The sequence below is a fragment of the Echiichthys vipera genome (genome assembly GCF_963691815.1).
Source record: "Echiichthys vipera genome assembly, chromosome: 9".
Classification (NCBI taxonomy): Eukaryota; Metazoa; Chordata; class Actinopteri; order Perciformes; family Trachinidae; genus Echiichthys; species Echiichthys vipera.
Genome location: NC_139834.1, coordinates 11,535,146 through 11,607,234, shown reverse-complemented (window position 1 = coordinate 11,607,234; position 72,089 = coordinate 11,535,146). Strand labels below are relative to the sequence as shown.

The 72,089-nt window shown below is 40.1% G+C and overlaps 4 protein-coding genes across 4 annotated transcripts; 2 read left to right on the top strand and 2 right to left on the bottom strand.

The window, feature by feature from the left end:
* Positions 1-21,798: 21,798 nt before the first annotated feature.
* Positions 21,799-23,281, bottom strand: kcnk15 (potassium channel, subfamily K, member 15; the record flags this gene model as incomplete). Its single annotated transcript, XM_083920241.1, has 2 exons — positions 21,799-22,805; positions 22,999-23,281. 2 exons carry the CDS (start codon positions 23,279-23,281, stop codon positions 21,799-21,801), a joined length of 1,290 nt encoding a protein of 429 aa, XP_083776367.1.
* Positions 23,282-30,376: 7,095 nt separating this feature from the next.
* On the top strand, positions 30,377-36,444 carry ogfr (opioid growth factor receptor). Its single transcript, XM_083920240.1, has 7 exons — positions 30,377-30,640; positions 31,193-31,258; positions 31,910-31,991; positions 32,088-32,166; positions 32,924-32,990; positions 33,821-33,969; positions 34,041-36,444. The coding sequence occupies exons 1-7, from the start codon at positions 30,509-30,511 to the stop codon at positions 35,140-35,142; spliced, it is 1,677 nt and encodes a 558-aa protein (XP_083776366.1). The 5' UTR covers positions 30,377-30,508; the 3' UTR covers positions 35,143-36,444.
* A 1,169-nt stretch (positions 36,445-37,613) lies between these two features.
* Positions 37,614-54,681, top strand: col9a3 (collagen, type IX, alpha 3). Its single transcript, XM_083920239.1, has 32 exons — positions 37,614-37,905; positions 38,831-38,899; positions 40,310-40,345; positions 41,509-41,580; positions 41,789-41,842; positions 44,230-44,265; positions 44,636-44,659; positions 44,856-44,909; positions 46,513-46,566; positions 46,702-46,743; positions 46,855-46,911; positions 47,021-47,074; positions 47,220-47,273; positions 47,438-47,491; positions 47,724-47,777; positions 47,908-47,961; positions 48,047-48,100; positions 48,188-48,241; positions 48,352-48,405; positions 48,491-48,535; positions 48,638-48,691; positions 48,815-48,868; positions 49,549-49,602; positions 49,781-49,852; positions 50,514-50,549; positions 50,799-50,843; positions 51,392-51,424; positions 52,083-52,229; positions 52,352-52,406; positions 52,507-52,689; positions 52,859-52,936; positions 53,331-54,681. Exons 1-32 carry the CDS (start codon positions 37,840-37,842, stop codon positions 53,513-53,515), a joined length of 2,037 nt encoding a protein of 678 aa, XP_083776365.1. The 5' UTR covers positions 37,614-37,839; the 3' UTR covers positions 53,516-54,681.
* A 524-nt stretch (positions 54,682-55,205) lies between these two features.
* Positions 55,206-57,742, bottom strand: LOC310952015 (uncharacterized protein; the record flags this gene model as incomplete). Its single annotated transcript, XM_083920502.1, is given in 6 exon segments — positions 55,206-55,331; positions 55,724-55,865; positions 56,441-56,627; positions 56,741-56,903; positions 56,905-57,070; positions 57,165-57,742. Coding segments are annotated over 6 exon segments (1,362 nt in total).
* Between the last annotated feature and the right edge of the window lie 14,347 nt (positions 57,743-72,089).

The window sequence follows — 72,089 nt, the reverse complement described above, 5'->3', positions numbered from 1 at the left end:
TCTATTCTTTTAATGTTCTGAAAGCTGGCACAATAATTGTGCTTTCATTTTTTGGTAGAACACTGAATGCGTGTATCGCACCTTCAGTGTAGAGCCGGTGTTTTAATGAGTTTTATCTCTCCATGCAACAGCAACTGCACTTCTAAAATGGCATCCATTAATATGTGATATTTCAAAGCCAAATCCAACAAAGGCTGCTATTATGCAGTATTCTTCTGTCTCTTTCTTTCTTTCTTTCTTTTTATTCATAGATGGGAAAACTTTGTGGGATTCACAACAGAAAACAATGCGACAATCGACTGAAAGGTCTGCACATCTGCAGACACACAGAGCAGAAAGACTGGAAAAAGTCGCCATTGTCACCTCTGTACCTGAGCCCACTACTCCACTATTCAGTTTCATTGAAGCTAGGAAGTGCGATCCTTCTCTGTTTCCTAAAAGAAACATGGTGAGGATCAGAGAGTGTTTATTAAAATGAACAATCAGCCACACGACAAGCCACATCAGCTTCAACATTAAATGCTGCTATTTCTTTATTATTTCAGGCTAAATTCAAATTGACCACAATTTTTTGGGGGTGTGAAAATATGTGCTTTAAAGAGATTTTTGAAATTTGGGTTGTATCAGATACCCCACCTCAATCAAAATAATCCCTACAACCTATCACAATATCAATCACTAAAATCAATATAAGAGTACATTATATTTAAAATATTTTTACTGCTCTACCTTGCAATTAGACAACCCTGTTTAAGTTTACACAGGAGGAACTGAAGCTATGCTCTCATCAACTGTGATTTTCCCTCACAGAACACAGGAGTTGCTGGACTACCACTGCATTGATCAGTTTTTCGTTTAGTTAAAACATCAATGTCACACAATAACTCGAACTAGCCTGCTGAACTGCGTTACGTTAATATTTACAGCATCTGGCTTTACGTTCGGATCCTTGCAAGTTTTGTTAATTTTGCACTACACACAAAAAGTTCCTAATAAAATGAGAAAATACTCAGTACTTTTCATTTGTCAAATATTTAATTGACGCAGGAGTAAATACGAAAGGTTTTTCCTGTGTGGTTATTTCATTAAGACTCTTTATTTAATGGATTACCAGAAAACGTGCTATATTGTGATATATGTATCATATGAAACTACCAACATCGGAATAGAACATACTTATCAATATCCATGGTACTGTAGGTATATTATATCATAATAAATCTGTAATTGTGTTGTTGCAGGAATGCAGAGTCCAATTATAAACAAATATTTCACCTGACTTGAAGCACCAGAACATGTTCTTAGTTTTTTGCACAATTAAAACATTGTGTTAAAAGATGTAAAGCAGTCAAACTAAATGGATAGATGCAGTAGAGGAAAGAAGCCAAAAGGTACTTACACAAGCTTAAAAATCTCAAATTCTATCAACCGTAATCATAAACGAAAAGATTAAAAGGTTTTCCCTATATTTGTTCCTGTTCTTTTCTACTTTTGAGAGGTAGCGTCAAGACCACAGACCACAAACATACAAAGTTTTTCCCCCACTTTAGAGGAATTGATCTAAAAGATCTAAACTGAAACATTTTGCAAAGACATTCACCTTTCATTCCCTTCAGTTTGGGGTTGATCTATTCTATGGTAAACTGAGCTTTATTTAGTATTTATGAGTATTTTGTGTGACTCGTGTTGAGTGTGACTCGTGAGAAAGTCATTGACATTGTGTTGTTCCTTCCATGTCATTTAGTTTTGCCATGCATATTCATATTTGGGAAGCTGGTGAGAATTGTTGCTTAATGAATACATGAGAGAAACAGAGGGGTCTTATACATTGTCAAAATGTGTGCTACAGCAAGTTACAGTGATGTTTAAAGTTTCATGAGAAGGGCTAGGGTCTAGATCATATTGCTTGAATATTGGATCAGACAAGCAAAAGAAACAACCACTACTGGAAAAGCTGAATAATCGTAATGTGTCAGAATCAACAAGCTCATCCTACAAACGTAATCGCTTGGTTAGAGTTCTTACGGGGAGCTGGTAAACACAGCATACAACTTAAAGACTGTTTCAGAAGGCTAAGTGCGTCAGACTAAAGAATAAGCCATTCGAACTTGATGTCTATCCACAGCTCTCTGCTGCCAGCATTGCTCTGTCATGCAAAGTGGTGCCAACTTACATGAAGTATTAAAATCTGTTTGTGTACTGTCAGATTCAGGAGCCTCAACCTGAGGTTCATTCGTGTAAACACTTTTTAAAAATTGAAATAAACAGAGAGCTTAAAAAAAAGTGTGCTAAATAATAGAAACTACAATAAAACAAGCATAAAATCACCTGTGCCCTTTAGCTTTTAAAATCTAATTTGTGAAAATGCATTTGCATGTTTTTTGGTGGCAATACTGCGGTAAGAGGAGCAATCCAATCTTCTTTTGTTAATAAACAAAAAAGGTCCATAATTGGTTTGAGCTGAGTGGGCAGATTTAAAGTGTTGCAGGTTATGTATATAGCAAAAAATATAGCAGTCCTATTATGTACCTACAGTATATGCCACCAGCTCCACCTCCTCTTTGCTCGTCTCCTTGTCTCCTGTGCACATACTCGTATATGAACAGAGCACTGAAGGTTCAGTGAAGATCACATCTCAAAAAGAAGCCACTGGAGTGTACGTTATTAGGCTGCTCCATGTGTGTTGAGATGTGGCATTTGAAAAAAGACGAGCTTGCGTGGTAAAAAAAAAGACGAGTTGGGGGGGTTTGGCAGTCGAGCGACTAAAGTACGCCAGCGTACCGTGCGCCAACAAAGTGCCTTGCGCCTGCCTACTGCCTGGTGTGGGGAAGGAGATGCGACCTGTCAGAGAGTGAGGGGGCTGGCTGAATGACTTCACATCACCCTTTCAGCTCCAGCAACTTCCCATTTATATTGTAATGCAAATCCATGGCCTGTCCCAGATGGTGCTTTTCCAGCACCGTGGGTGCATAGAAATATGATTATTTATCCCAAGCACTTCTAAAGTCTTTAATGCACCCTCCTCCGTCTGCTTCTATCCCTTCCTTCCACTGGCAACAGTTTAAAGTCTGTGCAGTCTGATGTGTCTATCCCCAATGGTACAGGAAAAGATGAGATGATACATTTGGGGAGAATTTAACAAGGGAGTACCTAAGAGATTAAAGAAAAGTAGGAGAGAAACAAACCTAAGTGCATAAGTCAAGGAAAGTGGGATAGAAAAAATCTCAGGTAGATCATTTTCTTGGCTGAGCATTAGGGCTAAGAGGCATAAGCAGTAATTCTCATGACTCAAAAGTGCTTTTAATCACCTCTGCTGAACAAAATATAGTCCACAAGCTCATATCAGTGCTGAACATCATGTTCCTAAAAGCACTGAATAAATTTGCCCATCTCTGCCTGTGTGGGACATGGACACAGACTTTTTGTTTGCTGCATACAGTACATCAAACAGCTTGGAACATGTTTAAAGGTTTTATAAAATTGGATCGTATTTGCAGCCATTTTAAAGATATGACTCAAGTATAACAATAGATAATGGAACTTCAAGAAAAAAATGATATTACACCTAGCTCAGAGTTGTGAATATGCTGCCTTAGCATGTCGTCTTTATCCCCCATTTTCCGACTTTTTAATGTGACAGCACTTTGTAGTCACTCTTGATGGGATCATCCAAGCAAGGTTATGCACAATAGCATAAACAGCCTAGTTGGAGGCTTCTGTGTGTGAAACAGGCACATCCTGAGGGACTGAGTGTGCTGTAGCCAGCTGTGTGTACTATAAGTTGCTCCTACATATTGTCAGCATTTATACACATTTATCATAATACCTTCACAGATCTGCTGCCTGCCTCAGAAGCATTTTGGTGACACTTGACACATCCTACACAGAGTAATTACATCAGATCAACTCCTCCAACCCCTGTCGCCTCATTATATTACATATTGTGACTATTTGTGAGTGCTTGTACATCATCTCTAACTTCAGGTGCTTTGAGACAAAGTTTGAGTGAGGCAGAGAAAAGAGAATTACTGAATTATGAGAATTACTAGATTATACTATGTAAAAAGTCTGCAGGTGATGCCGGCCTTGTGAATGTGATATCCCAAGAACCCCGGGGGGGAAATTTTTTTTTTTCAAATGTGGCACAAACGGGCAACTTGGACTCAAAGATGAACTGATTAGATTTTGGAGGTCAAAGGCCGTTATTCAGAATTCCTATACACTTCCCACTAAACATCTGATAGACGTGCAGATCATGTCTATATTGGGTCCGTCAGTCCATGATCAATTCGGGACATCTATTTGTCATACAAACTAGGTTCAGTCTTTGGACGTCCATCCATGACCCAACTTTGACGTCATATTGACATTCATCATTTGACCTTTGAACTTGGTACATTTTTGACAGGTGTAGGATATGTACATGATGGTTGTTTTTTTTTTGTCATTTTACATTTTCCTGTTTTTATTTAACTGGTTTATTTTGAATAATCAAGTTATTTATTCATACATATATGTATTTTTGCATTTGTTTGTTTGTTTTTTTTAATTTGGAAATGCAAATTGTGGAAAATAATTTCATGGTAACCTATCCACCTTATTATGCCACAACATAATAGCCAAATACAGTCAAATACTACCGAGCCAGAAAATGCAGGTCAGGAGCAACAAGTTCTCTGTTAGCAGCTAACAACCTGTTGTTATAGCTGCTGTGGCTCAGGTAGTAGAGCGGGTTGACCAATGTTTGGAGGGTCAGCGGTTTGATCCCTGCCCTTCCTTTTGTCATGATCGTTGTGTCCTCGGGCAAGACATTTCACCCACCTTGCCTTGTCTTAATGCTATATGTTTCAGGAGGAGGTCGGAGGGCCGTATAATTAAGTAGTCTAAAATGAGTCTAAATTTGATGTTGAAAAATGTCCACAAACGACCACATTTGGACTATAAATAGCCCGCACACAGAGGTCCCACAGACGTCAACATTGGACATTTGGTAAACGTCAGAAAAAGATGTCGCCTGGCGTTACAAAACTACCCCTTCAGTTGACCGAAATTGGACGTCCAAAAGTGACATAGAAAATAAGTCACTCTGACGTAACATTACGCAGTGGGTTATGACTGATATAGTCTGATAATGAATTGGTGACGCTCTTCTTCAGAGTGTGGTGACTGTATAGATTTTCTGTGCCTTCGGGGTGGAAAAATGTGTGTGTAGCATCCAAGTTTTGCCAAAAAAATAGACTTAATACCTTTATTAGATTCCCTCAAAGTCTACATAGAATACATATATTATGTAAGTCTGGACAGTCTGGATGTAAACTGCAACAAATAATAAACAAGAATATAAAATGAACAGTGTTTCCTGTGTCAAACTGGCTGAACATAAGAGAGACTTGCAACTTAGCTTGTCCCCAACACAGTGATGGATGGGGGTTGGTTTGCACCCAGAAGCATGTGTCTTACTTGGTTCCACCTGAACATAAATGGTGAATTTCAATCCGACTGACTCTTTTTGTATCTGTTCAGGATGTGGTATCTGTGCATATGTATATAATGTAGGTCTATGCATATTTGTTTCAATCTCTAGTTCACTCATATCACAAAAAAACATTTTCTCACTCTTAGTAGTGTCTAACTATTTTGATGTTTGCTGCTAAAACGTCTGCTTTGACCTCAACATGTATTTGCTGCTCAAAGCGTTATAAAAAAATATATAATTCATTTGAAAAACGTAACAATTTTTTAAAAATCAACATCCTGATCACTGAGGATCATTCTAAAACCTCCCCATCAATTATTTTCCTTGCAGGTATTTCTGGAGTAAGATCCCCAATGAAAACTGATGACAGCTAGATCTATAAGTATGCTTCATTGGTTCCTAACATTATGAATAAAGCATTATGTGTAGATGGTTAAAGCTTATTCATGGGGTTCAACAGTTACCATGTGAACTAAAGTATATGAGTCAGTCAATGAGTGACGCAGAGTAAAGTACAGCCAACATGTTCACACCACAACAGTTTCTGTACGTCTGCATGCAGCTGGCTTGTTTCAAAAATAAACATGCCAAGGCAATTTAACTTTGAGCAAATGTAAATGGCTTAATGGAGCTATCCTCTGTAATTGCTCCACTCAAGCATTCATTAAGTATTGGGGAGGTTGGCTAATCTGTACAGTTTATACATGAAGCTCATAAGATTTTCTCCTCAAACAAGTTTCACTTCACTTCAGATTCTCTCTATGTTATTTAATCTTTGAAGGGCACCTGGCATTCATGGTGGCAGAACCGGTCTCAGATACTATTCACAATTTAAATATAACAAACTGCCAGAGAATTACATTTCCCTCAGGGATTAAAATGTTTTATTACCTGATGTTTTTTCAGGTCCATTTCAGTCCCTTTTTACATACCTGACAACAATACAAATGCAGAATAAAACAATGCAAACTGCTTCATCTGAAATCACAAGCTCTCTTGCTGATTAGGCCTTTCTTTCTTTTTTTACTTTCTTAAACAATTGCTTGATTTTTGCAAGAGGAAAGACAAAACCAAACGTCTTTATTCAATGATCCAGCCATCAAGAGATTATTGTATTTGTCACGTCTGGCCTGCTGTCATTCCACATCACTCTCCCAACAGTTTACCTGCCCACACAAAGAGCAGTAGTTGGCCATAAGCCTGGATGGTCCCCATAGTTTCATGTTGTTCACCATCTGTGCTCAAGGCAAAACCTCACTGCGGCTATTACAGTGAAGGGCCAATGAAAGAGATGAGCCTGGGAGGTGACTGGGAGGTTAATGCAGCAGCTACTTTGCACTGCACATTTGGAGAGGAAGGCAGACAGGAATTAAGTTTGTAAAAAAGGACAAGGGCAAAGAAGTGTTTGGAGGAAGCAACTGCCCATTCGCTAAGCCCCACCCCCCTTAGTTACTGTTGCTATGCCCATCAAGCTTTCTGTTATAGCCCGGCGCATATGCAGTTTACAATGATATCGATGGCAGATTTACAACTTGAAATATTCGTAAGACAGCTGCGTCCTCACCAATGTAGAGAAAGGCAGTTCTACTGTGAACAGAAAGTTAGAAGAAGAAAAGAAATATGGAGCAACAGATGTCTGGGAGATGCAGACTGCAGAATCCTCACCAGTTGATGACCCATAGAAGACATGGAAATAAAGGAGCATTGGGGTTGAGCCCTTGTTTTATAGTACAATATTATAAATAAAAATGTAATTGAAATGTCATTCGTCCGAATATAAGCCTTGGGAGGTTTGAAAGCTTAATGTAGAACATCAGTCTTGGACAAGCAACATAGTCGTAAGATTTAAACAGAGTAAGTGTTACTCTTACTGACATAGTAGCAGCTGGGTTCCCACACAGTGGATGTTTTTTTACATAACGTGTGATTCCAAAGTGCTGCATTCACACCAAATTAGGTGTTGAAGCAATTAGCGCAGGGTTGTGTGGCGGTATGGGGGTGTCGCTTAGATGACTCATTTTGTCTCCATTGTGTTCCCCACTCTATTTTGTTTGTGTCTTTGATCGTCAGTCTTGATTTGGTGTGAATGTAGTCCAATGTAGTTAGCTACTGCCATGCACATTAGAGCAAAGAGACATACTGTTTAATCCAACCTTTACACTTTTGCTGTTGTGTACTCTTTTAAATGCACCCCACTTAGAGTACATACACACACTGTCACCAGTCCACATACAAGGTAGGTTACCTATGGTGCATGCACAGACTGTCACCAATCAACAAATTGCACACTTCGTACGAACACATGCAGTCATAAAGATAATGTACATGACATGTGCAGTAAGAGTAAAGCAGCCTCATCAACATAGAATGTGCATGTGTACATGTTAAATAGTCAAAAGCCAGAAAGGCCATGTCTTATAAGGTCTTATTTTTTAATTTCTAAGATGATACGACTATAGGTGTTCAGGGTGGCCAATCAATCGGTCAAAATATTAGAAAGAAATGAATTGCCATTACAAAACAAAACAGCTAGAAATACTATTTGAGATAAATGAGCTGAAGAATAAAAACTACAGTACATAAAGATACCAAGGTAACAACAATCCCCAAACAAACCTTAATCCACAGGAGGACGCCTGCAGCTTCTTTTTTTTTTGGTGGGGGGGGGGGGGGGGGGATGAGCCCCCAAAGCCCAAGCAAAGGGAGATCATGGTGTCTCTGCTCAATTGCAGGAAGTGCAGCATCACCATCTTTAGGCCAGAGCTGCAACGACACTCTCCAGAGCCGTAACAACAGCTGCCTTTAACACACGGGCCTGCTCACCCTGTAGACACACACTGTGCCTACAAACAACGCTTTCAGAATCAATTACTCACACACCACAGGTCATAGAACAGTTCATTACTGTTCAATTACCAGTGAATGTTCAATAGCAAACCCATTACAGGGGAAAAGTTTCAGCCACAGAGCCAAGACAACAGGAGAATGAGTATGACACATTAATGATACGATTAAAGCAAAAGAAAAACAAGAGATGAGTACACACAAATAAATTAAAGCAGATTATGATGAGCTGCATGAAATAAAAAAGTTTTGTTGTAATTATGAAGCTGGCATCTAATTGTATTGATCAACTGTATCCCATCACCCTACCATTTATCTCACTGAGATCCAATAACATTATGATCTCTGTTAATGCCATTTTACCAGCACAGTATTTGAAAATGAAAGAATAAATGACGAAGCTGCATGTTTTCCTCCAATGATTCATACAGGTAGTTCAGTTGTGCATTCCCGTTGATTGTGCTTCACTAGTTTAGAGACAGTCTGCAGTGGTTAAAGTCTCTGCTGTAGATAATTAGGTCACACTTTTCACGTCTTTCTCCCTGGCAATTATTCAAGCAGAACACACTTCTGGTAAATAGAAAGTTTACTCCTACACTTCTTCCAGATTTGGTTACAAATGTCTCTTTTCTCCACCTTCAGTGGATTTATTTTCTCATTCCCATTTGACTAGGTAGCAAGAACATGAAAGAAAAGACAAATGACAAAAACACATCCAAGCTGAACAATCATCACACCCTCATTGATTAGGTGACATCCATGAAAATGTGGAGCAGTCGATCGCAAAATTATTTTTCATTCAGCCTCAACAAAGAATTCAAACAAAAACATTCGTATTTGATGTTTTAAATGAAATATTGTATTTTGTGTGTTTTCAACACATCTCACAGACACCTACACACTCAATCTATCTCTGGCTGGCAGGGTTTGTTTTTTGGGGGGGTTTTGGAAGGAAATTAAAAATGTTCTCCAAAAGGCTTATTTGTTTAATAGAAAAAACATACTGTAGATTCTGGCTTTGGAAGTAACGTCGTAAAAAATCAGTCACAAATAAAAGTGTTCCGCAAAAAGTGCAAAAGTATTAACAACAAAATATTCAGTATCAAAAATCAGTTTTATCTGCAACAATGCACTTTATTTTATAACTGTTGCCAATATTTAGTATGTTGCTATCTTAGACTTTTACTTGCACTCGTTCTACTTTGTACTGCAACTGATGTACAACAATTTCCCTCAAAATGAAAATAAATTAAGTTTATCTAATCTTAAAATCCTAATCTGAAAAGTAACAACAAAGTGCACCTATCGGATAAATGTAGTGGAGTAAAAGGTATAGTATTTTTTTCTAAAATGTAGTGGAATAGAAGTAGAAAGTGTACTCAGTACTGGAGTTAGACCCTATCTGGCAGTAACATGTGGTCTGAGTGATCCGAACACAAGTGGACAGCTCTAACTACAGGTGAAAACACCTCATGTGTCTACATTCAGATAGTAGTGAGAACGGGTATGTGACACTTGTCCACATTAGGGGCCGCCTACTAAACTGTCGCCTTCTACCTGAGAGAAACATGTCCTCATTCACAGGCTGTGTCAACAACATCTGAGCCTGTAGCTCTAAGTATTTTGGCTGTTTTTGTATTTTTAAATATTATTATTTTTAAAGTATTTCTCATGTCAAAGAAACCACTGAGTGACTTGTGTGTTCTGGATGTTATTACCAGACTGTTGATGATGTGTCCCTTTGTTCCTTATTCAGCAGCTGTAAAATGGATAAACACGTTTATTTCCAATAAAAGATCCCCGCTGTTTTATAACTCAAACGCTTTCATTGTGAAGCACCAAAATCAGGAAATGGGCTTCATCTGGTGTAACTATGGATGTAACTTAACATGACGGTGAACTACAGCAGCCAGTGAGCTGAACGCAAAGACTTTTAAAAATGGATTTCTTTCTGCTCTCTTGCCCAAACAACGTGTTCTCATGGAAACGTTCATTGCAAATCCTACGTTAAGTTATGCACAGAAATTCGTAGAAATTCCTATGAAGAAAACAAGCTGACAGACTGGAAGTCAAAATATGCTCAACCGGAAGTGTAACAACGGACAAAAAAAAATGGACAAAAAACAGCGTTACATGACTGGTTTTGGCAAATAACGATGACGGTTAGGGTTAAGCATAAAATCACTTGGTTGGGATTAGAAAAAAAAACTGTAATGGACCGAGAGTCCACCGCAGCAAATCGCCGATCTGGAAGTGTAACAATTGTTATGGTTAGGCTTGAAAAAACTTGGTTAGGATCGTAAGAGAGGCAGATCGGTTTAATATGGACGGGAATTGAACCAAGCTCGCCTGGCCTGTGTTTTACATGCCAGCCATCCTCTCCAACCTGCCTCACCATCTTATACTACGTCACATGCTTTCACAGTGGGGAATACACACAATAAAAACGTGGAAATCGCTAACTATCTGCGCATTACTTTTTGTTGTTATATTGTGAAAAATGCATGAAACCACCCTGGCACAAATCAAGGCAGGTAAACATTGTCATTTATATGTTCATAAAATATTTGAAATTTCAGCATATTACACTCAAACACTGCCGTTTTTTAGAGTGAAAAGCTGGAAGTAGGAAATTGCCCTTTCATGAGTCATCTCACATTTCTATTATAATGATTTATGTGAGATAAGAGTGACAACTGAAATTCTCACACACGCGCACAGACACACACACACACACACACTTTTTCATATCAAACGGAAATGATGTACGTGTTGATTTTCATAAAGAGCGGGGAAGTGGAAGCTACTGCCAGGTGTGAACACACAGACTGAGAGCTGTCAACGTGATCGAATCACCCAGATCGGATGTCCCTACCAAATGGAAACTGGGCCTGAATCTACTTAGTTTTCCGGAACTGGTTATGTGCTTGTAATAGTTTAAGGAAAAGGAAAGGATGCATTGTTTCACTTTGGCATTGTGATGAATACACAGATGGATCATATACATCACATTTCCCAGTTTTGCACTGAACTGGTGACTGAAATGATATATAGTCTATCTGGTGTTGGAATTGTACTTTTCCATAATATGGATCGACACAAAGGTGCCACTTCCATTAAGAATGGACCCATTCAATCTTATGAAGAATGAGCTCTCAAAATAAAGCAAACGTTGAGCTGCACTTAGTATCAGTTCTCATTATGATTGATCCGCAGGTATTCACATGAACATACAAAGTACTCAATTCATTCTGATGGTCCTTTTTTTATCCAGCCATTATAGGGAAACTATTATATGGAGCGAAAAATACTTACCCCTATGTATACAGTATATATACATATACATACACATATACATATATATATATACACATATATATACACACATATATATACTGTATATACATATAATGATGATGAAGAATAGGGATGGGAATAGAGGACCCGTTCCAGTTGAGAACCAGTAACAAATTCGAATCAGAACCAGAATCATATGCCTCCTAACTTATCAATTCCTGCTATCAATGCCGACAGTTGTGTTTTCTATAATAATTACGTCAAACTGGTGCTGCTGGAAGCATCAAAAAGAAAATCATCAGAAGTAGAAACAGTCCAAAGCATGGCGTTATAATAACATTAGTGCCTGAAAACCACCAAAAAAAAAAGAATCCTGTACAAATATTCTTTCATTTCATCTGCACTGTGTTCAGACTCTATAATACTAAATAATAAAACAGTTGTGGAGCCACTGGACTTTGACAGCTTTCAGGGAGCCCAGGGTTGCCAGGTTGGTGAGTTTCACGCTTGTGGTGGGACACGATTAAAAAGATGAATCTAATTAAATAGAGGCTTTGTAATTAGTTAATCCTGATTAATCACATCTCAATATTCTACACAAGTAGCAACATTTTGCAATTTAAATGGATTTTAGATATTCTTTAAAAACCCCGGGCTCCCTGGGAGCTGCCAATGAAAGTCCATTCTGTAGGAAAAACACCAGACAAACAGATCTTTCAAGTCAGAAAGCAACATCATGAGTGGCTCAATGTTTTTTCTGGGATTTTTGTATGTTTCTCTGTTGCTGTGTAGCGTAGAGCTCTCAAAAAGGTGGAAGTTTTGATGGAGCTAGATTATTACTTCTGCATTGATATGAGTGTTATATCCTTCTGACAGTTGCTATTAGCTGCTTTTGTTGCGGTGTAGAGAAGGATGACAGATGAAGCATGTGGAACCCTGTTATCAGAGCGATTAATTCAGTCATTATGTAAAAATGATAATGGCTTTTATTTGTCATAGCAGAAATAACTCAAAAGAGGTTTATTTGTTAGAAGATATTGTGCATCAAAAAGGAAAATAATGTGCATTAAAAGCAATCATATTTTAGAGAACTGTGGGGAAAAAACACAGCAATATGAATATATTGTGAGGCTGAAAGCCATAAATCAAGCAGGACACAATGAAAGTGTCAAAATGTTGAATTATTTCAGAGAACATTGCATGTTTGATCACGGCTTTGAATCTTCCATCAAAGCCCATTTCCTTCTTCAAACGCTCCCTGCCGAGTGTGGCCTCAGTGAAATATAAGAGAGAAAGAGCGACAAGAGAAACTTGGCTGGCAAGTACCAACTCCCCTGGCGTCTTTTCCAGCACACAGCCAAGACGGCCATATTGTGTCTCTAAACAAATCGAATAGTTGGCACTGTGACAAGTCCGCCTCTGTGGTGTTCAGATTCACCGAGTCAGCACGACTGAGCTCCTTCATTCCCAGGTCACCACATGCAGCAGCCAGCAGGGAGCCTCAATCGTGTTTACTCAACTGCTGGATGGCGACTTTGTCATTAGTCTTTTGGTTGCGAGCTGAAAAAATAAAACAAGAAGAACTGATTACTTGCAGTAAATCTCCAGTTCTTTCCAATTCATTGAGTCATTAGTTATATTGTGACTAAGAGTGCTGCTGGGTTGAGTCTGAGCCTTGTTTCTATAATGCAAAGAATTGGCTGTTTATCCACAGACTCAAGGGTTTCACTAAAGAGTTATCTCTGTAGTTTCACAGCACACAAACACACACAGTGTGTTTATATGAACAGCAGTAACTGGGTTATGGTCTTAACCATAACCATTAATGGTGAATAACAAGGTTATACCAGTTCTTCCCATATACATAAGCAGGGAAGAATGGCAGGAGTAACCTCGGTACAGTGGGTGGCACTCTGCCAATGTATTATTGGTCGGAATAAGGCTTTTTCTTCCGGTTGAGCTTCGTCAAAATCACAACAACTTGGAAAGGGGAGAACATTGTCGACTTTTCAACAGAAATGGATCTTCTTGGTAGTAACATTACTTGCTATAGCAAAGTCCTCAGTCGGTTTAAAGATGAAGTTTGGGTTGTTGCTGTTTCCCTGGCTTCCTGATCAATTCTATTTCCAGGTCAAAAACCGCTGCCACATAGTGGGAGGCCCATCTGCAGGCAGCCTTCTCAGTGAGGCTGCCATAGAACAAAGTTAGTCCTTTCCCTTGTGTCAATTTGTCCATACAGGCTGAAGTCAGTTTCACAGTATTAAGCCTACAACCAGCTAAACTAGCTTAAGGGGCTCAAAAAAACTATTGTATGGGCGTCCCCAGCCCCCACTCCTACTGAGGGACTGTAATCTCTGAAGTCTCTAGAAACCTTTTTGCCTGTGAAACAGAAATGGCTCCTCTCTCTGGGGGCGATGAATGTCTATTTTTTTACGACTGTGCTGTGCAAGAAACATCTTTGTGACCCACCGACACAAACACGCACTACGCACACACCACATATATACAAACACACTTGCACACACTCAAATACTTGACAGCCTCAGTCGCACACATCCATTACCGACTTCCCAACAATAGCCCTTTACAGGCAAATAAAGGGTATTAGTGTAAGTGCTGTGAAACCTGTCACACCTCCAGTTATATGTCAGACAGTCAAACTCTGAGGAAAAAGAAAAAGAAACATGTCCACTGGAAGATAAAAGAATCAATAGAGGAAAGAGAGAAAGTAAAAAGGGAGGGAGATTAGCCACAAACTGCTGTGTACTCACTGGGATGAAAGCAGGCTAATTGCTCAGAGACCAACATGAGGCACTGAAATGGGGAACGTCAGCAGCTCTGATCGATTGTTAGAAGTTCAGTTGATGGTGTGTGTGTGTGTGTGTGTGTGTGTGTGTGTGTGTGTGTGTGTGTGTGTGTGTGTGTGTGTGTGTGTGTGTGTGTGTGTGTGTGTGTGTGTGTGTGTGTGTGTGTGTGTGTGTGTGTGAGTCCTACAGGAATAACTCAACTGATCTGATGACCAGCAGATATTTACAGTGGAAGCAGTAGTATAACCCCTTACATAAGTAAAAGTAATGACCAGTGATTGAAAGAGTAAAACATTATATATTATACTGAAGTATAAGTAGGGATGGGCAATAATTCAATATGATTGAATATGTATGTTAACTAATTTGAGAATCATGTCATAATAGATGATAATTTTAAATTACCAACTGTGTTTTCCCTTAAAAAATTTAAAAAAAAACATTTCCACCATGTATTGGTGCATTAAATCCAGGAAATTAAGTATTTGACTCTCAAAGCTTTCTGTTTTTGAACATTCCCCAATGTTGAAAGAAAATATGAGCCCTTGCTTACAAATACATGCACATGATGTCAGTGGTGTAACATTTACTCAAGTACTGCACTTAAGTATTCAAAGTGCTTGTACGTTACTTCTGTATTTCCATTTTCTGCTTCTTCTGCTCCACTGAATATCAGGCACACATATTTAACGTTTTACTCCACTACATAGCCTATCAGATTTAATTTAGTCAATTTTTCATACCCCTCCTGTCCTGTGAAAAAAATGTATTTCCAAATTCGGTGATTTTGATTTTGTTCTGATAAACTGAAAAATTAAATGTTCCTTTTTTGGCTGAGAAATAATCCTACTTCTTAAGCTAAGTAAATAAACAGTTATATTGGATCAGAAGAAACAGCATCATCACAAAGCTGAAAACAGGGCTGTTTTTCAGGCACAATGAAGAGTTGGCTTTGTAGAGATATGTGGTTCTCACAGGACAGCAACGGCATGAACATGATGAACTTAAAGCTTGTGATGCAACAGTATAATAAGGAGTTAAAATGAGCACAAACGTAAACATCTACAGCAGTAAAATGCAACATACACATTAATTCAGCAGTAATATTATTCCAAAATCATCATATTTACTACGAAAACACTGGCAGGAACTCTTTTACTGCATAATGAGTAGGCTACTTTTATACTTTAAGTGCATTTTCCTGATCATACTTACATACTTTTACTTAAGTAAGGTTTGTTACGTTACTTTTACTCGTAGTGGAGTATTTTGACTTCAATAAATTATTCGAATATTTCCTCCAACACTGCATGTTGTTGAGTTAAAAACTACACCATTTCTACTCTGAAATGCATTGGAGTTGTTATTTATTTATTTATTTATTTTGGGCATGTCAGAGCAATCATCATCACACATGATAGTTGTAGTATAAAGTTTGTATTAAATAGAAACAATTGAAGTATTGCATTGCTTAAGTTTCTGTACTTTGTTACGTTCTAGATACTAGTTCGTAATGAGAAGATTTACCAGTGATTATATAGATGATTATATCAGTGAAATTGATTATATGTCAATGGAAAGCAGAAAATGTGAGCTGTCAGTGTCATTTGTTAACCACAGTGCAGTAGACAAAAAAGCATCATTTACACTGCCACAATGAGCAATGAGTATTGGCTATGAAAGATCCCACTTGTCATCCTCAGCCACCTAATTCCATTTCACACACAGATCAGTTGTATCAGTGGCAGCTCGTCCTCATTTAAAACCATTAATGACTTTCCTGCAGAGAATTCAGCAAAATGGATGTGACTATTTTGTCCTCTTTGTGTGTGTGTGTGTGTGTGTGTGTGTATGTGTGTGTGTGTGTGTGTGTGTGTGTGTGTGTGTGTGTGTGTGTGTGTGTGTGTGTGTGTGTGTGTGTGTGTGTGTGTGTGTGTGTGTGTCGATGTCGATGTCGGTGTCCAATTTATTTGCTCACATCAGTTTGAAGTAAGTGTTTAATTATTGTGCTGTTTGAGCCGCGCCACAGCATGCTCTGTCAACATTTGTACTGAAATGAACAATGAAAGATTTTGAATATAAAGATCTCATATTGATATTGGCCTCTTCTTTGATATCTGTTCAGAGGGATCCTAATTGTTATTCATCATCATTTACCTCCATCTCATACTCAGATCAGTGGAGGCAGTAGTAAAGAGGATAGGGAGGTGGGGAGTTGGGGGTTTATGATGGCAAACAAGCTACAGCTGGGCAAACAAAGGAGGCGCATTGTGCAGCCATCATAGTGTCACTGCCTCCCAGTGGCGACTATGAATGCTGCATGACTTGTTCATCTTCCTTCAACCCTCAACTCCATTATTGTTACTCTGACTCATGTGTACTTCTGTGACTTATACGATGATTCGAGAGTAGGAGTGGTTTTCATTGCCAGCGGAAAAATGAAAAATTAAAAATGATTTGTCTGAGGTAATGGCTCCTTTCCTACTTCCAGTGTCCTTGCTCAGTACACAACACCCATTTTTGAACTCGATGTTCAGTCTAATCTCAACTGCACAGCTGTACAGTTTCATGACTCTATCTTGCAGGGTTCGGATGCTATCATGGTGACAAATTCTGTCCACAGACAGACATATAAACACGTGGCAAAATACTCAAAAAACTGTGGTAGTTCCCAGTAGGTGTCTCCAGGACTACATTGGGTTATGATGACACACACAGAGAATCACAAGGTGACAACAGTACCAGCGTTGCTGTTGTTGCTGGTAAATCCGCCCCTTATTTGGAAAAAAAAACAAAAAACTCTGCAAAGAGCCTTGGGTGTCCGCATAGATAAAATATAGTAAAGTGGTCTCTACGATGCCCTTCCAGTGGGGAAAATGGGATGAAGTGCCAATCCTGCCTTTCCTATTACAGTAAGGGTATTTTAATGGATTATCCGTATGGTTTAATGTTTTTTAAAGGGTCTTCAATTTTTCAGTTCAGGGCTTCAGTCCAAAGCTGTGTTTCTGAATAAATAAATAAAAATGTTCTGCCTTTTGTCCAACAGATCTTTGAAAAAGTTTAATGTTTTGCATCAGCTTAGGAATTGATCCAGTTTTAAGAGGAAAAAGCTTCTTAAAATGTACAACATAACAATACAGGTCAGATTTTATTTTTATCTTTCACTTAACTGTTTGCAGTGTGATAAATAAATAAAGACCCAATGACGTTTACAGTGTCAGATCTTACAATAAAGACATCAGACAGGAGCTTGTTGACTGACGGCAACAAAGATTTGGAAGCTTTTGATGTTTTGTTTTGTTTTTTGCAGCTATCAGTTGCTAAATGGAAACAAACGGTTCAAAATTGACCCATTATCTGTATCACATGAGATGTCTTTTGTCATCTTGAGACATACAGTATGCTATAGCCGAGACGTGGTAGAAAAATAAACAAACCACACAGAAAAGTGACTGATGCATCCACTGAATGTGAATTACTTTTTTTATTCACTTTTACAGGAAAAAAGTAATAACAAGGGACGTAAGACGAATAACAGGAGGCTTAATGGTAGTTTCCAGCAGACTACATTTTTATATTTCACATTAATCTGCAGAAGTCCTCAGGAGTAGAATTATCCCTCCACAGACTACTCGCACCAGCTCTCGCTTTGACTAGTTTTATTTGGTTATCCCTTTCAAGATCATTCATTTTAACAGGAGATGTAGCACTTTACTTTGATCTATGTCCTTGGGCACAAAAAACCTCTCTGACAAAACCTAAAATTGTTTGGGCGGATAATAAAATAGCTTTATAAGATGAAGGGATTCTTTTGTCACCTGCGGGGATTTTCATGGGTCTATGTTATGATGTATCAAAGAAAGAACCCCTCTCTCTGTTTCAGTCCACTTCAACCACCATGAATTCTACCTTGTTGGATTCAATGGTAAATGCTGCATTGTTAATAAACAGTGCAAATATTTTTTTTTTATTAACCACAGGATTATACAGTACGCTGATTTCATTGACACTCATCCTTTTTAACTGAAACCTCCACAAGGATATCCAAATGAGACAAACATGGAGTGGCTATCCATTTTGTAGCTATTTAAGCCTCTGTGTTACAAAAGTTTGGGCATGTCTGCTGTAATCAATCAGCTAATTGTGTCCTGGTTTTGTGCCAGTACTTTCTTTGTACCACTCAGGCAGTTCATTTGATAACCAGTTCCCGGAAAATGTATATTTGAATCAATTAATTTGATGTATTTGAAACAATATAGCATCATTTGTATTAGAAATGATAGATACAAATGTTGATTTGACAGACATTGATTATTTAATTAAATTATGGAAACAAGGCCAGTCAATAAGTATGTAAGCACAGTTCAGCAGTGCAATCAGAGGAATCATCCAAAACCTGAGTTGTGGCTGTATTTTCCTTTAACTCTTTCTTTGACACTTGACAGTTAGGAGGATGTAAGACAGCAGCCAATAAGGGGCCGATAACATGACATTTCAGACTTGATTACTGTATCTCTAAGACAAGGGGTTAAATCAATCATTTCTTTCTGCTACGGCTGTTCGGAATAATACCTAAAGTATCGATACTAAGCCTTGTTTCGAGTATTGATCGGAGTGTCCTAGTGTCACTAGGATCAATACCAAAGAAGTTGATCAGACTCATGTTATATAGTTTTCTGGGGACACAGGCATGCACAGAGCCATCGCCTCCTTAGTTCTGAGCGCTCACACAGTACACATTTGTTAATTGCCATTAAAGGTGTTAAATATTTTAACATGTTCAGTATATGTGCACAATGAAGTAGGCTTCCCAGCAGACAATAGTAGAATGAATTGTTGAATTAAATCTTTGGGAAATCACTCAGTGATAATGGAAACATGTTCAGAAGTAGACATATGCTACAAGCAGTATGATATGATAATACTTTAGTCTCTTTTAATAATAAAACTCATCAGAATCAGTATTGATATGGGTGACTCTGGCCCTGTCCCAGTGTAATTGAGTTTTTAGAAAGGCGTTCTAGTGGTCTAGTGATAGAGAATGCCCTATGCTAAAGATTGTAAAGCCACTTGAGGCAAAAAAAATTGTGGTTTGCGGACTATTAAAATAGGGCATGCTTACTCAGCATGTGTGAACTAGTTTGTTAATGACCTGGAATAGAAAGCAACAGGCCCCTGACACCATGAGATCGCAGGTTTAGACTTTCATTAACCCTTAGTTATAGATCTATGTGCCACACAGGGTTGCAGGCAAAATCATAATTTCCATAAAAGTAATAAAACAACTATTCCTATCCATGCTGTTATAATACTGCTCACTGTCACCAAATTAAATAAAATCACACTTTTAAAGATGACCACAGAGATGAACATCAGCCAGCTCACTGCTGCTACATAGATACATACTGCCCTCTAGTGGCTAAATGCTTTACATTAGTCTGAGACTTTCGTGTCTCCATATTACCACATATTTTTGTTATCACCTGTAGAGGGCCCCCTTGTCAAAGTTATTGTATCTTAATTCTCTTCCTTAATCTATGTCATGTGATCATACGGAATGATGGAAATCCTGTATATTTGAAACACCTAGTATAACCTAAGTTGTTGTACACAGTGAAGAATGGCTCTGAATTAGAGCATGTGGCGTGCCAATGTAAGGAAGAGAGGAATACATTGATATCCCCAAGCAGCCAGAGCAGATGGCATTTCATAACCAATCACCATTTCAAATTCTATTATCCAATCAGTTTTGCATTTATATGTAAAGTAGCTTACTATTCCAGCAGATCAACAGATGGCTTTAAAATGTATGCTTGGGGACACTTATGTAAAGATTTTGTGGTTTCTGTTCCTCATTTCAAACCAAAAATGTAGTATTTTCTCCTTTTTGTTGTGCATTTACTTCATAAAGCTCAAACAGGCACTTAGAAAGCATTAGAATGAGTTAAGTTGCAGGATATATTCAGGTCATATATACTTAAGCTGAAATACTGCAATAAGTAGTTGCAATGCTACAGCATAAAAATACTCCCTTATGAGTCACTTAAGGAAAAGTATGTAACTATAAGCAAAATGCACTCAAAGTACGATAGTACTCACATTTCAGTGTGTGTTGTACTATTATTTAATATAACTGATGCATTTATGTAAGAAGCATTTTACTGTTGTATTAGTTTGCAAAGATGGAGAGAACTACTTAAATACTGTTTGGTAATTTAATCTGTAACAACCAACATACTTTATATTAAACTCTGAATTGTAGTGAAATAGAAAACATTGACTCTTTAACCAGATTTTTTTAACCAAGTATTTTGACGTGCAAACCCCCGAATCAATGCTTACTGGGTTTTTTTATCCAATTTAAATCAGTTAGTCAATATCATTCACTCCATAATATCACCAAAAGCAGTACGGCTCTCTGCCTCACTGTAGCAGGAGTTCTGGTTTTGACAGGACAAAGGAAGACAAATGAATCCAAAGATTTAATAACCTAATATCAGAGAGTTGCTCAGCCATTTAGCAAACTTTGATTAAAATAAAAAACCCTCACACGTTTAATGTTCCTTTCCTTTGGTTTAATAAAACAATACTGTAAGAGACTCACATCGAATCTGACTACGAACCAAGTCTATGTGTAAAAAAAGAATTTCCAGGATTTTTCGGAAGCCTTTTAGTAACCTGCTACATATCTGTTGTTTGCTACATCCATTTCATTATAATCATTAACGTAACAATCATAAACTCTTTATATTAGAGTGCATTAATGCTGAACAATGCACCGAAAAAAGTTAATCTGACCCCCTCCGTGGTAAGTAATAAAAGGATTTATTAAATTCACTGAGCTAAGAAGCCACATATCTCATGTGCTTGGTTAAAGTTATTTAAGGCTTTTTTGATATAAAAGTAAAATGACATCTTCTAGCTATGGCATGAAAAGGGTTGGATATTGTCTGTAGCAGGAGCAGGGTCCACTGAGAATCATTAACATACCTTCACTGAACAGTTAAACAGTCAAGAATAAGCACTATCCAAAATACTTTTGTTAAAGTGTAGATTAAAAGCTCAACTGTTTACATCTGTACATAGCACTCATGCAGTCACCTTGTGTGCTATACATTCTCTTTAGCATGCACTGCGCTTTTGCCTACATGCGAGGAACATAGCTGAATCACTGACATAAATAACGTCATAGTAAAAGAGGATACGAAAAACTTATCCTCTGTTAACAAATAATCTTCAATAGCCACAACAGACACCTTCTTCATTGAACAGAATCAGTGTCTCCTGACATGCACATGGTATAACACAAAATACAGTGGCATCGAAAACACTGTCTGCAGTCTGTGCAAACACTCTCCCTCACCATAGTGCTCTTTACACTGACTTTCTCCTTGAACGAGGGAACTCACGGAAGCTATACCCAGGTGAGAGCGTGCTTCCTGGGGAAGAGAGTCCAGTATTGTCCCTGGATCCCGGCGAGCAGCCCTGGATCCTGTAGGAGACTGAGTTGTAGTAAACGGAATTGATATGACAGCCGTGGTGTTCACTGTGGGACATAAGAGGACTATCACAAATCCCCAAACGGTAGCACACACAGGAGCAGAGGGAGCTGAGGCTCGACTCCGGCCTGCGTCTGCCTGCCTTGACCTGGAAATGCAGTCTGTGTCTGCAGGGGCTTCTTTGTCTCTGATCCTCCGCTGGGGAAGCAATGAGATTGATACGGCTGGTTCCTTCCTCCATCGGGAGGAAAAGTGTACTGTGACTACGACTGTGCACCACATTGCTCCTGTTCCTGTCTCTGTGGCTGCCTCTGCTCTGTTCTTCTACAACATGAGGACCCAGAGCCCCATCCAACAGGCCTCTGTCCCTCTTCACTGACGCCCTCTCTTGAGCATCCCTCCGTTCGTCCTCAGTGTTCATGGTGAGGAACCGAAGCACCACCAAGTTCAGGAAGGCCCCGATAACAGTTAGCCCCACCAGGATATACATGAAGCTGAATGCCACGTAGGGCGTTTTCTCCTGGAGGTCCTCCTGTTTCTGAAGGGCCACAAAGTCTCCAAAGCCAATAGTAGTGAGTGTGATGAAGCAGTAGTAGTATGCGTGAAAGAAGCTCCATCCCTCAAAGTGGGAGAAGGCTGCAGCCCCAACACACAGTGTTCCAATGCAGGACAGGAAGCCCACCAGGACCATGTTCTCCATGGACACCTCAGTGCGACGGCAGCCAAGGCACTGCTTCACCTTATGTAGGAGATAGCGGACAAATGTGTTCATCCTTTCTCCCAGGCTTTGGAACATGACCAAAGTAAGAGGAATTCCCAGTACAGCGTAGAACATGCAGAAGACCTTTCCTGCATCTGTGCCTGGTGCTGCATGCCCATAACCTTAATGAAGAGAGATGGAAATGAGAGGTTGTAGCAAGCTTGCATGGATCAACTATCTTTTTTAAAATTAGACTGCAATCAATAAAGCCTTAAATGTGGATTGATGAAGAAGATATAAAATACTCCATTGTAAATACAAGAGCAACATAATGAAACGTCATCCATCATCTATAGAAGCATTACATAGACTTACCGATGGTGGTGATGACTGTTATAGCAAAGTAAAAAGAGCCAGCAAATTTCCACTGTCTCCCCGCGCGATGGGGCTCAGCTTGCAGCACCACTCGCTCGATTTCGTGGTAATCGTCCTCGGAGAAGCGGTACTTCTTCTTCATCTCGTTGCGCTTCTGCTCTAAGATGCGTCTGCGGGAGCTCTCCGACTCGGACTCCAGCGCGTCAAACACCGCGGCGCCGACCAGCAAGTAGGAGAACATGCAGAGGATGAGCGACAGGGTCCGGACGTTTTGCTTCTTCATCCTCGGTGCTGGCGTGAAAGTCGGGAGCAAGAAAGGCACAGTTACAGGTGGTAGCCTACTGTTCCTCAGCGTACAGACTTCACATTGGCGTTGCCAACAGTTGCGTGAGACGTAGCCCAGGACATCGGGAGATGCGTGTAGGAAAGTAAAACCAAGAAAGCTGTGTTACCAGGTTCAGAGGTCTTGTTTATGTAAAAACGCGCATATCATGCTGTGCGCATTGAGAGCGAGCGATGTTCTCAACGCGGTCATCTGTTTAAGCAAGTGGCCTCAGTTTGTTTTCTTCGCATGCGCAAAACCAGTCCCAAATAAAAAGCCGCGTGTAATGTAATGCAAGAATAAGACACGTCGTAATCTTTCTACAGCAGTGTTCAGTCTTATCATAGCTGCGTGCAACAAGTGGAGTGCCGACTCGACCCGGCAGATACCAACCTAACGTAAAGAGGGGGGTTCAGCACCATGGACAGCAACCAGCGGGGTTTCACATTTGAACTGGAGATATCCAGAGGCTGAGAAACACGGACAGCCAGGGTTTATGCAGCAACACACATTACAAAGCCATACTAAAATAATAAAATAAAATATGTAAGTTCTCAGGTCTGAAGCTCAAGGAATTAATGCCCAGGTAAAATGTTGAAAACTGAACAAAATGGCTTTGTTAGTTATTAAATAATAACAAAAAAAACACAAACATCAATGGATAAAATTGATTGCCTTTACTCTGTGAAGACATAAAAAAAAACAATATAACAATGAAATCTATAACTAGTTTGACCAATTGTCAAATACATCAATTCAAAAAGGGATAATTAGAAGGTAATAGGAAAGAAAAGTCAAGTAAATAGTGAAGATTTTATTAGAATAAAAGAATAAAGAAAAATAAAGAGAAATAACTGATGAAAGGGGATTGCCAATATTCTACAATCAATTTGATTAGAAGTGCAGAATCTCCATGCAGCATGGTCCAAATTTACTTTATAATTAAAATCAATAGATAGGACGAAGCATACAGCAAGCAAATAAAATAACAAGACAACCACATTAAAAACATCAGTGTTAAAGGGATGGTTAAAATGGGATGGATCCGACTAAGTAGGTGTTAATGAGTGGGTTACATAGTGGTATGTTCCCATTATAACACAGCCAATTGATAAAAATGGGTTTCCAGAGGCATTTAAAAAAAAACAAGGTGCTAATTTTGTTCCTTTGGCAACAAGTCTGGTGCCTCAACTGCCGCATAGATACACATACTGTTTTGTTTCCTTGAATCATGACTTCAGTGAAAATGTGTGTGTGTGTGTGTGTGTGTGTGTGTGTGTGTGTGTGTGTGTGTGTGTGTGTGTGTGTGTGTGTGTGTGTGTGTGTGTGTGTGTGTGTGTGTGTGTGTGTGTGTGTGTGTGTGTGTGTGTGTGTGTGTGTGTGTGTGTGTGTGTGTGGTTAAATAAACGGCATTGCTACACTAGATGCTTCTGGAGACCTACCGGTTGCCATGGTTACTTATACCCGAAGCACAGACTTGAACTGCTAGTGAGGTTGAAGCTAATATGTTAAGCGTAATGATCCGGGCCCTTGTTCAGTAAATGATGTTGTCACTGCATCACAACATCATTTGTCATTATTCAGCCTGGATTTTTCTTAGTCAAACATGGAAAGTAAGATTTAAAAAAAAAAACCATCACAAGGTTGTATCAGATAAAAACTGAATGACAGTATCACCATGTCCCAGTGGCCTATAGCACCAGCTGGATATACTGCTGGTGGCTTGCTTTGTGTTCTTTTGTTCCTCTAAAAACAGAGCATCCTGCTCTCGGCGACCCTGTTTTTGTGTTAAGGGGCTAAATCAGCACACTTGTAACCCTGTTGTGATTTAAACCAGCTCTTAATAAATCAATTACATCTCAGCTGATAAGAGATGAACCTGAAGCCCTAACAGCCACTCATCAATCCACACAGCTTGTATTCACATCCTTTTCAAAGCCCAAGGAGCTGGAACAAAGTGAGGAGGCCCATCAATCCCCATCAGGCCTGGGCTTAAGGAAACGTATTTAGACTCAGAGAGATACTTGATTGATTTTGTTTTAGCTCTCTCTCAGTTCCATTTCATTATAACACACAAATAATGACGTGTCATTTGCTGTTCAAGGAACACTGAAGTGGTAGGACAAATGGTAAAGTTGTTTTGTTTGTTTTTTCAAATCAAATGACAGTTTCTAAAGTAATATCTCAAATCTACAGTCACAATAATCATTTGGTGTGCAGTGTGGAGCAATGCCACTCAGAGAGATATGAGAAGACTGCAGATCTCACTAAACAAGGCAGCAAGGATGGTCTTAGGTTTGAAAAAGACCTCCTGACTATGACCGAATCACTGCCATGATGATATTCAGTACAAATCCCATGTGATAGCAGTATCACATGGGATTTGTAAAGTTACATTACCATAAAAAATTGTATCTAGTAAATTGTCTTTTAAGTTACTATCTATCAAAGAGTGAGTTCAAACAATGCTGACTGATCATATGACCCACTAATGAAAGCTCTTCTACTTGCCTCTTTGCCAAGTATTCCAATATCCGCGTCTGTGGCTACACTCCCTCTCTTAATGCAAATAGGCAGACATGTTAGTGACGCTGCTGACAGTGGTTGGTCTGCTGGTGAAGCTTGTTTTCCAGGCTAATTAAATTATGAAATTCATTACATGAAGATTATTATTGCTTATCCTCTCTTACTGTCTAAGCTTGTAATTATTAATACAGCCATTTTCTTAGTCAGTCGCGTTCTTGTCTGTAGTTGTGTTCTCATGGACTAGTGAAACGTCATCAGTCGTAGCCCAAGTACTGGTCAAATACAATAGTCCCTATCTTAGGCAAGTATAGTCCAAATGCCCGGATGTTACTTGCTCCTCCCATTTTGTCGAGGATGCATCGGATGTGACTTGTGTGGACTTCAGACAGGTATCCCAGAATGCATTTCACATTAACCGCTGTACTGCGTCCTCCCGTCCTCCTGAGTGAGGAGTGTGGACGAGTCAAACTTAACAAGTCTGAATTACTAAAGTCTGAACTGGGAAAACTTGGTATTGAGAAACCTTTGGGAGGGATTCGTGAAGCTCCACTAATATAGAGACATATATCAAAAATTTATGCTTTTTCATTCCTTAGTGCCCATTACATCTCATCTGAAAAACGATCCTATAAGCCACATTTCATTTTTTTATTCTCATTTTGTCATATTAAAGGCTGTCCACAAAAAGCCTTTTCATTTCATTCTAATTTTTTTATATCATCAAAAATACCTCCTCATTGGGGATAATCAAAATATGCAGACGGTACAAAAATGTTTAAAGATGCACATGACATCATGAGGAGAAAGGGGACTTTGTGCCTGAAGGTGCATTTCTCTAAATAAAACCCATCTGCCAATTCTGCAGGGGGGGAAAATGCAAATCTGACAAAAACCTGAAGGAAGGCTTTTAGAAATTAAGCTTCTCTGTTGAAGCCATTTTTTAAATTGAAAGGTGGTCTTTAGCAGGGAACAGCAGCTGTGCTTTGACAAGGATAGGGGGAATTTACAGGGACAATACATGAGTGCAAGATGAGGAAGCAACTCAATACAGAGAGGATTTGTGCGCAGACAAACCAGTTGTCAGAGCAGAGAGTGAAAAGACCGCAAGCACCTTAAGACAGAGATATGGGCAGTTGTGAATTCAGTGGCAATGGCTTTAATAGAAATAATGATCTGCTGGCTTCATTTGAGTCAAGGATTTGATGATATACAAGAAATAGAAAGGAAGCAGAGAATCACAGTTACTGGTGTCTTTACACGTATTGAAGAGTAAATTCTAATACAGAATAGAATATGGTAATTCATTTGCACACATGCCCAAATTTAAACAATAGTGTAGCTTGCAAAAGAAGTAACAAGATGGGCATATATATGGATGGATTAAGCCTAATTAACACTACCGGGCACAGGCCCAAGGGCCCAAACTGTCAGGGGTGCCCCTGGCCTTAAGTTAGGCAACAGAACTGCAAAGAGACACAAAAAACTACAAAAATGGGCAAAACAACCACAAAGAGACACAACTAAGAGATGCAAAACAACCACGACAAAGGAGGCAAAACCACAACATAGTCTGTTTATCTTGCTGTAGAAGGAGTGGTGAGGCCTTTCGCATATCTGTGCCCGGAGGCACATTGCCTCATAATCCACCCATGCATACACTGCATGTTTTCTGGATGTAAACTGACTCTCTTCAGAAACACATGCACTAAAGTAAGCATGACAAAATACTATTGCTAAAGATGTTTCAACTGTCAGGGAGGAAAAGTAGTTGCCTTTATTTGTACCAGGTAAAACGGCTCAAAAATAGACAAGCAAGAATGAGGATAATCCGCTCTGATCTGAGTTATGTTTGATGCTGTGGTGCAACACCCAGAGGCCTGTCTACTTTATTTCATATACAGGGGAGAGGTAGATATTTTTGTAACATGTGGTGACTGGAAATATCCGAGTCTGTAAGAGACCACATATGTTTTCTTCTACCTTTACGTTGACTACTCAGTAACTCTGTGAATAGCTTTGAGGAAAAACATTGAGTGTTCCCCTTCATTTTTCTATCCATCCCTGACAGGGTCGCGAGGGGCTGGAGCCAATCCCAGCTGACATTGGGTGTGAGGCGGGGTACACCCTGGACAGGACGCAAGTCTATCACAGGGCACATAGAGACAGACAACCACTTATGCTCACATTCACACCTACGGGCAATTTTGAGTCATCAATCAACCCACGATTTGGGCTGTGGAAGGAAGCCGGAAAACCAGGAGAGAAACCACGCAGAACACAGGGAGAACATGAAAACTCCACACAGAAGGATGAGCCCAGATTCAGACCATGGCCCTCTTGCTGTGAGGCGACAGTGCTAACCACCACACCTCCGTGCTATCCCCCTTCATATTCATATTTTTTAATTCTTCTCTAAAATAAGGTTGGCTCTTATTCTTTTTCATACTTTCTGTTGCAGTTATACAGGAAAGACCATTGTTTATTCATGCTTCTTAGCCATTCAACAATATATGTGATTGCAGTAGCCTATGTTAGAGCTTGTGATGATACACGGACTCTCTGTTTACACAGCTGGTTGCTTTAGATTTGACAGCAACCGATTTACACACAAACTAAACTAACTTAGGTTTAGTAAATAGGTTTGAGAAGTTACTCAGAACCAGTAAAGGACGTTACACACAAATATAGCCATGAATAAGCCATACAATTATCTGGTGCAACCCCCAGAAGACCCTGAACTCCACCTACCGGGATCATGTAGGGATAAAGAGGAGGTAAATTAGTCAGGGTCTAAAGTCACATTTAATTCCTGTCAAAGCTCCTACAAACGCTACCAGACTGCGTTTACATAATTCTTATAATCATTGTGTATATTAACAAATCTTTCCATCTGTATTGAACTCATGAGAACAAGGCTATAGGGGATCCATTTTATAAAGCAGAGGCACTAAATAGCATCACCAAATGCTGGATGCCTGCAGAGAACACTGGTTTCCACAGTAACTAAGACCAAAAATAGAAACCTACACCAGTGGCCATTCAACATTGAATCCCCCTGTGATAATACGATAATACAGGAGTCTATTTATATCTTCTAATGGTGAAATTCTGCCTGGTATAAAAGCATCTGTCCAATTAGGCTGTCACAGGACAACGTGGTCAAATTATTTTTTCACACTTCTGAATGCTGATATTTGGATAGATAGATAGATAGATGGATAGATAGATAGATAGATAGATAGATAGATAGATAGATAGATAGATAGATAGATAGATAGATAGATAGATAGATAGATAGATAGATAGATAGATAGATAGATAGATAGATGATAGATAGATAGATAGATAGATGGATGGATGGATGGATGGATGGATGGATGGATGGATGGATGGATGGATGGATGGATGGATGGATGGATGGATGGATGGATGGATGGATGGATGGATGGATGGATGGATGGATGGATGGATGGATGGATGGATGGATAGATAGATAGATAGATAGATAGATAGATAGATAGATAGATAGATAGATAGATAGATAGATAGATAGATAGATAGATAGATAGATAGATAGATGGATGGATGGATGGATGGATGGATGGATGGATGGATGGATGGATGGATGGATGGATGGATGGATGGATATATAGATAGATGATAGATAGATAGATAGATAGACAGATAGATAGATAGGTTTTAGTGTATTAGTTATTAACACATCTATCACAGCATTACTTGTTTTCGTTATATAACGGTCAACTGAGAGTTTTTCTGAATCCAAGATTGACGACCTGACTCACATCAGGTTTTTTTGTATCACAATCAATCATTAACCAACACAGCAAGTGTGCTGCCTTCCCGTTGTGTCGGAAAATCAAACTGTTTATTAGAAAGCGCATTAATACCCCATTAATTGTTAAATAACACCGCAATCGAGGGATACTTTTATAATAATAGTTGCCAGGAGATGGCGTTTAAGCAAAAATAAACAATACAAAGCTTCCTGAGATCAACCTTCCTTATGATGAACTCAATCAGCATTAATAACCCGTGTGAATTATTTGCTTAATTTAACTGTAGATACACGCTGATCCCGTGAGGCAGCAACTCGAGTGATTTTTTAATTTATCTCAAACACTCAAAAAAATCAGATAAAACAGATTAATCAATTCTGATTGATCAAACAAAAAATAAAAAAGAAAGAGAGGAAAGCAGAAACATAGTGCTTGTATAGGCGTATCCTGCCCCCACTTAACAATATCATATAATTACAGAATTAAATATGTATATGCAGTATGTTAGCATACTACATAAGACAATGCAGGTCATATATCAACATATGATGATGATTTTGTCTTTGATTTTTTACTCTTAAAACACACAAAGTTTTAAACGCTACCTTCGTTTCCGACTATTAAGGTAATCGCAAACGCAAAATGTGTCCAAGTTGTGTGAAGTGCCATAATTGCTACTTGCAGGGGGGAGCACTTGAATGCATCATCAGGACTGCAGCCGCCGACGGTGAAAAAGACGGATGGTCACAGGGCCGTCCTTGGCTAACCTGAACATGCCAGTGTGACTCGACTCATGCATTAGTGCTACATCAGGTTACACGTTTTATTTAACCCTTAGCTTAGTCATATAAAACATTTTTAAATCATGGAGGACGACTGTGTGTGTGAGTACGACTCGACCTGGGACACGGAGAGTGATGGAGACGACCCGGCCGGAGAGAGCCAAACCCGTCGGTCATGTCAAGACAAAAACAAATCTGGCTGGACTCTAGTAACTGTACGCGTTTTTAATTATTACTCCACTAAACCATAACGTGCTTTAAAGCATGTCATTGCGTGGAATATGTTGATTTGTAACTCAATGCTTTTGCACACGGCCAGGCGTTTTGCTAATATTGCCATGGCTGCAAAAAGCTAATGATAGCTTATGCATCTCTGCTGCAGGGCTGCTAACTAGCCTAGCCACTGTAGTGCTGTCGTTAGCTTACTTTAAGGGGTTATAAGTCGCAGACTTTACATTTTAAATACGCGTGTTAGGCTGTTTGAAGTAATTACGGTACACCTGGTGTAGTTTATGGTGAAAGTGTCGTTTTTAAATGACTTAATCGCTTTTTGCAGGAGAGGGAAACGGATTAGCTTGGCCTTACTTATGTCAACTCTTTACTGCTTTCTACTGTCATTAGAAACATTAGCGCTTCAAGTAGATTTGTCATAGTTGATTTTAGATTGGGTAGCATCAACTCGTGGATAATGATGTTACCCCCACACTCAGTTTCTATAATGGTTAGACCTGAGAGGAAGGTAATTTCACTTTCACTTTTATCTGCAGTGGCATCACACGCCCAGAAACATGAGGGCAGCAAAGGACATGCAGAACTACAGAAGAGGATATCCAGTAAGTAACAGCAAAGTCATCTTTACCGTAAAACATATTGGCCACCTATGGCAAGCAGTTTCGGCATGTAATAGCTAGACTGGATATGATTGCAGATATCTGTAATTCAGTTCTTCCTGGTCATTTCCACAATGACATTCTTACTAGTACAAATGACGTCACTATCCATGTGTTTTGGGCTTCAATTTTAGACATCTACAATTACATTTTAGATATCTAAAATGAACATTCTGGATATCTGTGATGTAATTCTTACTAGGAAATAAAACTCCCATATCATATCTACAATCCAATTGTTACTAGTCATAATTTTAATTTCAGATACCCCAAATGAAAAAAACATTTTAGATTTCCATAATGTAACTTTGATTCTCCAAAATACATTCTGAATTGTAAATATGTCATAACGGATATGTACAACTGCAGTTTTACTGGTAAGGATTACATCACAGATATCCAGGATGTTCATTTTAGATATCTAAAATGTAATTGAATTGAAAGCCCAAAACATATGAATAGCAAAGGTGAAGTCATTTGAATAACGTTGTGGATATCTGAAATGATCATTCTGACTAGTAGGAATTCAATCTTGACTAGGATAAATGGTATTATGACTATCTAAACTGTTTTTTTCCCGTTATTTTCTGACAGAATCTTACAGATGATGAGTGCTCAGAAGACAAAATGAACAACTTGCAGTTTTATCTCAATAAATTCCCATCTGCTCCTGATGGTAATGCATTTAGATATTCTTACAAAATATTTTCAGTGTTTGGGACAGTCTGTGTAACAGTGACACAAAGCTTTCTTTGTCATTTAATCGGCACAGATGTCTACATTGAATCGTTTCTTAAGGAATGGAAAAATGACTACAAAAGACTGGAGAGAGTTCACTCATACATTCAGTGGTATGTATTGTTCACGCCCCGCGGTTTACGTTTTGGCTGTGTTCAGTCTGAGGGTCACAAAGGTGATATCTTGTTCTGGTGACCTCGCAAGCGGAAGCATGTTACACACTCGTTGGCAAGGATTGTGCTACTAAAACAAAAAGCAATGCAAGGTGTGCATGGCTTGATTAGCAAAATGCGCGCTCCAAAATGTGCCATAATGCTAATGTCTATTTCAGGGAGGGTGAGGGGGGTTAAATGCAAAGCACTGTGAAACAAGCAACTGCCAGTAAGAAAGTCAGTTGCTTACTAACTTTTTTTTAAAGCTTTTTTTGGTGATAGAATAGCACACATTCATGATTTGTTTAAATTCCCCTCCCAAGCTCTCTGTTCCACATGAAAAGATCGAGGTAAAAACTACCTTTTTCATGCATTGACTGAAGTTTTGATAGATTCATGAATGATCTCTCGTCGTCTCAGCCTTCACTTATAGATTTGACAAAAGAAGAATTTAGAGGTTAACAGAAGGATGTAACGTTGACAGTTTTGAGCTTTGCTTTCTAATCGAAGATTGTATTTATTTATTGTATTTTATTTGTAAAATAAGGTTTCACAGTTGTATATGGTGTTTTTATGGGATTAAGCTGTAGGACTGTGGTTCATGTTGGAGTTATGAATAGTTGCAGGGGACAGTTGACGTCATCTTCACTGAATAAAAGAGTATATTTTCATTAGATTTTCATTGTTTTTGTGTTTTTTTCTCTCTTGCCGTTGTAAGGCTGTTTCCACTACGAGAGCCGGGGGTTAATTACATGGCTTCAGAACTCAACAAGAAGGAAATTGAGGTAAGTGCATCATAGGAAACAACAAGTCTTTGAAAGAAAACTTTAAAAGTTTGTGCATATTTTTTAGTGTCAAAAGTGACTTAACCTTGTCTGGCCCAACATAAAGCAACACAACACATATTTGACCATTTACGTTTAGGCCACAAAGTCACGAGTCCTAAGCCAGAACCGAATCTCACCCAGTGAATTGAATGTGTATTTTAGATGCTTTGGCTAGAGATTTATTATGTTGGAAAGGCTTCACATGGCATGTTGAATCACCTAAAAATTATTATAGTTTTTTTTTAAATCACCTCAATGATTGGCTGAGTGATTCATTCTTTCTAAAATGAGCAACAGAAGGTAAAATCATTGGCATTGTGGTGATTTGATGGTTTAAGTAACTCGCACCTCTGTCCCTCCTCCTCTCTTTTCTCTCTGGTTTAATGTACATGCCTCAAAAACTATTTAAACAGAGGTTGAACGCGGCATATCTGGTGAAATTATTTACTAGAAATATTGCATCGTATTATGTAAATGATTGCACCATCCTTAATAAGAATCTTAAATAAAAGCTTATGTTCCAAAGCATTTAGCTCTTTTTTTTATTTGAACAAAATAGATAAATGCACATGAAGATGAACACAAAATTTCCTTTTTTTAAACCAAAAACTGTACCAAAAGTTAGCCAGCTAGAAAATGCAAACCTCTTGGATACCCTTAACAAATTTAATATCATGTATTCATTTACATTTGACCCATGTTACTGTTACGTGTGAGCATAAAAGTTTCATTTTGAAAGGTAACATTTAGCCTTTTATATTTTTGCCTCCTCTGTATGTGCTCACCAGGCCTTCAAGAAGAATGAGGACGCCAAAAAGAGACTAGTCGAGTCCTATGAACTCATGTTGGGTTTCTATGGAATGCGTTTGGTCAACAAAGAGACGGGTGAAGTGAAACGAGCAGATAATTGGAAGGAGCGCTTTGGAAATCTGGAGCGGTGAATATTAAAAATGTCTCATATAAAATATTCTGTTGGGAATTCTTCTTCAACTGTTTTATCTCTCCCAGGAATATGCACAACAACCTGCGCATCACTCGCATCCTGAAGAGCCTCGGAGAGCTCGGGTTTGAGCACTACCAGGCCCCACTGGTGCATTTCTTTCTTGAAGAGACTCTAGTCAAGAAGACCCTTAGTAGTGTTAAACGCAGCGTGCTTGACTACTTCCTGTTTGCTGTCTTGGACAAGCAGAAACGTCAGGAGCTTCTGCGCTTTGCCTACCTTCACTTTGAGCCAAAGGATAAGTTTGTGTGGTGTCCCAGAAAGATTCAGAAACAATTCAGGAAGACAGAGAAAAAAGCTGATAATGTTGGTAATGGAGATGGAAAAGATGAAGCATATTCACGTAATAAAAGCAAAGATGGAGAAGCAGTTGTGCAACAAAGAGAGGATGGACTGGAGAATGTAACAAAGACCGAGAAAGGAACTGATAAAACGGCAAGTAAAGACAAAAACAAACTATCTGAGTCATCCCCTGAGCCAAAACAAGAAGCAGAGACTCTCGGAAATGGAAATGCGGAGGCTGAGTCCAATAATGAAATTTTGGGTAATGGAAATGACTCTACAGATGATGTTGATGAAATGGATCAGTCGCCCAGCCCAGACTCTGTGGCCGCGAAAAACAAGCCCTGTGCCGACAGTGAGGACACATTTACCAATGACCCAAAAGACACCATCCATGAACCAGACAACAATATGCAAACAGATGAGGATATAGACACTGAAAAACCACCGAAGAAGAAGAGAGAAGATAACAAGGTGCTGCAAAGCAACGGCTCTGCTGGGGACTCCTCCATTGGGCAGATGGAGGAGAAAGCCGGTGCTAAAAAAGCCACTGGTCAAGCGAGCCCATCAGCGCAAACCCCCCCTAAGACTTCAAAACATTCCCCCTCTCTTTCTTCTGGAAGAGAGGAAAAAATCCCAAGGACTGATTTTAATCAAGTACCAGATAAAAAGGAGGAGGAAGAAACGCCGCAGGCCAATATGTCGACCACAAACGGGTCAGCCACGAGCCCCGACAAAGTTGTGGATGAACAGACAAACGGGAAGGTGTCGGATGATATTGAAATGGAATCAAACCCCTCAAGCTCAGACCAAACTGTTCATGAATGAACTGGATGATTGAAGAAAATACATGAATTTGAGCTTAAATGTAATGTAATATAATATAGGGACAGAGTATGACTAAAAAGACTTGACCTGAGCCTTATTTCTACTATATTTGATCTTTAGATATTGTTTCTTTTGACTTTGAAGGATTATATGATTTCCTAAACTGGATATGACTCAGTTTCCACACTGCCATCAAACAATATTAAAGGAAAAGGCTGGTGATATTCTATATTTTCGTTATTGTCAACAAGTCCCCTAATTAGGGGATTAAGCTATACACATAATTGTTTATTTTCATATTTTATTGAAGACATGAATCCTTAAAATGTACTATATACTGTAGTTGTTAAGGCTGAATCATTTCACAGCAGGTAACTCAAATGTTCCTCAAAAGGGAGTAAAGAGTGTTTTGCGAGTACAGCAGCAGGACTGTGTATGTGGGATGACTGAAAATGAACTGCAGTGTCTGTCTTTATTGTAATGAATGAACCTGTCCGCCGTGGAACAGTGCGACTCATTGATGCGTTTTAATAGTTTTTGGACAACAGTGGAAGAATTTGGCACAGAATACGTTACTGTATATGAGCCTTACGATTGTTGGATTTGTAGGCAATAAGAGAAATATAGAATATCACCAGACTTAACCTTTTTTAGGAAGTGATGACTAAGGCTGATATTTAATATATCTCTACAGAAAACATTAAGAACTGTTATTAATGTATATCAATTCAATGATGGTTTAAGCATTTCTAACACCTTAATACTTTCACAATTGAACAATTGTTTTGCACTGAAAAATAATGAATTGGAAGTTGTTGTTTTCTTCTCTCTGGGCTTTTTTTTTGTGTGAGTAAAACAAATCTATACTGGTTAGTGTTTCTGCTGGACCCCGCTGTTCACATAGATCTAAGACTGAATGTCACTTAAGTAATATTTCATTGATGTTGCACAATTCATTTGTTTGTATTCCTATTTCATTTAAGATATTGGGAAGTAAACGCTTTGAACAACTGAAAGCCTTGCCAAAAATGTGATAAGACTGGTTGATTGTACAATAGTCTTCTCGGCAGAACTGATAAAGCTTTGGCTATGTATATTTTAATGTCCACTGTATGTTAATTTGACATGAGTGAAGTCCATGAAAACTTACAAGCTAGGGTGAGTTCATTGATGCATCTTTTTATATTTGCACTTTTAATTATTGAAGTTATGATATTTACATAATGAAATGGTAATAATTTACAAAAGTGCTGAATTGTTTATATATGATCCCCTCCCAACTAAATACACGGTTGTTGACAAAGCAGAATGAAATTATATTATTTTTTGAAGCTTTGATTAAATTAATCTGTTTAGCCAAAGTCTGAGTCCTGTTTATAGTTCATTAAATTGCATTTCTCAGGATAACAGTGTGGTAGATGTCTGTTTATGCTCCTATTCCTGAGACTTTGATTTCCCAGTGCAGCAGCATATAGCATAGTCAGAAATGTCCATTTGTCCTAGTAAACACACCAAGCCTCAGTGAAGTTACATGACTCACAAAAGAGGCAAGAACAAAGGTGTTGAATTAAGAGATATTGATGCAACACAGTTTGTTCAGGCCTCAGGGTCAGTGTGAGTATGGACAGTCCAATGTGTACATATATATACTTATACTTTTTTGCATATATGTATGTATATATATATGTATATGTATTGTTGAAGCTTTGAGCTTGCTGGTTGTTGCATTGTCCATGCCAGCTCTATCTATAGATCTACCCATTCCTTTTATAAATTCATAAATTTCATAAATTAACACTTTTAATTTAATTTTTTTTACTCATTTTAAAGTTAGATTAAGAGTAGAGCTCAGATTCTGTGCCCTTTATGAAAGCAAGTTATGTCAATCTCTCTCTCTCTATAGATAGATAGATATATACTTATATTCATGCAGCTAATATGTGGGGGCTTGCTGTTCTTTGTTTTATGTGATAATAGACGATATTTTGGTTTTGGCCTGTTAATCAGACATCACCTCTTGCTTTAGGCGATTGTGTTTGTGAGAGTATCAGTCAGTATTTTCTGACATTTTATAATAAATAATCGGGGGGGGGGGTTAATTATGGGAAATGTAGGATCCAGTATTTTTGGAGCTTGATGATCAGCTGAGGATTTCTTGGCCTGTTTTTTTTTTTCATTTTGACCATCCTTCTGATGTGTCTCTCTCAAGAGAGTCCCCAAACTGTATGTGTAATATTGCAAACTACTTCTAAATGACCAGCGTGTCCCCTTAACACATTGCACTTTTACACAGCAGCCTACACTGAAAAACGTTCTTTTTACCTTGCAGACATGGAGGGTTTGTTTCTCAGGTCACTTTCTTATTGGTCAAAGCGTGAACCCCGTATATTCCCTATCTTTTTAGCCCAGCCCACTTCTGTGGTGTCCGAAATAGTTTCGCCGCTGCTTGCTTGCTTGCTGCCTCCCTCACTCCTCCTCACCCCCCTCACCCCTGTGTTCAGTGCGCCAGATTGAGTTCAGCCCCTTCGGCTGGAGGCTCGGGTTTATCTGGAACCAAAGAGAAAGCCATTCAGGAGCTGTGCACCGTGAGGTAAAGGAAGGCTCCGCGGACGCTGGGGGGGAGTGAGCGAGGACCTGGAACCGGGGATTTGACCTTTTGCGCATAAACTCGGGTTTGTGAGGGCGATCGGAGGAACCATGGCGGTGTTCACTGCGCTTTGGGTGCTCTTACTGTGCCAGCTTTTGACATCATCCTCAGCCCAGGTAAGGGTGATCAAGATCAGCATCCCTCCTTTCATTTAGCCGCTTCCATCTGATCTTAATGGAGATGGGGATTTTTGTTTTGATGGTACATTTTAATGTGAAGCTATTGCAATAAGTCAGTGTCTCCTGCAGGTCCAATAAAGGCCGTGCGCCTAGTGTTGATGATGATAATGGCAGTCGCTCTCTGTTGCAGCTGCGTTAGCCCAGACCTGCGCCCTCCAGCCTAAAACCTCTTGCTTTCTCTCATATTTTACAGTCAAGCGCTCTTTAATCTGCTCGTACAGTTGTCATTGAGAGAATGCGGCTGGTATTGTGTCGCTCTGGTTCTGTATGGCCATTTTACTCTCCCATAGCAGCCTAACTGTGTGCAGGTGTATGTGTGCCTTTCGCACTGTTTGGTGAAGTCGGGGTTATGTTTTCTTCTGGACCTGTGGAATGCACGGGTTGGGGATCAGTGCCACTGCGCACAATGCCACCTCTGTTCACCTAGGCTCCCTGGAGCTGGAGCTCATTTGGAAAGTCCTCAGTGAAATACGTTTGTTTTCTTTAAAATGGACTGTGAATTATTGATTTAGTTGTATTTTCATAGAAATCTAGTTGAGTCTTCCGTTTGTGCATAAGTGTCTTTACGCACACTTATTTGCATCAGAGTTTTCGGAGGGTTTAATTCAATGTGTGTCTATTTACATCTTTAGAATCATTTTATTAAGTTAATTTTGTCTTGAGTGAAATTTGGCTGTTTTCTTATTTATTATAATACTGTTGATGCTAAACTATACCAAACATTCGTCATCACTTTGTTTTATTCAGTTCGTGTAAAAACCCAGCCCACTCATGTATACAGTATTTGTTCTGTTGGAGGAACAGAGGATGTATGACATGACTTAGGGAGAAATGCCTGAATTTGATCAATATTGTGTTGCAGAGACCAGGCCCCAGAGGAGCCACAGGGCCCTCAGGACCCACAGGTGCAGATGGAAAGGATGGCACTGATGTGAGTTGACTCTTTTTACTCTATAACGGTTATACATTTTGCCTATTTCACATTCATCAACTCAAGTCAGAAGACAAGAAATGGATGTTAGTATCTCATTTGAATGGGGGTTTTCTTTCTCTGGGTGAGCATTAATTAACAAATTATATTCTTAGACTTAGACTTCTCTTTATTGAACCCTTTGGGATGACTCCCGCAAGGAAATTGAGTTTCCAGCAGCTTACAAAAACACTTTTTCTTTAAAGAAAAACAGGATGTTAAGTTACAGATCAAGAAATTAGAATAATATTTTTTAAATGTGTTCCACATCCTCTAAAGTAATAGGTAGAGTAGATTCCCACTCAGTTACCTTTGGTAAGTGTTTTCTTAATGCATAAATGTGGCTGAAATGCTTCTAGACGCCAGTTTTTATCACACTGACTCCTCCCAAAGCCCCTCCTACAATCATAATCATGGATGCCAGGGCAGGCAGGGTTTAAAGGCTTGTCTACTAAATGGAGTTCTTTAGGTAAACTAAATAGTATTGAAAACGCATTGGTTAATTAACCTATTAAACCCTTAAAATCTTAGATTATATTCATACTGTGAATAGCTTGGCTTCTTCATTATTTGGTCATATTAACTCATACAGTATAAAGTCAGTCAGCCTGGTATGTGTGGATTTCCAGCATTTTACAATGTCAATAAATGTGTACAATACAAGAACAATCCACTGAAACTTACGTGGCCCGATTCCATACTGTTTTGCTGATATGTAGGATATGATGTTATGGTTCAAAAGAATGAGGTAAAAATTATGCTATGAGACTTTATTTGCACAAGGTAAAAGAGGAAATGATTACTGGGAAGCAGAGTAAAAAGAAAAACGATGGTAATTTAGTAAACCCCTTTATATCCGTTATATTTATGTCTTTCATCATTGTCAAACTTTTCTGTTAAATCAAAAAAATAAACATTGTAAATGTTGCGCAGTCATGTCAGGAAATCTTTAGTTGTGATTATTTTTGGGACTGCAGTAAAGTTTAGGCACACAGAGGGCCCATTCATACATTCCCCAACTCTGTGAGACCATCTAGAGTTTCACCTCACACCTCCTCCCTGCACCTTCAGCCCCCCTGTACACACCAAACCCAAGCTTTATCCTGTGACCAGTCAGCATCGGCTCGGTTTAGTAGTGTTTGTTCTTCCCCCAGTCTCTGCAGAAGCTAAACAGCATATCCTATATACTGAAGCCGATCACACTATTACTGCTCCATTCACTTTAATGTCCGTGCTGTTGGTATTACACTAAGTAACAGAAGGATTTGAATCAAGGACGCTGGAAGTATTTGGGACTGGGCTGTGCGAAAATGAATAAAATGCACATTTTGTCGGGCTATAATACTTGTTTTTTTCTTTTCCCATTAACAGGGTAAACCTGGACCGGCTGGGCTGCCAGGGAAAGCAGTAAGTTTTCCAACAAGTCAAGTTTTATTTAGCAACGTTATGACAGTTATTGGGGTGGTGATCAACACTTCACTTTGTAAAAAAAAAAAAAAGCAAGGCCCTCTTTTGTTTTCCTTGAACCCTCCTCTTGACTTCGTCCTAATCCACACATACATGGGTATTTTCATGAATGTAGATTTTTCTATGCTTTTTGACTTTGCCTTTCGTCTACATGCAAACTGAGTTTTAGGTCACTGATAACCAATATTTAGAATTTTTGCTTGTAACGGCGCCACAAACGAGACGACATTTTTGTGCAATGGCGGACAAAATACTTCAGGCTCAAACCTTGCTAACAGGACTTCATGTTTACATGTAAATGTATACTAAACACAACTACACTAGTCCACTATTTTGAGGAACAGAAGCGTTCAAATGCGCTACAGAGCAATCACTACACCTTTGCAGCCAGGTAGCCTTCCAGTGATGGCTCTTATTCAAGCTTTCGATTAGTTGATAAACTGATTTGATCAATTTCATGATTGGCCAACTTGATATTAGGGTTATATTGCCACCTGTTGGTTCAGCAGTGCTTCAATGTGTTTTTTCATTGTATTGCATTTTGCAATATTTTTAATGAGGGATTAGAATCAGGTTCATTCTTGTTGCTTTCATTTGGACTGAGATTTTTTTTGCAGATGTGGACAGTGGAGGGAAAACCCAATTTCCAAAAATATGTGGACCAGGTGTTAGAAAAAGAGCTGCAACACCCCTCCCACATGTCAACATAATATTAACATACAACAGTGTTAAGTTGGTTCAGCGTGATTAACTAATGACCCCAATTTAGCTTTAATGAAACTTGTAACATTTATCGTCTGCACAAACTAAAGTTGCCTTTTTATGTACATATTTTTGTAACTATATTTCAAAGGAAGTCAGAATACCCTTCCTTCAGCAAGAAGTAAAATTTCCGACCCCTCCCTCTTTTCTGATCTCCCCCCTAGTTATTTTTGCGCAGTTCCCGATGACCTAAAATCACAAATCTGTAACAAAGGGCTTTAAGGGCTGTTTGTTTTTTGGCTCAGCTAACAAAGCATAAATTAGAAAAGATATCAAAATTGTTTTGTTGGGTAGATCATTTGACTTATTGTGCACTACTTAATATAACTCTGTCTGTGTAGGGTCTCAAAGGGATAGCAGGAATACCAGGGGAAGCAGGAAAACCAGGTCTGCCAGGACTTCCAGGGGTGGACGTAAGTGTCCAATAAACACACACTTACAATTCTTATACGAACATCAACCCACCACCCTTTGTCTTTGTTAAGGTATGTCAGGAATCAATGACTAAACAGAGTGTAGTTTATGCTAAGATGTTGAAATTATTATTATTGACGTTTAGAATAACCACAGAGCACAAGGCAATGATGTACTGTATAACAGAATTATATGCTTGCTCTTCAGGGTTTGACTGGTCCTGATGGTCCTGCTGGGAAGGATGGACCCCCAGGGGAAGCAGTAAGTGTGTCTTAGTCTCTTGATCTTTCTGGGATGCTGAGGATACACTTAACGACGCACACATTTGAATTTTATGAGCTTATCTTCTTCAACTGCTCCCCATTAATCAACCAGTTGAGGCCAGCCACAAATGTAGAAACACTGCATGGTGCTTACATGCAGATCTTTAGTAGGGTCTAACAGGCCCGTGTTTCCTCTGTCAGCATGGATTTGTCTAGAAGGATTACCCTCTCGGTGGGAATATTTTTAATGAGGGATCAAAATCGGATTTTTTTCTTGCTGCTTCCCTAATCCGGCCTGGAATGCACACGGTTTCCCACCAACCTGTGAGATGGCAGGGGATGATGATCTGTTGCCCTGATGTTTTCTCCTCTGAAAGACACAAGAGAAGACAGAATTACAACACAGTACTTCTGCACTACTACATCTTGTGATTCAACTGGAACATGACTTTTATTACCCACACTGAATAAAATATATGAAAGAATAAAGATGGAGGGAAGAGGCTGCAAATTCACTGTCAAGACAGATAAACCCCCCTCCGGGCAATTCAACTAATTAGCCAAGCTAATGAGGAAGCTTGTGTCAGTGTCCCTAATTACTTAGATTACTACACTGTCATGGCCGGTTCATAGAGCTAAAGAGTCGTGCAAAGACAACAGGTTCAAACTGGTGGAGTTTGAGACGTGTGTGCAGCAGTAATCAGCTAGAACTAGGGTTGTGTTTACAGGTAATTTTCAGCTACCTCACATCTGTTTGTTTATGCTTTGTATGCCAGTATGCTTTGTTGTCTAGTTTGCGCACCAAGGCATGCCATGAATAAGTAACGTCCCTGTGTTATGCTGGAGGGGTTTTTTTGTGTGTTTTTTTTTGTCTTTCGCCCTCTCATCTTTTTCTAAGACAATACAAACACAGCTGTGAGGGAGGGAAACAGAGAGTTAGTGGAGGAGGAGGAGAAAAGGTCATGGGGAGGGTGGGTGAGTGAGGAAAAGAAGGGGTATCGCAAAAAACACAATTTGATCATTTATTTGAGCAACTAGTTTGTAGCAGTCATTTTAACTGACAGAAATAATGGATAAAATATGTAAACAAACATAAAAGAAGATGACATGCATGGACCAAGTATTTCAGACCAGCTATGTTTGTTATTGAGGTCTCATAGCTAAACAATACCAAGTATATGAATTCTTTTTGGGATTGTGCACATAACCTAATTTCATATATATTTATGGTTTATTTATTAGAGACAGGTACCGTTTACATAAACAAACTGAAAAAAGCTATCTGATGTGTGTTATAGTGTTTATAGCAGATGCTAGTTTGCAAAACCCGTCCCTAGAATGGCTTTTTTATACAATCGATGTCATTGATTTTGAGATTATCATTTTATTAGATTGCAATACTTGCAAAGAAACAGACATTTTCTCCCCCTCCCTTTTCTCTGAATTGTTGCTTTTGATACATTTCATAACAAGACACAATAACACTGCTCACCCCAGACTTACCTGAGGTGCTGGAGCTCTAGATTATTAACCTGCACACTGAAATTTGTGCAAAAAATGTTCTAATTAGCAAGTTTTCAGTCAGAGAGGCAAGAACAGGCAGCAAGACACATTGAAAGAACATTAGGTTGAAAGAACATGACTTCATTAGCCATAATGCAGAACACTAGTGTCAATCGGTTGAACTTGTGTGGTTAAACATCAAGGGAATTGTAGTCCTGGCAATTGAGGACTACAAGTTAGACACAGTTACATCAAGAAATACTAAGCACATGAAATAACCAACAGAAATTACAATATATGGAGAACAAGATACAATATGCAACAGTAGAGATACATGCAATGTAAACTTTAGGCCTCAGCCATCATTAATGTAGAGCATACAAAATGTATTATTGTTTATTCATAGCAAAACACTTATATTGACCCATTTTAAGGTATTTGTAAAATCAGACAGTCATATATAGCAACAATATTCCTTTTCCTCTGTTATCTAGCTGGAATGTGACTATTAATTGTGTCAAGGACCACACACAGGAAGTAATACAAAATACATATAATAATCACCCTTACAATAAATAAAAAGAGTTCTTGAATGGCATTAGTAGGCTAAAGCGATGTAGAACATACATTTTTCAGACAAATTTGAATTTTTTCCATGTAGTTTGAATTGTACACAGTAAAGACTGGCTTCATGTTCTCTTTTTTTGCATGTATTTTTTTTAATTTACCCAAATCTCAGTTACGAGAAAGTAAGAAACATCTACATTTCTAAAACTTTCAAACATTGAAAGGCATTATGTCCAAAGGGTTCATGCGTAGGTCTTAAGGTTTCTTGTGATTGTGTCAGAGGTTGATTGTAGTATTTTGCCTTGCTCTCTACAGGGTGACGCTGGACCTCCTGGGCCATCTGGATCTCCTGTAAGTACCCCCACATACTAGTGCCACATTTCCACTGCATGGTACGGCACAGCTCTTCTCGACTTGCACTTTTTTTGGTTTTCCATTGGCAAAAGTTGTGAATACTACCTCGTACTTTTTTTGGTACCATCTCGATTCAGTTTCCAAGCAAACTGAGCCGCTTCTCCCGTGTACTTTCTTGTTGCTGTTAACTCAGCTCTAAATCAGACTTAGGTCAGATAGCCTTCAGCTGACATAAAGGTAATGACACTTGTTCTATGATGTAACTCGACTGGTTACCTGCATATTCACCTCACAGCAACAATCTGGGATAAACTTTCTTTAAACTTTGGTGTTTGTGACTTAATTTGCCTTCCTGTGTCTTCCGTAGGGCAGAGGGAGACCAGGAGCTGCAGTGAGTACACAGCACTGTTTTATCACATCACTCTTATGTGCATAAAGATGGAGATTGTGATGCATTTGTACCATATTCACATATCACTATAGCGTGTTTGCGTACTGGGAAAGTATGCTTATACATATTACATAATGTTTGTAAGCTACATATGTACTCTGATGCTTTGCACACACCCAGTGTCTTTTGTTTCCAGGGACTACCTGGAACCAACGGGTTGCCAGGCGGAGTCGGACCCCAGGGTCCAGCAGTGAGTATCTGTCTTATCTCTCCAATTAGACTTCCTGTCATCTTCATGAAGGAGACACATTCTCTGATTCAATAAGATCTTCAAATAATTCTTGATTCAATGTGATGGTCAAATAATCCTTGTTATCTATTTTATTCTATCTCTGATCCAATACCCAGTTGGCCACATAAAGTTTATTTTAGTAGGTGAATAGAGAATGGCAGCCAAATTCATAGAAAAGCCGCTGCAGTGCTTGCAGCAACCAGCACAACATTGCGTTAAATCTCTGTATAACATGGCAGGACCAGTAGAAGAAGAATAACCACTGAAGACTCGGTCACACTTTATTTGGATTGTCCCGTGCTCATACGTTTGTGTAATTAAAAGCTTGCTCAGTTTCAGAGGACCGTCAAGTATTGTTAGCAGCAGTGTTAATATCGTCTGTGTCAGACTTAATCTTAAGGTTCGTGTTAGTCTATTTTCCACTAACTCAAGCTGTTTTTTTAATACTGTGTATTCTGAACGTTACATGTGATGTAAATTAGATTATTATTGCCTGATCGGGGAGTATAGACCTTTTCAAAGATGTAAACATAAACATTCCAAATCAGTCTCGGTTTATTTCCTGTTGCAGTGCATGTGAATGACATCGGCTCTATAAGGTTGACTGGAACATAGAGCTTCTAGCTGGTGTGCACATCAAACACAAGGATCCAAGAGCCTTTTAACGTTTAATTTATGGGCAAAATGTATGTACAGTAAACAAACATATATCAATATATTAGAAGATATACCATTAGTAAGGATAATAAACAAAAAGTAAATAAATTAGCTCATATTATTAATGCAGCTACTTTTTTAAGAAAGAATTCTTTACGTTAGGGCTGAACAATTAATCATGACACATGGGCAATGTTGAGAGCTACAGCAAAACCCTGCAAGAAATGACCTGACTGAACTTTCCAGGTAGGCTCAAATGGATGGCAGCAATATACATATTATTTTTGCATAAACTATATTCTGACCCAAGGCTGTGGACACCTCAGTGAAATAAATCAATTATCTCAATGTTCAATGAATGTGCGGCAGCTATTGAGCCTTTTGGCAGTTTCAGACCAGATTTTATTGCACGTGTTGTACCCCAATGATAAGACGTGATACGACGCCGTGACATGTCCTCTCTTAACCCTGACTGTTAAGAAGTCAGATACACACATTAAATTAGGATGTGCTGTAGACATAACTCAAAGGATGAAAACAATAAGTGAACCACGTTCATAGGTACAGATTCAAGGTGAGCGCAGAGAAACGTTCCCCCATCAACAGATGAATTTCAAAAACAGCCAGTCCAGTATTAAACTCTGCACGTACAGCATTCTGCACAATGAACGTCAAACATCTGAGTAAAGTGACATTAAGCAAAACACATTTTTGGACTGGAGAGGGATTTTAAGTGTTACTCTTCCCTCTGGGACGACCATAACTGATTGTAATAACTGTGACCAGGTGACTTACTGTAGCTGAGATGTTGCACATTGACTCTACCTTTGATACTATCTTATTTTAAACTGACATGCTGAAGATGCTACTAATCTGGGTGCTATCTATTATCTGTTTTTTTCAGGGTGCTGAGGGTCTTTCAGGACTTCCTGGACCTCCTGGCACTGACGGACCACCAGTAAGTGCAGTTATCAATTTTCCACTGCCACCCAGTGGATCCCTTGTTAATTGTATCTGGCTTCACAGCTGCAGGGGAAATATTAACATTTTAAAAGGGTCTCTTAATGTGTGTTGCCATCTCTCCATCTGTCAGGGTCTTCCTGGCACTCTTCATGATCTTAGCGGTGACCTCCTGGTAAGTTTTCAATCATCCACCACCTGTGAGATCACAGCAGTAAACTGAAAATGCTTCCCCTGAATACAGAGAGTTTAGAGTCCTCAGTGTGTGTGTCTCTGTCTTCTGCAGTGTCCTGCTATCTGTCCCCCGGGTCCCTCGGGTCCTTCTGGGATGCCAGGATTCAAGGTAAATATAATTTCTGTCATGGTTCTTGTTTGATTTCAATCAATCAATCAATATATCTTTGAGAATATACACAACTCATGCACATGCACATGTATTTTTGCTCTTGTAGGGTCACACAGGGCATAAAGGAGACAAGGGCGAGTCTGGGAAAAATGGAGAGAAGGTAAGTGTGTTAGGTTGCTGTCAGTGGTACAATGTGGTTAATGAAGGTAAATAGGAATAGAATTAGAATGTACGAAATATTTATTTCATTAAGTTCTGTGATTTGGTGTTTTGTTGTCGTTCTAAGTGCCCTGTTCTTTTTTTAGGGTGACAGTGGTCTACCTGGCCCACCTGGTATTCCTGGAACTGTGGGTCTGCAGGTGAGTTACATAAAGATGACTCAGAACTTGTGTTTCTTTTCACTTGTTACATAAGTTTTATTATGTCAAGTGCAGCCTATCCAGGCCATTTTTTTAAAAACTTCCTGAGTGTTTTTTTTTAATGTTTTAATGTGCCTTCTTAATGCTCTTGTGATGTGTTTAAGGGCCCACGTGGTCTCAGAGGTTTACAAGGCCCAATGGGATCTGTAGGAGACAGAGTAAGTAACTTTTAGAGCACCACCACTCCTTCCTTGTTGGGCTTCTTATTACTCATTATTAAAGTCATAGAGTGTAATCTAGAACTACTCTATATGTCAAGTGTTTTGAAAAAACTTTTGTTATGATTTGGCACTATTAACTTAATGTTATTGAATTGAACTGAATACTCACAATGCAGACATTTAAATGTGTACTCACAGTATGTTTTCTTTAACCTTCCTTTGTGTCTAGGGCCTGCCTGGTTTCAGAGGCAAACATGGCGTCGTCGGCATCATCGGAAAGACAGTGAGTCTCTCCTTGTTTGTAACGTATTTGAAATAAAAATGGCGTTTAACACAGAAGTAGTTAACATCCAGAATAGACGGCTGGTCCCATCAATGAATAGCTGTGTATGTGTTTCATCTGATGTCTCCAGGGTGATGCTGGAGAAAAAGGACCACAGGGATTCAGAGGACCCAAAGGAGAAATTGTGCGTAAAAGACTTTAATTTGTGACTCTTTAGTTTCAGAAATATATAGCATGTATAATTGACACCCTAATATGTCTTTTAACAGGGTAAAATTGGTCCCAAAGGAGGTCCTGGAGGAGCCGGACCCAAAGGGGAGCCAGTAAGTGCATTTCTGATTATAAATTACACATTTTTAATATCCATAACCTCTGAGAACCATGAGGATCATATCTGATGCATTCTACAGGGTATTCCTGGCAGAGATGGCAAAGATGGTACACCAGGGTTAGATGGCGAGAAGGTAAATTGCACCTTGCATGTTCTACATGCTTTGGTCTTAGATTAGTTGAGAGTCCACGTAAAGTGATTGTGTGAATAAAGCTGATGACACGGTGGTGTCTGTGTTGATAGGGTGATCCAGGACGCCATGGGACAGTTGGAGAGAAAGGACCAAACGGACTACCTGTGAGTATCTGAATTAGACTTGTGTTATTTATTCTGTCATTAATTTGATTCTCCAGTCTAAGTAGTAGTTTATTTTCTGTTTCAGGGTTTACAAGGAAAGGCTGGTACAAAGGGGTCTAAAGGAGGAGTCGTGAGTATTACAAGAAAATAGAAACAGGCTTTAACCTTAAAACTGAGATTAGGACCATTAAGGACAACTATTACCTTCACCTTTTTTTTTTTTTTACACCAGGGTGATCCGGGGAAGGCTGGGGAGACGGGACCCTCTGGAGAGCCAGGTATTCCTGTATGTATCTGATGGAATATTTTTGGTCACAGCCTCTCTGACATGTCACTTAACCCCACAATGTTGCGTCTGGACTCTAAACTTTCCTGACTTGTCCACACCATCTTTCGTCTCCTCTCTTAGGGTGATATCGGCGTCCCAGGAGAGAGGGGGATAGCTGGACCCAGAGGAGTGGCTGTAAGTTACACTATAAACTAAGCAAATGTGTATCTGTGCGTGTGTAATTTGCTGCACTGCTTGTGTAGCTAGAGAGCTTCAAAAGTATCTATTACAGAGCTTTTAAAAGCCAATTTAAAAGCCAAATAATTAGAGTTTCTGCTGCACCGATATAATTTAACCAACTTACAGGCTCAGTTTCCAACACTTTTCAACAACCAGCATGGATATTTGAACATCATCATAACTGAAAAAATATTGCAATGAATGTAAAGCACCCATCTCAAAGAACACAATGCACAACAGTGTACAGCATGAGATAAAACCGGAATCGCAGCATAATAAACTACTGCCCTTCAAAGTTAATGATATTCAACTGTGGCTGATTATGTGGCTTGCAAAGGTGGAGTTTGTAATGAAGGGCCAATGATGAGAGCAGGTATTCATAAAGGAGGAATTCATAAACAGAGAGGCCTTTCTTTTTCACATCAGAACCTGCAGGGAGGGGAAAAAGAGATAAAACGGCATAGGAATTAACAGACTTCTCTCGCACACTGCACTGCATAATAATCATACTTCACACAACCATCACAGCCATTTCTTTTTAGTTCTGCTCCTCTGAATTTGCATTAATATCCAGTTTGTTTTACAACTGTTAACTCTTCCTAGAAGGATTACTTGACAATGTCTGTTTCCAACAGGGAGGTATCGGACCAGCGGGTGGCCCTGGGCCTCAGGGAGTGAAAGGCTTCCAGGTCAGATCCATGATTTCATCAATCATTATCAGTTTTTGAAAATAATTCAGATGACTCACTGGGTGTGTGTGTGTGTGTGTGTGCGTGTGTGCGTGTGTGCGTGTGCGTGCGTGTGCGTGCGTGTGCGTGCGCGTGTGTGTGTGTGTGTGTGTGTATGTGTGTGTGTGATGTACTGCAGGGGGTAAACGGAGCCTTGGGGGATCCAGGTCTTCCAGGTCCAACAGGAATCCGTGGAGAGTTTGGTGAAAGGGTGAGTTTGACGTGTGTGACAATATGAAATGTCACCCAGGGCTAAATGTCATCCGCTATAATCCCTGATACAGTATACGGCTGCCACAATCTTATAATAATGACACATATAGTCTCCTTATTATTAATTTCAATTCGTCTACCAGTTGTCTTCTCAATTAACCGATTAGTCATTTGGCCTTTACTCTATCAAAAAGACGAAGAAAACAAGAACATTATGGTCAAAAATGACTGAAATTCATCAAATAGTTTCTGTCAGTTCATTATTAATTAATTGACTAATCTTTCCAGCTGTTGTACAGTATATAAAAAACAACACCAAAAACAGGTAAACTAAAGAAAAATCTTCATGTAAGTCGAATATATGTCTCTGCACACCAGCATATGTACACAAAAGCACAGATGGAGCAGAGATATGTGACTATCCAGGTACTGTATATCAATAAGAAGGTCGCCCCACCTCAGTTTTAGTGGTGAAAACTCAAACTGCAGCCCACAGAGAGCTCCTGTTCAGAATGTGAGGACAGAACAAAGCCCGTCTTTATACCACCGCTGGTTCCCCTCAACCAGCCCACCTCACTTCCCTTCATCCCCCTTCTTTCACAAATATGTCTACATTGCTCTCATTTATTCTCTCTTTTCTCCTTTTTTCGACCCTGTAGGGTCCAGTTGGAGCTTCTGGAAGTAAAGGAGACATGGTTAGTATTCAAGCTGAATTTCAAGATGGTCAAGCTTAAATACAGTATGACCTCCACTGAATGCCTTTTGATGGTCTTCATACAGCTTTTCGGAGCTTGAAATATAGGATGGAATATGTGTTATGCTGCTTTTGATCCTGAAACTCTTTATCAGCCCAAGAGATTATAGACTCTTATTAGGCACATAATCGTACAATGAAAAAATAATACTGATTGAACCAAATAACTCACATCTTCTGTTGTATCTAGGGTGTGGCAGGAAGTGATGGTTTACCAGGAGAAAATGGAGAACCTGTAAGTATTTTCTTAAATGTTGCTGCCTGAACAGTGACATAAAGACTCCTTACTTTGTTGGCAGTAAATTAGTTATACAGTTGATACCGAACTCTGTTGCCTGGCAGCTGACCAGGGCACTTTACACCTTTTTTAATATCTTTACATTGTCTCCTCGTATAGAAAATGATTGAACTTGTTTAGATAGCACTTGATGGTCTTTCAAGTGTTGCAGTTGTTCCGATGTGCAGGACAAAAACCTGCGGTGAGGCAGCTTTTAGTTTTTCTGCTGCCCAAAGATCAGAAAGCAGCTGTGAGCGCAGATATCTTTAAAGATTAAGTGTTAAATCTAGCTGTTGGGCAAAGCTTTTGATGAGAATGTTGTATGTATTTGTATTTATGTTCTAAAATATTTTGACTGCCTATAATCTGTTTATTTTTGTATAGTCTTAAGAAATTTATTACATCACTTTTGTCTTTGAGTCCTGGGATTTCAGTTACCTGTAAGAAAGGTGTGATTGAGTTTGGGCTGTGTAACATTCTCTTTAACATATGTCTTTGTTTCACAGGGTCATTTTGGCCCAGTTGGACAGAAAGGAGAGGTGAGCTACATCGATGTTTTCATTTACATTTTGTTACTTGTGTGTTCTCTGTATCATAACTCCACATATACCTGTTCCCTCTCAAACAGTTTTCTAGGTTCTTTCATTGACACTGAAATAGTTAGATCAGATGTTGTGTGTGGGTGTAATTAGCAGCACAAGTTTGTTCCAAACTCCCTCTGTGTCAGCTCCCTCACTTAACATTGAAAATGGAGCCTAGCTTTGAGCTGTTGCCCACTTGTCAGAGTCATTGCACATGATTCTGCTTCACATTCCAGATTTAATAGGATTAATGAGAGATAGGTAGTGCTGATTTAGCTTTATTGGCCTGTTTGCTGCTACCGCCACGAGGGAAAGACAGTCACATTAAGCTGCAGCGCAATTTATGTAATTAGAGACAAAGCACTGATGAGCCTCACTCTCGCAGTCTCATTTACTGTTTGCTGTGCTCGTTGGAGTAATTATCAAGCAACAAGACGCCATATGAATCCGCCCCCGCATTGTCTCAACAGACCCAGTTTGCTCCTTGGTTGGTGTTTACTCAACGATCAAATTTAGAGGCTTATGGATGTTTTTAGCTCTAGTTTGGATTAAATTGATTTCTTCGTTTTTGTAAAATGTAATGAGTTATTTAACGGATAATTCTTCTTGATTATAGTCAGGAAAGCGGGGTGAACTAGGACCAAAAGGCGTAACAGGTCCACAAGGAGAGCTTGGGGCAAGAGGGCTTCCAGGCAAAACAGGATTGATGGGCTTCCAAGGGGAGCAGGGTTTGCCTGGAATTGCAGGAAAGACGGGTGTACCTGTGAGTGTTTTGTTTTTTTAATCTGTAAAAGCTTGTGATTGATTGACAAATATTAAATGTTTTCTAATAAACTGGCTGAATGAGCCTACACTTTAAAAATGTCTTATTGACTTGTGTTTCAGGGTAAACTGGCGAGTGAGCAGCAAATCAGAGAGCTTTGTGGCTCTATGATCGATGGTGAGACATCTTCTTAATACATCGTTTTCTGTAATTCACTCCAGTGTTGAATAAAGGGTAAGCTGGATAATTGACCCATTGTTTTTTTTCTGTCACACAGACCAAATTGCACAGCTGGCAGCTAACCTTCGAAGACCCCTGGCTCCTGGAATGGTGGGCCGTCCTGGCCCTGCAGGGACTTCAGGAAGCCCAGGAGTTTCTGGCTCTATTGGGCATCCAGGTTCCCGTGGACCACCAGGATACAGAGGCCTGCCAGGAGAACTCGGAGACCCAGGTCCCAGAGGTATGAATATTGATATCAGAACGGACTTTTGATCTATTGGTAGGAGCACAAAAATCACTTGATCAAGTGCAAAAGCATAAAATGGAAGTACTCCAGTAAAGTTAAGTACTGATTTTCAGAAAATGTACTGAAGTACCACTACTGATTTAAAATGTTGTTTTCACAACAGGTGATTTTGGTGGTCAAGGTGATAAGGGATCTATTGGCAAGGCTGTTGATGGGCCCACTGGAGACCAAGGATACCAAGGTATGTGGACTTGCAGTATACAGAACACTCTAATTAGAGTTTGAGTTGATCAGAGCTGGGGTGTTGTTCACGAACGCATTTAAAGTTACTTTTCTGTACATATAGATCTACTCATGGCAGACATTTTGACCTGTCACACACAGACGTACCTAATAAGATTAATAATAGCTACATTCCATGTATGTGCCAGTTCCAGGCCACACACACACACACACACTTGAAAGGGCCTACTGGCACAAATGGAACAGAGCCATCATTGTTATTAGTTACACCTGTTTAAGTCTATTGTGGTATAATTTGTACTGATTGTTTTACAACATGGTAAAACATTTGAAGTCTGTTAAAAAATGTTAAGAACCACTGCACTGTCTCATTCCCTATACGCTGTCCACAGGTCTTCCGGGAGTGCCAGGAATTGTCAAAGATGGGCGTGATGGATCTCCAGGAGATCCAGGTGAGCCTGGCGAACAAGGCAGAGTAGGTAGGACTGGGCACCAGGGACCTCCTGGAATCTGTGACACAACAGCCTGCCAGGGAGCAATGGCCGCTGGAAAATCTTCCAATCCCAAAAACCATTAAACATGACTTCCTGCGACCCGATGCCATTCATCCCCTAGGAGGAAGGGTGATAAGTAAGGGAAGGAAGGAATGAAAGAAGAGAGTGATCACAAAAATGTCCTCTTTATTTAAATACATGTATCACAAGATGGGAAAAGTAACATCAAACAGGTGTGATATTTTGAGAGGAATAGAGGAACATCCAAGGAGTGACATGAATTCGACATCATGGCATCCAGAATTAAAGGGGACAGAGGCACCGAAGAGTCCAAGAGAACAACTGCGTTGCTCCAAATACTACAGTATCACATAACAAGACTTGACTTACAAACAACTGGAAAGTGAATGATGAGTCCTTTTGTGTATAAACACTTTGTACATGTTGTTTCCATGCCCCCATTACCCTGGTTAACCTCCTTTTCGCAGATGACACTCTCTAAGAACAACAGTGACTGTCTCTGAATGTGCATGTAATCATGGCCCATTAATGTAAATCACAGGTGTTACCTCAACATACAAGCTTACAGTGTAAAATATGGAAATAGGCGACAGAGGCAAAAAGCCTTTGCAAGAGAGCTGTGTATGTATTGTCAAAGGAATAAAAAACACAAATACCCAGGTGCCCAGAAATTGTGTAGATTAATGCAAAACTTTAAACTTTGATCGTCTTTTTTTTTTTTTTTAAACTTCTTTGTTTGTTTTTTTTCCCTGTTTTTTTTTAATTGCATGTGAAGTCGATTCTCTAGATTTGAGGATCAAAAACAAAACTAAGCTTGTGGATGCATAAATCAGACATTGTAAAAATAAATTTAAGACTCTTAGGAGCAAAGTCAAAGTTTTTTTTGAATCTATAATGACCACATCCACTATGTACTACCGGTGCTTAAATACTATTTATTATTTGTGGGTGACTGTTGTATGTACAGTAAGATGCTACAGCGACATGTTGTAAGAAAGAACAAATAAAGCCACTTTTCAGTAAAATATTACTCTTCTCTACATATCAACATTTCAAATGAACAGTCTATATGTCAGAGTAATATGCTTAACACCATGAAAATCAAGTAATCACACTAATTTATACAGCAGCTTATTTCCATGCAGAATGTAGGTATTAAAGTGAATTTACACTTAAATATATGATTAAAGAATAAATGTATGTGGACATGAAAACTGAACTGAACATACTGTATGAACATTTCTTCTTTTTTTTATTTAAAAACATTCAATGAAAATAAACACAATTTGAACCAAGCATATAAAAGGTGCACATATAATTTACATTTTGCTAAATGTTTGATAGCTGAAGAGTTGAAATCTAGTCATTAGAGCACTAGCTCAGCTGTTTTTAAAGGGGAACAGTGCCCCCTGCGTATGACTCTGTGAAAAGCCCTTTTTTTTAAATGTTTGGGAAATATTACATCAGTAGTAGAAGAAACGGCATTGTGCATCAAACACTGGCCTGATGCAGTGTGGTCTTGTGATGTAGCTGGAGAAGAACAGGGGTTCTTGAGTCATGGTCTGAGACAAGAAACATTCCACTTTCTAAATAACTGTAATGTAGTCAGAAGCAGAGCTCCTCTCAAAAGGGTGCTTTTTGTCATTTAAAATAAAAAACACTGACCTGGCCCATAGCCAGAGCTCCTGGGACAATCCAAGTTTGAATGTAACATTAAAATGTACTCAAATATCTGTCCGAGTAGTGAAAGGGTCATTGCTCTACAGCAAGAGGAATGCTCAGTGTCTCGTCCATCTCACGGTGGAGTGGGTCCTGGCCTGTGGATGGGCTGGATTTAAGAAAGTATCCTTTCCCATCAGTGAATGCCTTCTGAAACTCCTGTAAACGGAGAGAACAGAAAGATATTGTGGTGGATGACAAACAGCACCAAAACATTACTATAATATTTAAGTCTGTGCCCATCTAGACTGCCCCTCTCTTTTACTCCAGGAGGTGGTGATGTTGCACACCGTCAGCATAATGTGGTGGGTGGTTTTAATTTGCTGCCATGTACAAAGTATTTGATTTTATAATGTAAAAGTTAGAAGAATTTGATTTGAAAACTAAAGTCATATAAAGTCAGCTGCATTACTATTCTCGGGCAGCAGGAGACAATGTAATTAAGCTCTTATCTTTCAGCCCCAGGTTTCAAGTCTCAAATAATTCAGTTGCAGGATGATCAATCCAAACTGCTTTACATCCATCGATATTTTAACTCAACACAAACGTACGTCTTTGAAGGTGTCTCCATACATTTGATTGATGTATCTAAGGAACGCAGTGGTCCACTGTAGGGTGGTGACTTTGTCCGTATCCAGCTCACAGAATGGCACCAGCGTGTTCAGCTCGTCACAGTACAAACGAATCCTCTTCCTGTGCAGAAGCAAAGACAATACAGATGTTTAGAATCCGTGTTTCTAAAGAGTTAGTGACCTGTTATTTAGATTCTAAAGTATCATGTCCCAGTGGCTTCCAGAAGACATTACGATATCTGTCTATGGCTGCGATAAATAACTGTTTTCATTTCTAATCTGCAAATTAGTTTCTTGATTGATGAATTAATCATTTGTTCTATGAAACATCAGAACACTGCGCCTCACCGTACCCCAGAGAACAAAGTAATGTCGTCAAATGTCCCCAAAACCGAAAGAAAATATATGTATTATAATGTAAGACCGAGACAAATAGGTTTTTTAAGTTAATCAACTAATTCATTCATTGCATCTCTTTATCTATCTAACCCCATTTCATTTACCATTTCTAAAAATATCTAAATATTAAGCAACTACACATTACACACGTAATAGCATAATATATGACTGTGACTATGCCCAGAATGAATCAAATTCTGATTAAAAAGTACATTAATATTTATAGAGTATTATAAGATTGCGTGACACGTTATGGAGAGTGCAGAGACACCTTGTGTGTTGGTAATGGCTGCTCACCTGCGCTCCCTCTCCTTACTGTTGTGTCTCTCCCTGCGCTGGACAAGTGACATTTGGGACTGAGCTCTTTTCCTGGTGGTGCTCCGTGATTCTTTAGCAGAGTCTGGGGCAGCCGAAGCAGCCTTGATGGGTTGAGAGCTGTGGGTGCTAGCGTGCTTCCTAAAGGCAGCGGGTGTCCCAGCAGCATCTATGAAAAACATGTGTATCAGTAAGACACAAACTCTGCATTGTAGTGTAGCAGGCAACAACAAAAAAAATACATTTTTTAAATAAGTTCAGGTTGAGATTAGGGATTATTACTTTCTATGTTCACCAACTGCTGCTCCTCTGTTGAGTTTCCGCCACTTGAATAGTGAGCTTTTGTCACATCCCTCTCTGGGCGGAAATTAAATGAAAAACCCTTGGGGATGATTAAACCCTGGTGCTTGTTAGGTTCAACCATGTGAGGATTAAGGCCAATCACCTGAGGTTAAAACAGGAAGAAAAAAAAAGTCTGGGTTAAAAACACCCCCTACAAATGGACTGGAAACATCAACAGGATTAGCTTTGTCACTTTTCATCCACTTGTGCATTTGAGGGTGTATGCTTGCCTCTTGAGCCTCTGCAGACTGCTGAAGTATTGTCAAAAAACTGAAACACATAACAGAGATTTTGCACATTCCATAAAAAATTGGATTTTAGGGGCTACATTTACTGACAAATACACTATATTAGTGACACCTACTTGCTGAGAACTGCAGACTGAATATCTTGCTGTCTTGGGGCGTCAGCAGACATGGTGTTAAACCTTTTCTCCAAGCAAACTCTAGCAGCCGATCGGGATCGGTTCTGTGAAGATGTGCTGCTGTTGTCGTATGGTTCAGTCGGACTGTTTTCACCTCTGATTCTGGCCAGCACAAAACCAGGGACCTCACCATAAGAAACTGGTGTCTTTTCTCCAGGCATCACCAGACTGGGTTCATCAGTTGAAGTTGATAGGTCAATAGCTTGAGTGGTTGTAAAAGGGGAGATCAATGTAGATCCAGCGGCGTCTTTAACCATCAGTGAAGCAGGGTGAGATTTGGCATTTGGCAGATCTGGAGGGGCAATGTGTGCTTCCATGTGTGCCTGGATAAGGTGCTGAAGGTGTGTATACTCAACATCTGACATCTCCATCAGTCCAAACTCCGGTCCCATCATCTGCCCGTGATCGTGTGTGAAACATCCACCTTGGCTCAAAATCACCCCAACAGGGTCACAGGTGTGTTCTCTGGATGAAGGCGATAATTGGAGGGTTTTACAGGCTGAGGCAAAGGACGACATCCTTCACTCTAAAAAATGGGATGCAGATCAGGAAAAATAGCACCATAACAGCGACAGTAGAAGTACATAACCGGTCCTTAACTAGCGTAACATTAACTGTGATGTGTCCTGTAAACTGGCTCGTTTTTTTAGGCCAAAGACCGCTTAGCTGAAGGAGAGACAAAGCAGCCAGGGACCCCCTACTACAAATATTGTCATAAATTGATTTGCATATTTATTTGGACAGCTAGGGCGGCCATAAGCCTATTCACACATCTTTTTATGGTGCATACAATACTGAGATATTACAATGATCATTATCAACATATTCATATATTATTTATACAACATATGTCAATGTTAAACATACATTATGAAGGCAAACTGTGCATGGCTCCCTTGCCTATAAGCCAGTAAGCCTATCATCGAGGTTGTGTTAATGTATTTTTTTCCACAAATGTATCTTTGCTGATAATACGTTGCATCCATGTTAATGTATATTTACTGACATATTTTCGAAAAAATAAAAACGTTGGAGAGATTAAAAAACAATTTGACGGGCCCCCTGGAGTAACTCGACCCCCTATTGAAGATCCCCGGTCTATAATATTATATTAAAATGACCAAAATTATTGTTCAAGTTGGCCTAAGCAAACTTACACTGAGAAATGCTGAGGTTAAACAAGTTATTTAACTACCTCAAGCTGTTGGTCGTAGTAGCTAAGTACGAAACATCGCTCGTGACGTTACGTTACGAGCGAACGAGGGACTTTTAAGCTAGCCGTTGACGTTAGTAACGTTAGCCTCGGGTACATCTGTAAAGATGTTGGCTCACACGACCGCGGTAAAACCTCGCCATCTTAAAACATTTTCAATTATCAGATAATAAATTCTCTAGATAAGACGCAGTTATTATTAATGTCTTTCTATGGGCCTTAATTACTCTGAGTCTCCAACTTACTTTCTAATGCGAACTCCTGACGTAACTGACGTCGGTGTCCAACTGCTGCTCGTTACACTGTGACCGGGACTTTTGGACTCGTATGTCACAGTATGTATTTTGAAAAATGAACTGTATCAGAACTGAATGTAGAAATGTAATGTCGTATTTTGAACACGAGGCATATCATATTGAATCTATTGCTAATTTGATGATGTGATAAATTGTATTTGCACAGATGTAAAGTAACACAAACTAGCCCCAATTCCATCGCTTTCCAAATTGAATTACAGAATAATCTAGTCTCTAAAAAACAGTATTAAAAGTGTCAAACTCTGTCATTTATGTATAGATTACTAGTTTATACGTTTTACTGAAATGTATTTATCCCCAGGTGGGTTTTTTTCAATGTATTGTCAAATCTATTTTTATGATGAGTACATGTCTGAATTATTGTATATATGTGAAATTTTAAATAAAGTCACTGTGACTGGGACATATTGCACTCTTTGAAAAAAATGCTGTGTTGTAAACTACACTATTCAACATAACATCATGTATAAATATAGAAAATATAAAAAGTAAGTAAGAAAGAAAAATATAAGTTGTGAAAATTCTTAGGCTACTCCACTACTGATGCATAATAATAACATAGGCCTATTAATCCCTGCACATTAAAATGGAGGGATTAATAGGCCTGTGTTATTATTATGCATCAAATTATATTTGCATATGGCAGAAGTTTCTGAATAGAAAACAACTATCCTAGGGAGATGTTTTTTGTTTTGTATTTTACAGGATATGATAATAATATATATATCATTTCTACAAAATACTAGCCTACACTTGATTCTTGTGACCAGTGGTGGAATGTATCCAAGATCTTTTACTCAACTAGTGTACCTAAGTATAATTTTGAGGTGAGCTTCATTTGAGCAGTTACGTTTTACGCTTTCTTCTACTTACACAAAAATTGTACTTTTTACTCCACTACATTTATTTAACGATTTAACCTACTTGTTACTTTGCAGATGTAGATCAATAATACAAAAATATAAATCAGTTCATAATATGATATATTATCATAGGTTTAGCTGCCCCTTAGTATATAAATTAGTTTAAATGAGCTCCACATTTACCAGCGGCAACATTATAGTGATGTACACATGTATCAATAATTATAATCCATATGATTCTGAAATGGGGAATTCTGGTAACAATTATTTATCTTTGGGTACTTTAAAGTCTATTTATATACTAAATAGTAGTACTGGGTCTACTCGTAACAGAGTATTTCTACACTGTAGTATTCATACTTTTAATTACTGCAGGTGAATAGATCTTCCACTACTGCTGACACAATATTTGTGACAATGAAAGCAACAATGAGGATGGATAAAAAATGGGGTTTGAATGGGTTTGCATGGGTTGAATGCCGCAGTAGGTTATAGGACTCTGCACGCATAATTAATCTTGTATGTGTTGCATTTCACAACACCGTCAGTTGTAAAGTAGTCATTAGATGAATGCAGTGGTGTTAAAAGTACATTTTCCTTTGAAATGGAGGTAAAGGTACCTTAAGTAATACTTGACTCAAATAGTTTCTTGGATTGAATTAAAAAATAGTACTTTATGTACTTAGTTAACCACTGCATTACGATGTCCCCCCCTTTTGGTAAGACATCGGCCTTGCAAGTGGCAGATTCAGTCCTTCAGGGGGAATATTTTCACCCCCAAAGACTTTCTCTCCATTTCCTCTCTTGCTAACCCAGGTCTATCCCCACCTGCTTGTCACAGGGCAGTTTAAAACCAACTGATTTGCCAACGTTTCTCAAAAGCATTGAGAAAATGTGTTTGTTTATTGTGTTTTACAAAACTGACCATTCAAATTGATTGAGTGATGGAATGTAACAAGGTACATTTACTCAAATACTGTGCTTGTACAAGAACATGCATATTTCATGCTGCTTTGTATTTCTACTCCACTACATTTCAATGGCAATTATTGTCATATTTAAACTATATATGTACATTTATTACACAGCTAAGGTTGACCAATTTGTGGATTAACATTTTACATATAAAATACATGATCTCATAAAATATTGTAAATTGCGATAGGTTACCCACCAAACCAAGAACGACCAAATATAGTAGTTGAAATTAGCCCCATGACCAAACACAGCAGTACAATTCTACTAACATTAATGCATCAGTGTTAAAAATCCAATAGCAATGGTACGGACGTTTTTTTTCAGCATGTTCATTTTTGAAACTGTAAGTACAATTAGCTGGTGTTGGCATTCCTTACTGTACAGTAACATTTTGAATGGCATTTTCATGAAATATTCTTACATTGTGTTATGGTTACTTTTAAAATCTTCCATCACTGGCTATATATTAATTAAATATTATTTTAATTACTAACTCTTATGTTTATATTCATCTATGTTTAGAGGTTCTAAAGCCATAACACATTCACCTTTTACTGTTAAACCTTTTATATATCGTTTATGAAAAGCCACCAGTCTCTGTGTGGAACCACTAAAATGCCATCAACCTCTTTTAAGGAGACTTTTTAAATGTACCTCTATAAAATATTAAACAGAGTTTGATTTATTCCCACAAAGAGAACAGTGCTGGCAGTGTGCTTTAATATGGGATTTGTTTTTTAGTAACAGATTTAGGCTCTACTCTTGTAACAATCAAGCAATTGCAGACTAAATACAATTTAAAAAGGTATATATCATTTTATTGACTTTTTGCATTCTCAAAGAACAATGAAACAAGCCATTTTATCAGCAGCAAACATAAAAGCCAGATCAAGGCTATTGTACTGACACTATGGCTATGTTAAAACACAGAGAAACAAAAACACTGTACATTTTTGTACAAAAAATGTTCTATTTCCAATTAGAAATGCACATAGAGTTAAATTTACAAATGACTGATTAAGAGGCATTTAGTCAAACAAAATAAGAATAATAGATACTCATACGAGACAAAATAGAACATAATTGACTCAAATAACTCAGAGCATTTCTATATCAGGCTACAGTGTCTGATCTCTCACATGGCTTTGCATGTAGGTCTTGTTGAAATTTCAATAAATCACAGACAACCACTTTCCTTCAGAAAAATACATTCAACGCCGCAGTATCTCTATTCAATTTGATAATACTAACCCTTTTTACAGGCCTAGCTTGACAGCCTTAGTGTCCTCAGTCTAACCTGGCTGGACATTGCTTTTATTTCCATCACTGTCAACACTTGTATTGGTTTTGGTTTCTACAGACGCACCCGGTTTATCAGTTACATTGCTCACTTCCTTTTTTTCTTTTTTTCCTTCTTCACCCCCTGTGCTTGCATCTACAGGGGTGCTTATTGTACTAGCAGGACTTTTCTCCTGCTCATGTCTTTGCCCTTTGATCAACTCTCTTTCTTGACTCACTGGTCTACCTCTACTCCACTCATTGTCTGTGGGGTGACCTATTTGTTTTCGTTTTCTGCTGAGAACATCAGGATTGTTGCTCATACGATTTGGGAAGCGTATGAGACCTTCTGTTGGAGTGGGAAGTAAGCCAGGTCTTTGTCTCTGGGGATTTACTGCTAGCTGATTTTGTAGACTGTCAAAACCAGGGCATGAGTTTCCTCCACTGTTTTGAGTTGGACCTATGGGCCCATGGTGTGTTGCCGAAAGTGGATCACTAGGGCCTTTGAATCTGGTATATTGATGAGGACTATTGAAATGGGGGGATGCGATCATGTTTGGCCCTCTGCTATCACACCCTGGGCCCCTTATATTTGACCCTTGCATGGCGTCCTTCATAACTGGCTCAGATCCCATTGAGTATATCCCTGGTCCCATCATGTCTGGACCTCTTCTATCAGACCCAGGGCCCTCAGTGTTTGTATCCCACCTACCAGGCCCATGCCTTATATCTGAACTTTCAGGTACTGCCCTCCTAATATCTGTTCTACCCGGCCGTAGCCTTCTCATGTCTGGACCTCTACTTTCCCCCCTAAAATCATGTTCAAATCCTTGTCTTACTCCTACATGGTTTTCCATGTCTACACATTCCCTTTCAGGTCCTAGTCCAACACAATCTGAAAACCTATCATCAGTCCTTGGACCTTCAATGTTAAAATTTCTGTTTTCCGTACTTGTACCTCTTAAATCTGGACCTCTGGGGCCTCTTCTATCAAGAACTTCCATTTCAAATCCTCTCCTGTTTGGGTATGAGTCTGGAGGTCCCTTGTGAGGTCCTTCCATGTTTGGCCCTCTAATATTACCTTCGAAGTCTGGCGGCCTCCAGTCATTCCCCATATTTCGACCCCCTCTCATATCTTTTCCTGGTTCTCTTGTGCCTAGACTTCTTCTATCATGACCTTGTTCTCTATTGTCTGGATCCCTTTCCTCACTGAAAAATGGTTCAGGCCCCCTTCTATTTGGCCCAGTACCCCCTCTACTAGGCTTTCTCCATCCATTTCCAGGTCCCCCACTACCAGAACCTGGGCGTACCATATTCAGGTCACCCTGGACAGGCCTTGGACCCCTGCAATCAGGACCACTCCAATCGTCTGCTGGACCTCTCAATGGCTCTGCAAATGGCATATTTGACTTTTCCTGTATGGGCCTTGCCACTCTACCTTCAGGACCTCTCCATTCCGTATGAGGACCATGCCTACTATGTACTTGAACCTGCTCCCCTGGACATTCTTGGATGGTGCCTGGACCCCTGCTGCCATGTGTTATCCAATCATCTCCTGAACATTCTCTTACATATCCAACATCCTCTATATTGGGCCCTCTTTGATCTGACCATTGTTCCTCTGTGTCCGTGCCTCTCCTATCAGGTGCAGAGACCCTGAAGTCTGGCCTGTTCCATCTATCTCCCTGATTTAGTCTGCTCATATCTGGCCCTGGTCCTCCAATGTTTCCTCTCATTGGCCTGGAACCCCTCAAGTTTATACCTCTTCTTTCGGGTCCTTGGCCTTCTATATCTGGGCTCTCTTGGATAGATTCCGAGCCTCCAAAATCAGACTCTCCCCAGTTATCTCCTCTATGCCTTAGACCTTCTGTATTTGGACCTTTCTGCCTGATGCCCTGGCCCCTCAAGTCTGGACGACCTGGTCTTCTCCAATCTGGTCCTGGATCCTCCATATCTGGACCTCTCCTTTCAGACCTGGGCTCTCTGAAGCTTGGGCCTCCTGGTTCTTGTCTGCAAGGCCCTGGGCCCTCAATGTCTGGACCTCTACTTTCACAACCTGGTCCCCTAAAATCTGGACCTTTTGGATGCTTCCTATCTTGCCCTGGGCCTTTGATAATAGTTCTTCCAGGCCTCACTCCTCTATAATCTGGAACTCTCCCATCAGACTCTGCACCCTCCATATCTGGAGGTCTTCTTTCCGGCTCAGGACCCATGAACTGTGGGCATCCTGGAAAGCTCCTGCTGTTTTCTATTCCCTCAATCTCTGGAGTTCTTCTTTCTGGCCCAGGACCTCTGAAATTTGGACCTTCTGGACTTTTCCTGTCAGGCCCTGGACCCTCTCTGTTTGGACCTGAATTTTGAAGCCTTGGTCTCCTCATGTCCCTGATGTTTCGACTCCTCCTGTCAGGACCTTGGCCCTCAATATTTGGTTGTCTGCTTTCTGGCCCAGGACCCCTGAAGTACGGTCCTCCCTGTTCTCTACTGCGATGTGCAGGACCATCTGTACCTAGACCAGTTCTTCCAGGCCCCAGTCCTGTGAACGTAGGCCCCCTTAAGTCTGGACCTTCTGGTGTTCTCCTGTCAGGCCCTAGTCCATCTATGGCTAGACCTCTCCTGTCAGGCACTGGTCCCTGGAATTCTGGACATCCTGGTCCTCTCCTGTCAGGTTCTTGACTGTCCATAACGTCACCTCTCCTTTCATGTCCAGGCCCGCTAAAATCTGGACATCCAGATCTTCTATTCTCAGGCCCAGGATGCTCCACAGATAAATTGCTCCCCTCAGGCCGTGGTCTTCTGAAATTTTGACCTCTCCATTCAGGTGCAGGACACTCCATTGACAGGCCAAATACTTCAGGGCCTGGTACCCTGAAATCTGGACCTCCGGGTCCTTCACTATCAGGCCTTGGACCCTCCATAGCTGGACCCCTCCTTACAGGTCCTGGTCCCCTGAAATCTGGACTTACGGGGCCTCTCCTATCAGGCCTTGGACCCTCCGTAGCTGAACCTCGCCTTTCAGGCTCTGGTCCCCTGAACTCTGGACCTCTAGGTCCTCTCCTGTCAGGCCCAGGACCCTCCATGGGTAGGCCTCTGCTTTCAGGCCCTGGTCCCCTAAAATCTGGTCCTCCAGGACCTCTCCTGTCAGGCCCAGGAAACTCCATAGATGAACCTCTCCTTTCAGACCCTGGGCCTCTGAAATCTGGACCTCCGAGTCCTCTCCTATCAGGCCTAGGACCCTCCATAGGTAAGTCTCTGCTTTCAGGCCCTGGTCCCCTAAAGTCTGGTCCTCTCTTGTCAGGCCCAGGACCCTCAAAAGATGAAACTCTCCTTTCAGGCCCTGATCCCCTGAAATCGGGAACTCCAGGTCCTCTCCTGTCAGGCCCAGGACCCTCCATAGATGAACCTCTCCTTTCAGACCCTGGGCCTCTGAAATCTGGACCTCCGGGTCCTCTCCTATCAGGCCTAGGACCCTCCATAGGTAAGTCTCTGCTTTCAGGCCCTGGTCCCCTAATATCTGGTCCTCTCTTGTCAGGCCCAGGGCCCTCCATAGATGAAACCCTCCTTTCAGGCCCTGGTCCCCTGAAATCTGGACCTCCAGGTCCTCTCCTGTCAGGCCCAGGACCCTCCATAGCTAAGCCTCTGCTTTCAGGCACTGGTCCCCTAAAATCTGGACCTCCTGGTCCTCTCCTATCAGGCCCAGGACCCTCCATAGCTGGACCTATTCTTTCAGGCCCTGGTCCCCTAAAATCTAGACCTCCAGGTCCTCTCCTGTCAGGCCCAGGACCCTCCATAGCTGGACCTAATCTTTCAGGCCCCAGTCCCCTAAAATCTGGACCTCCAGGTCCTCTCCTGTCAGGCCCAGGACCCTCCATAGCTGGACCTATTCTTTCAGGCCCTGGTCCCCTAAAATCTGGACCTCCAGGTCCTCTCCTGTCAGGCCCAGGACCCTCCATAGCTGGACCTATTCTTCCAGGCCTAGGTCCCCCAAAATCTAGACCCCCAGGTCCACTCCTGTCTGGCCCAGGGCCCTCCATAAAAGGACCTCTCCTTTCAGGTTCTGGTTCTCTGAAATCAGGACCTCCCGGTCCCCTCCTAGCAGGCCCAGGACCCTTCATAGGCAAGTCTCTGCTTTCAGGCCCTTGTTCCCTGAAAGCTGGGCCTCCAAGTCCTCTACTGTCAGGCCCAGGACCCTCCCTAACTGGACCTCTCCTTTCAGGTCCTGGTCCTCTGAAATCCTGACCTCCAGCACCTCTCCTGGCAGGTCCAGGGTCCTCCATAGGTAAGCCTCTGCTTTCCGGGCCTGGCCCCCTGAAATCAAGACCCCCAGGTACTCTCCTGTCAGTCCCAAGACCCCTAAAATCTGGACCTCCAGGTCCTCGCCTGTCAAACGCAGGACCCTCCATAGCTGGACCTCTCCTTTCAAGCCCTGGTCCCCAGGTATCTTTATCTCCTGGTCCTCTCCTGTCAGGTCTTGGACCAATCATACCAGGAGCTCTCCTTTCAGACCATGGTCCTTTGAAATCTGGACCTGTTGTTTCACTTATGTCAGGTCCTTGGCCCTCCATAGCTGGACCTTTCCTCTCAGGCCCCGTACCCCTAAAATCTGGACCTCTAAGTCCTTTACTTTCAAGCCCCAGACCTTCCATAGCTAGAGCCCTCCTTTCAAGTCCTGGTCCCACAAAGTCTGGACCCCCTGGCCCTTGCATGCCAGGTCCTAGATTGTCCATAGTTGGACCTCTCCTATCAGGTTCTGGTCTCATTAAATCTGAACATCCCGGTCCTTTCCTGTCATGCATTGAGACCTCCTTATCAGGTCCTCTCCTTCCAAGTCCTGGTGCCATAAAATCTGGACCCCCTGGTCTTCCCCTGTCATGCCTAAGGTCCCCAATGTTTGGACTGTTCATTTCAGACACTAGTTCTCTAAAGTCAAACTCTCCAGCACCACTCCTTTCAGGCCCCTGCCTCTCAATGTTTAGACCTCTCCTATCAGGCTGATGGACTCTCAACTCATCTTGTGTAAATGGCCCTCCTTTCACTGGACCTGGTCCTCTCCAATCTGGCCCTCTCCAATGGTCTCTTCTGTCTGATCCTGGGCCTCTCCATTCTGGATTTGTAATGCCATCACCTCTTATATCTAAGCCACCCATACTAACCATATCTTGACTGGGTCCAATATAACCTCTTTCTGTCGTATCTGGCCTTCTTAATCCATGCATACTTTCTGGTTCTGTCATGCCAGGGGCACGTACTGATCTTTCGTTCCTAATATCAGGCTGTGGCTCCTTGAAATGTTCTCTAGGCCCACTACTGGAAACTGGACTGCCGTCATGCTTTGATTGCCTTTGATCTCTTACTGAGCCCGTAAAAGATGAACCTGGTCTCCTTATATCTGGACTTGCATCTCTTACAACTCCACCCCTCATAGCAGATCTAATACCCCCAGTATGTGGACTTTCACCTCTATCTTTTTGGCCTCTACCTCTCCCGATAATATCTGGAGCCCTGCCTTCTATCTGTGTACCCCTGAAATATTGATCTCTCCCCATTTCCATCCCACCTGGCCTGCCATCTGTGTTTTCTGGTCTTGGGTGATGCAAAGCTGATATAGGCTCCCTTGTGCCCCTTATGGCCGGCCCAGGGCTATAGAATGAAGGGCCCTTCATGACTGGATCTCTTCTCTCATTTTGTAGGCCTGTTCCTCCCATACATGGATTTGTATCAGTTACAAGCATTTGTCCACTCATTTCTGGTTCTCTGTCTCTCATTTCAGGGCCTGAACCTTTTACTTCTGGGTTCATGCCTTGTATTCTAGAACTCCCTATATCTTGCACTGGATTCCTCATCTCAAAACCTCCCATGACTGGGCATGAACCAATTCTATCACTATTGTTACCTGATTCTCTCCTATTTGGCTCTGAAAAATGCATCACTGTCACTGCCCCACCCCTTATAGCAAAGCCTTGTGTGTGTGTTTCAGGAAAAATGTTAAGATGTAGGCCTTGCATGTCTGGACCTGTCATATTAGGCCCTGAGAATCTAACTCCAGTTTCTCTAAGACCTGTTTGTGGTACCCTATGCCCAGATTCTTTCATATCTGATCCTGCATTCCTAATACCTGGACCACTCACACCAGGTCCCGGACACTTTGTAACAGGATCTATTTCAGGTCCTGAATGCAGAATGTCTGCACTTGTAGCTGGATTTGAATGTCCTCCCAGTTGACCCAGTATTTCTTGATGCTTTAAGCCAGGACTTCCTCCTTCTATCTGTTTGTATGTCTCTATCATACCTTTACCTCGGACACCTGGGTGCTGCAGATTTAGGGCTCTAAAATCCATATTTCTAACATTTGATATTGAACCTCCAACAGCTGGCCACAGTATGTTGGACATTGTTTCTTTACCACCAATAGGTAAAAAATCATTTTCATCTTTAACAAGTGGCATTGAGATACTGGTATGCATCTTGGGATCTCTAAATTCCTCAATCCTAATAGTGTCAATCTTTTCTATGCTGCTTGGATTGACAAACTGTGGCTCTGGATCAGGGCTCTGAGGAGAATCTCGAATGGGTGGATCAATTTCTCTTAAAGGAACTGAACTTTCAAATTTGTCTGTAAACAGGGTTTTTTGTTGAGAGGGTTTATCCACCTTTGTAGAAGAACCACTACCTGTGTTGTCATGGCCACTGACTGAAGGTTTTTGCTCTTGGGATATTGGTGGTTCTGAAGTCTCAAGCTTCACATTGTGAAGAAGCTCTTGTGAACAGGGAGTAAAGCCTTCATTATCATTCTCATTACTTTCTAGCTGATTTCCATCAGGCTTATTTTGAATAGTAACTGATGATGACGGGTTACTTTTGACAAATTGTCCACCAACAGAGTCTGAAGAGTCTGGAGTTTTACACAGAACACTTAAAGGCTTTAATACCTCAAGGACTTGAGGTAAAGATTTGCTGTGCTGTTTTGGTGAAAGGGACCCGGAATCTTTATTTTTTGGAGATGATGGGGATCTTTTACGCCCATGAGAATGTCGGCGTGTAGTACGCTGTCTACGGTGGCGACCTTGGCGTTCAGACTGATCTCTAGCGCTATGCCTTGATCTGTCCCTTTCACTTTTTCTGTGTCTATCCCTTTCTCTACGTCTTCGGGAATGTGAAGGAGAACGCAGCTGTGATCTTCTTGATGGACTATGGCTGCCCCTTTCACGATGACTCCGCTTCTTTGGTGATGACCTACGCTTTCTGCTATGGTATGAATTCAGAGGAGTGCTCTTGCGGCTGGTACTACGCCCTGTTCTAGACAAAGATGAATCACAATTCTTTATGCTTCCTCCTTGAAATACATCATCTTGAATTTCGTTAAAAAGTGATTCGTCCTCAGGATCGTAAGCTACATCAGAATCTTCAATCTCTCCAGCAGAGGATTCCCTCAGATTTTCCTGTGTTTCATCTTGCTCTGTAATAGTATCTGTGTCATTTTCTAAATTAGGGATAGCAGTTGTGTCTGCTATCTTAACAGTTTGTGAATCCACATTTGAACTGTCCGCAAACTCTGTAAGGTTGCTGGTCTTGTCTGTTGATTCTGACAGTTGACTGAGAGGCAAAGATTTTTGTGAGGGAGACATCAGGGAATCAGAAACAGAAAAGTGAGCCATGAACATACCCACAGCCTCTCTCTGTTGACGTAGCGCTTCTTCCTGTTCCTTCAACTGACGTTTTTGCTCTTCAATCTGTTTATTGAGCTCCTCAAGCATCCGCTGTTGTTCAGTAAGTGTTGCAGCTGAGACAACCACAGTGCCTGTAGGAATGTTCTGCTTAACTCCAGCTAGGCTAGGGGTTTCCACTGGCAGGGAGGTGGAAGCTGATGATACAATCTGTGGGGAAGTTGGGGTTGGGCATGATGGAGAACTTGATGTTTCAGTTGTAACAGGGGGTTTTGTTTTGGCAACATCACTTTGAAAATCTGCAAAGATGGTCTCATCCTCTGGATCATAGGCCACATCATCGTCTACAAAGCCTGATATTGCAGGGCCATCTGCCTTAATTTCTTCTATGCTCTGAGGAGCAACCATTCCATATTTCATTGCTGGATCATACTCCTCTTCTGGGTCATATGGTCGGTCAAAGTCATTTTCTTCTTCCTTTTCTTCTATTTTTTTTACTTTGGATTTCTGTCCATACTGTTGGACAATTGGATCCACAATTGATCTGGTCCCCTGAGAAAACACTTGAACCTTCTCAACACCAGTTGTTATTTTTGTGGTGGTACTTCTGTCAGAAGAGACCACAGAGTCAGTTTGCATATTGCCAAACAAATTACTCAAGATAGTCTGCAGAGGAGTCTTTGTACTGGATGCCGTTGTGTTATTCTTGTCAGAGGTGCTATTAGAGACGGATTCAGTGGCAGCAACAGCAGCTGAGGTAGAAACAGGAGGGTTTGTTTTAATGGAAGTCAAACAAGATGGTATGGAAATTGAGCGAGAAGAGGAAGAGTCTGATGGTGACCCAGAGAAAGGTGGTGAGCGAGGAGGGGTGATGCTAGCAGGAGTCTCTGGATCGTAGGGTTGGAATATCTCTAATTTGTCAGAACCATAGAGGACGGGGGGTTTTGGGATCCACATAGGGTCTTTTGACATATGAACTTTGGGCCTCTTCTCTTCAATTTCCTGAGGAAAGCTTCCTGAACGTTTTGCCTTCTGGATGACTGCCAGACCCAGAAGAAGATTTGGCCTGTTTTTTTCAAGCCCTATGAAATAAAGTAAAGGAAATCAATTAATCATCATGAAAATTCTAAATTAATGACAATAAGCTCCCCATTGTTTTTGTTTTTTTTAAATGCTTGATTGATATCTGTAATTTCTTTCAGTAGATGTAACAGTGCCCCATAACTTCCTTAATTCTGAGCTCTTAAAACACTCTTACAACTCTTAGAAATATTAATTTTGTGAGTTATTGCAACCCAAGTACTGAAACTGCTTGGGCTATGGAGATATTGGCATACTGTAGGTGCAAGCCTAAGCCCAAAAATGCATGGTTTATCATGAAAAACTATTAGCGGTACTCAGAGCTTTATCACACCTGGTCCTTCAAGAGGTTGCAGTATGGATGGGATTGATTCCTTTGAACTGAGTGGGACAAGGTACACATCCTTGATGGAACGGTTAGCATTGGCAACCACACCAAAACGACCTCTGCTGCTGAAATAGGAATACAGGGAGACATAGGCCACCTCTTCCTCCTCTGTTGCAGGGTGAAACCGGATCACACATAACTCCTAGTGAACGAAAAAAGGAAAAAAGAAAGAGAGATATACAACATTGATAGATTTCCAATATCATTGTACAAGACACAGGAAGAAATACTAAAAATATACTGCTTGCCTTTGTAACAGAGGTCTTTAGTTTTGCAACATAGTCCCACACTGTTTGAGGCAGGATTCGTCCTCCGATCTGTATGGTATCAGGTAGATCCTACACACAAGAAAAAAAGTTAATATATTTGTCAAGTCAATTGAAGCCAACGACAGATCTTTTTGATACAAAAAGTTATTATATAAGTAATATTATTTTGCAGTACTATACCGCTTTGAGATTTTCAGCAGATCCTGAAATCAGATATCCCTTGGTGACAAACTTGGCTACAGTGAGCATGTTCAGAAAGCCTTTCCACACTATGTCTTGCTTAGCCAAGAACTGAGAAGTCTCACCATCAGCTGGAGATTCAGAGATCACGGTCCTGAGACACAAAACACAACAGTACAATTACAGTCATATCCACACATTATGCTTATGAAATGCATGCTTTTGCTCAAATGTATACCACCTATAACAAAATGAAATAGAGCTATGGAAATACCTTGATGATGTGGCATAGAGTCTGGGATCCACAGAGGAAGATGGCTTCATTAAAATAGATTTAGGTAATGGTTTAATTGGTGGTCGTGAGGGGGCTGGTGCTGAGGGTGATGCAGATACACTCTCTTTAAGAGGATCATATGGGACTGATTGTTTATGGGTTGTGTTACTAGGACCTGAGATGACACTAAGTGAAGTAGAGTAACGGCTTGCTGCAGTGCGGGGGTCACGCCTTGTGATGCTCACTGTGGAGACTGCAGGGATCACAACAGGTGTATATGCTCTCTGTCTTTTAGTAGTTTTAGAGGTTTCTGGAGTTGGGGATGCAGGGGACTCCATGACAGGGGAAGCTGGAGACTCTAAAG

Excerpts from the sequence above, each read along its gene's own strand:
- ogfr (XM_083920240.1), top strand. The coding sequence starts at position 30,509 with ATGGAGGACGACTGTGTGTGTGAGTACGACTCGACCTGGGACACGGAG. Across the intron at positions 30,641-31,192 it reads CTGGCTGGACTCTAGTAACT|TGGCATCACACGCCCAGAAA; the intron begins GTACGCGTTTTT and ends TTTTATCTGCAG. Across the intron at positions 31,992-32,087 it reads ATTCCCATCTGCTCCTGATG|ATGTCTACATTGAATCGTTT; the intron begins GTAATGCATTTA and ends TAATCGGCACAG.
- col9a3 (XM_083920239.1), top strand. The coding sequence starts at position 37,840 with ATGGCGGTGTTCACTGCGCTTTGGGTGCTCTTACTGTGCCAGCTTTTG. Across the intron at positions 47,492-47,723 it reads TGGGATCTGTAGGAGACAGA|GGCCTGCCTGGTTTCAGAGG; the intron begins GTAAGTAACTTT and ends CTTTGTGTCTAG. Across the intron at positions 51,425-52,082 it reads CAGTTGGACAGAAAGGAGAG|TCAGGAAAGCGGGGTGAACT; the intron begins GTGAGCTACATC and ends TCTTGATTATAG.